We start from the raw sequence: 60,948 nt of genomic DNA on the forward strand, positions 1-60,948 counted from the left end.
GGGAATTAGTGTGTGTATGAATGAGACCGACAACAGCTCTCAGCTCACATTAACTCTTTAAGACTTGACAAAGTGTCATCTCTCTCTCTCCTATCAGGTGTCATAATGGTTTCTTTCCCAGGGTTGTGTGCTAACATGTGTGCGGGAGTGTGTGAGGGATGAGTGTTTTTCCAGGCCGTGACTCTAAACCGCATTTTAGTGACGTCACAGGCCCTTAAAAAAGAAGCCCTGCATTGTTAAAAGTCATTTCACACGAGGAGAGTGTATTGTGTTTAAGGGTGTGGTGAGAATCTGGTTTCTTTGTTTTTACTGTATGTGTGTGAATATATCAGTTCATACGGGCTATATTGCTCCCTGAGCCTGTGACTGAACACAGTAATAAGCATACATTACAGTGTGTCTGTGTGCACGCATGGAGGGTACCCTCTCTCTTTTTTTTGGTGCCAAAAGGCATTTCCTAATTTACTACCTGGCAATCCTCAGTATGGAAGAAGCGCGCCATCCAGGGATACATAAATCTTTGTCACATACAGGTTATTGCACTTTTTAATGCTGGAATTCTGCTTGCCTTTGAATGTTACAAACAATGTTTCCTTTAACAGCACAGTCTGTTCTACACAACTGCCATTTCTTTTATGGACTATATACATCGGAGAGTTACACTCGCAAGCAACAGACAGACACCAGGAGATATAGCTGAGCATAATGATCTGTCTTCCTCTACCAATAATCTATAAAGTGACATCAGCACCATATTTAAGAAGGAGGGAAAAGTGAATTATGTAAAATGTCTGAGGTTTCCCACCTCATATTGCTATGGTAAATCATTAGGGAGCATCATTGAGATTGCTGCTGAATCTTTCATAAATCTGTGTGTCTGTAATTGTGTGTACATGTGTGTGTGTGTGTGTGTCATTAGACTTAGTCTAAGAAAGATTCCTTAATGATGCTGATTCATCTCCCTTTTGGGCCTCTATCTTCCACCTTAGGGTGCATTGCACAATATTCTCCTAAATGAAATGTGTTTACCAAGTCATTAGCTGTTTCCCTGTGACCTTTTGTGTGTGACTCACAAAAGCCGCCATGAGTTTCTTTGATCGAAGCGTCTCATTGTTTGTTTTACTGCACCATATGAGTGCTGTCTAGAAATAACTGGAGACAAATAAACAAGGCAACAAGTACTTGACAGCATTTGAACTTTCCCTCACCCACGGTGTCTTTCATTAGTGCAGGCTACAATATCTGAAGGCCTTCCCGATGTGTGAGTGAAATGTCAGTGGCGTACAACTAGACATCATTCTAAGCTAGACAAATATGTTTGATCAGTACATGGGATGTCGGGCCAACCTCACAAAGAGAAAGCATAGGAAGAAGTTGATATTTCCAAAACTCTGAGACGAGCAGTGTGTGCATATTTGGTGCAGCCAGACTAAAATATTGACCTGCTGATCTTATTGGCCACTATCTTAGATACATCAATATATCATAGCACGTCTACAATACATGAAGCAGGTGTGTTGTTGCAGTACGTTGCTTGCTAGCTTGTGAACTACAGTGCTGGAAATAACAATAATCTCATCCCTGACAAGCCTTTTGTTTCTCATTAAAGAACAGCATCAGCACTAATATCCGGCGCCCACCTGTTGTTACATGGATATAGCGCCTGTCAAATCTTTTGTGCAGGGAATGAGACTGGGAACTATGTAAACTAAAAATGGACAGAAATATCAGTTTGTCACCACCCACCAGCCACTCCACTCTCTTGAGCACATTACGTCAGCCACGTAGTCAGATGTCACGTCATCATGGCCATCCAGCCAAGCCAGAATGACTGACGCATTTGATTTATGATCGGTTTAACTTTCAGTGGTAGCTAGGGGTAACAACTCATTGACTGATTAAGGTTAGGCATAAAAACAAATGATATGCCTAAAACATTCACTTTTAAAACATTAGTTTTTATAGACAGTTTATGAGGCAAAACTATTACCATGGTGACAAATCCCACCCCTAATATAAATTATTATTTGCATTATTTAGATACAACCACAACTGGGAGGCAGATTCGGACAGAAGCCTTTTCCGAGGTGTGAATTAAAAAAAAACTTCCTGGTGATGGCCATAGTTGTGAGGCCTCATGTTGGCTTGGGTTTGTAGCCATTACCAGCAGCAGAGACGCACCTCAGTTATCAAGTTAAATATGTGCTCTTCACCCCATCTGTTTGTGTGTGTGTGTGTGTGTGTGTGCGCGCGCCCTTGCGGGGTGAGGCAACTACTGTTAGGGCAGGGTTTGAATGTGTGTGTGGTTAGCACAGAAGAGAAAGGGGGTTGAAGAACAGAGGGGGATAAGGGGAGGTGAAGGGCAGTAATGGGGTCAACCTCAAAGGTGGAGGCTATAATCCATCAGTAACCTTTCCTCCCACATACACACCACAGCGGCCATGTATGCATCTGTACATGTAGGCACACATAAACACACTCACGCTGACATGTAACCTCTGCATCAGACTCTAACTCCAGTTGTTTGATGAAAACCAGAATGCCCCCTTTCAAATCCTCCTTTAACTTTCCAACAACTTTAGCATCACAGACCCAACTGTGTCTGTGTTGACAATATTTAAGGCCCTGGGGATTATCCTCAAGGTTCAACAAAGATTTCAGCCCGCTGGTGTCTCGCTGTGGGTTTACACAAGCTTTTGATGGATATCCCTGATTCTATTAAACAGCTGTGTACTGTAGGTGTAGTCGTACCCTCTGGAGTGCTGCATCACTTTTTAGTGCACTGCAGTTTCATGTTAATTGTTGCAGTCTTCATCTAGGTGCCAGCTGGAAAGGATGGAATATCCCAAGCTGTCATCAGCAGCTTGTTCTTAAGTCCCAAAACCCAGAGTGTTCATATTCACTCATCTGCCCTTTATTGCTAAGCTGAATGTTTGCATCTCTTTTCTTCACATAGGACAATTAAACAACAGCACCCTGATAATAATCAGTAAAACAGCAATAAGGAAAATCACATGCTTTAATTTGAATTTTTGAAACACAGAAGCTGAAGCAATCCTTTTCCCTTTTCAGAGTGCATGAGTATTAAGGAGAATAACCCATGATTGCATTGCTGTAATAATATTTTTCTTTTTTTTCTTTTTGGTTGCCACATTGCTTAGAGGGTGTACAGGCATTGAAACTTGGCTGGCCTTACAAGTGAGAGGAATGAGAGCTTTCAACCTCCGGCCAGGTTTTGCTTGGAACAAGGCAATCTCCTTCGCTCACAGAGCCTGCATTTTTAATGAGAACATCTGCTCCGGTGGCCCTCTGGTGGAACCGAGGCTTGCTTAATCACACAGTTGAGCCCCTCAAGTCCCTCGCAGTGGGATCCGCTCAGCCCAGTGATCAGACGGTGCTCGCCACTTTGCACTAGAGCAAGGCTGGTAGGAAATAAAGGAAAAAGGAGGGTGGATGGAGTAGGGGGTGGGGGGGTGGGGGGTGTAGTGTATTTGATGCAAACCTCATTCATATCTAGTGGAAGTTTAGATGAGATGGTGCAAAAGAGAGCCAGAGGTCTAAAAGTGCAGTGTGTGCAGTCTGCTTGGCTACAGGTGACTCAGAGGTCAGACTACTGCCAACAGGGAAGATGTTTGAATTTCTCTCATTTGTTACGTCCACACTGAGGTGGTCTGACCTTTTTAAAAGCATCACAGAGCAGACTTTGTCTACGTCTCATAAGAGGAGATCTGTACATAGTTATCCATCATGTCCTCACACAGGGTTTTGATTTTTATACTATATGTGTTTTTGTGGCCTCCTAGACCCCAACTTCACATTCTCATCATAATGTCTTATGGCCCCATTCCTTTTTGTTTTCAGTCACTGGTTGATTAAGTTTAGGAAATGATCACAATTTGGAAACTGAAGAGAGACTTCTGTAATTACATTTCAGTCCTTGAAAATGGAATATTTTACTGTGTTAATGAGGCTGTGACTTATCGCATGTATAGCCAAAATGCACCAGTACAAATGTGTTTACCTGCATTACCTAAAATAGCTAACCTTAACTAATAGTTTTCAAACAGCCTGTGGTGTCGGGGGCCTCCAACCCCGCGCTCCTACTGAAAGTCTGCTGCATTGCATGTAACCTCACCATCGCCAAACTGCCTCCTAACTTTTGTGGCTATACCAGTCCCTTGATCGGATGACATTAGACATAATTTTCCACATAATCATAACCATGTGGATGCTGGTGAACATATTACTGATCAAAAATGCTGTTATCATGACCTGAAATGCATAGAATTCCTTTAGTAATTGTAAATGACAATGAACTCGCTCTCCATTTTTGCTCCATGAGTCTTCATGTGGTGTGAAGGCAAGAAGAGCCATGCAGCATAAATAAATGACATGAAATATGTTCTAATGAATGCTTATAAAACTATTTCTCTCGACTGCATTATATAAAGCATACATAAATCCCAGTTTAACACTTTAACTGACTTTTTCAGTTGCTTTCTGTTGTTATAAATGGGCTTGCTGGGGAGCAAATATCATGAAATAACATTTTTTTACATTTGTATAATGGCACAGTTTGTAGTGTAGGTTCTGTTGTGATTTGCAGAGGGTAGGATTCTGATTACAGTCACAAAATTAAAAGGAAATGGAGTCACTCATCCACTCGATGAAGAAGTACTTTACCAGCATTAGATCACTGAAGTGCTTACAGTGGAAGGAATTTGGGAGTTTGAGTGTGCGTGTGTATCTTGGCACACACACAGTACATCTGTAGGAGTGCAAATTAGTTTGTAACCGTGGTGTCTGGTGTGCGCACATCCATGCATAACTACCACATGGCAAACTTTGCAAATCTGCTTGCACACAGGTATCCTCATTCACGCATGTTTGAGTGTGTGTGTGTGTGTGTGACCCTCTTAGCGCACTGAGTGCAGTGAAATATGAGCTGCTGAGATGCTATGAGACTGCTAGCCTCTGGTTGAACCTCCAATGAGGCCCACCTCTGCCTCCAACCACCACCAATTAGGATAGCGCCTATAATGCAACGTGAAAGATGCACTGAGCCTGGCAGCTTTATAAACATCCTCCCAGTCTACAACTACAGCTTTCGTCTTTTCAGCTCAACTTTGTGTGTGGGTGTGTGAGCGAGGCGTGACTACGGAGTGCTGAGAGTGACAGATCCTCCCTCCCAGGGATACGCTCCCATCCTGACAGTGAGCGTTATAGTTATTGCTCTCTCTCTTTCTCTCTCTCTCTCTCTCTCTCTCTCTCCCTCTCCCTCTCCTGACTACATTATCTTATCTGATTACTCTCTCAGTCGGGATGCGCAGACATACTGGAGACTTGCAGTGTAATATAACATGCCTCTATATGACTTGCGGTTGCTACATGAGATATGCCACCACACACATCATACCACCGGTAACATCAGACTTGTCTGCTTGCCTCTGAGACCTGACAGCTTCATTGTTATTAACCATACACGAGAGCCAAAGCACAGACAGCCCAGCATATCAATGCTGCAGCAAAACTCTGTAATTACGCCATAAATCAAAGCAATCTCCGGCCAAGCATCCAACCAATTTGTCTGTAAACCTAGATTTAATGTGTGCAGGGAGGTTGTGTTGCCCCTTGACTTGCGTGCACCTCAGAATGGAGAATGGAACTCTTCTCAATACATTGTCCATATTTTCAGCTGAAGGATAGCTTTCCCAGCTTTGGATCATAAAGTGGCAGTGAAACTGTAGCCTGCCATCAGTATACAGCACTATTAAATAATCCACAGTGTTTTCAATGGCCTGTGGGGACGGCGTGGAGGATGGTATAAACATTAGCAACAACCCTCCAGTAAGCCCCATTTTTTTTTTTGGCGAACAGGTGTGATCCCTGCCTCTCTGCTTTCAAACAATTGTTCCAAGTAATAAGAGACATCAGGCTTCTGCTACAGGCTGCAGCAACACATTCTCCTTGATGTATATCCAAATGATGTTCCTCTTAAAGCTGTAAAATAACAGCCTATGAATGCTGTCTGAATTTTAAATAAACTTGCTTTCTGTCTTGTTGCACATGTGACATACTTGCATACTGCAAGGCGCAGGTCTTCGTTGCGTCAGGCTTGCTGTAAAGTAGAGGAGTTAACTTTAAATGGGCCACTATGTTGCACCAATCCATCACTCTTAGACCGGTTCGAGGTCAGAGGAAGAGATCAGTCGTTTAAGAGGGCAGAAAATCGAGGTCAGAGGGAAAGAGGAAAGGGAGTGCGGGATGAGAGGAGTGAAAGTGATAGAAAGACATGCACACACATTCTGTATACACACACTGCTACACTTACTCGAGAGATTGTTTCCAGGTGAAAGCTTCTGCTGTAATCAGGTTTTGTTTAAATATGATCCTGCCTTCATTCCTTTAACAACTTAAACAAGTTGCTAGAAATCATTAATTCAACACAGTGCTTGATTGCCAGTGATGCCCAGAACTGTCAAAAAACAGTTGGCAGGTTTATTGGGTGAATCATCTATCAGGTGCTTTGCAGTAGATCCTCACAGGATGCTGATTGGTCTGAATAACTGTTGTTTGGCTACAGGCAACCAGCTTGAAATTTGGCAAGATACAAACCTGCAAATCTCATAAGAATCTAGGTACCTTGCAAGGTAATTAAAGGGAAACTTTGCCAATTTTAAACAAGCTTATTAGAATATAGCCAGTGTTACTAAATGAAGAGTGTTTACATTGCCTCCATGCAGCCTGCTACCAGACCTCCCCATCCAGCATGTCTGCTAATTAACAAAAAAAATACATAATCTGACTGTTGCTAAATCTACTACATGTACTTCCACATTCATTTCACACGCTCATTGTGTATTTCATAGTTTAATACAGGACTTCCAGGCCAAACTGTAGACAATGTAGAGTAACAAGAAGCTTATATTGGATGAAGTCTTCCATCCTCATTCAAGTGCCTCCAACCAAGCAATCATGGTGCATTCTGGGTGTTGAAGTCTTACTCCTTCTTTGGCATAAGGGAACCATACAGCTTATTCAACCATCACTTAGGAGACATCCTTTCACAACAAGCCTGGGAGATTAAACATGCATTTACACACGTGAGTCTTCAGATCTTGTACTACAACAAAAGAATTATAAAACAGATTTTTTTTAAAAAGACGGAGACAACTAGAGATTATTGAAAGACACATGAATATATTTTGGCCAAACAACGTGGTGTCAGATAACTCCGGAGACAGCATGGTGGGTGGCTGACACGGCTGTAACAGAAAAATGCAATGGTCCAGTGGATTTCTAAAATTAAAATGCTGCACTGTGCATGTTAATGCTGCCAAGACAGAGAAATATTACACCTTAAGGGTGTTTAAAGTTCCTTCCCCACTGGTGAATCCATCCATTAGTGTAGGAGTGTTGATCTAGATTTGGTTTTGCTTACATCTAGTAGATCAGCCCTCCTTTTATTTTATACTGTTTGCCATTCCCACTGCTCCGGAATGGATTGGTTGTCACAGAGATGTCCTCCCTCGTGTGTGCCTGTGGAGTTTAGTGCGTGCATCCGTAAGATAGACCTAACCTTGTAATAGTATCTCTGCCTTTTGTTGCTGCACTTCCTTCAGGGTAACCCAGAGGTCAGTCTTTGTCAGGTGGTTTTGAGATTTACCAGTTGCATTTGGCCTTAAGTCTTTTGTGAAGATGATTCAATTGCTTTTGATCTAATAGCACTCTCTTGGAACGTTGGGCCATTGTGATACTGTGAAAAAAACATTACACTACCACAGTATAGATACAAATACAATTCTAAACCAAACAGAAGTAACTTTCTTGCTAAACAGCAAAACCAAGAGTGCAGTAATTACAGTGCAAATGCCTCTGAGACACCAGAATTTGAAAAAAAAGAAGTCTCAGTTCCCCTGCCTAAATATTTCACTCCTGTAAGTGCTTCTATATGTGGAGAAAAAATGCACAGTACATGCAAATACATAAGATATTTGTCTTCAGGCGAGATCTACACTATTTTAAATTAGCTAACTCCTCCACAGATCCCCTGAAAACATTCCAGAAAATGATTTTTTAAAGACAACAACAAGTCATTAAAATATAGGATCTTTTTAAATTCACTGTTTATTCTTCTCCATAGTTGTACTGTGAGAACACTTTAAATTAGGTGGAGAAGTGAATACCTTCAGGGGTGCTGCTGTGTTCCTGAATGTGTGTGTGTCTGTCTGTCCCTTTCTCAGATTAATGTTAATGATGCATCAGTCAAAACTCCTACACAACTAAACAGCAGAGTGAAATTTGAATAAGCACTGACACTGTACATTGTACATTAATACTAATGGATTTATATACTATGAATGAAGGATACAGTTACAACAAAATGAAGTGCATGCAAAAATGGTGACTGCTGATGTAATGAAAGATAGAATGAGATCCATCAATGCTTCATAATAAAGAATGGGCTTAATTCTCCTCTGATGCTGGTACACTTGTAAATTTCAATTGTTGTTTTCTATTTATTTAAGTTTAAGAAACTGTATAAAAAGAAAAAGAATATCAATATTTGACACATAAAAATGGAAAAAAAGTAAAATGTATTTTTTGTATCATAGAAGCATAGAGGCCCCTTTGACTGGGTTTATAGGTCAAATTTACTTGGTTTGGTTTTAAAAAACATCATCGTTTGGGTGCTGGTTGCCATGGTTACTACTACAATATGATTTGCTGCAGAAAACTACTTCTGCTGCTCAAGCACTTGCATTAAGGTCTGTAGTTCTAACGTTCCAATTAAATACTAGCAAAATGCTGCCTTTGGGTTCTTATATATGTAACACTTTCACACCCTGACCCATGCATCCATATGTGATGTGAGACACGCTAGCATCTTCTTCTTCTTCTTCATTCTATGGCTGGTAGCAACTAGCAACAGATGAGGGAAATAAAAATGATATTAGATTATTTCTTCTAGGTATATATTTTGTTTTGCTACATTTTTACAGCATAATCACAAAATGATAGGAAATTATGGGTGAACATAAAGTGGGCCATAGTTGTCTTTACAAGCATGTAAGACTCTACAGGTAAGTCCATACAGTATCTTTAACAATGCAACTTCATGCTGGAGCACAATACACACCTCAGACCGATAAAAAAAACAAGCTGTTCTAACTCAAACATGATGCTGCATCCAATAGGCAGGATTAATCATCTCCCTGCAACAGCGCTATAGTGGGCTGCTCCATCTTGGCCCGGAGGAGACATCAAACGTACTCTCCCTGCCCGCCTGCCTACTGTTTCCCCTGGAGAGACAGAGATGGGTTAGAGAGTGGAGACTGGCCTCTGGTAGTGCAACTCTCTGTGGAGTCCATATTGATTACACCTGCCACCGGCGGCTAGCTGGAGCTGTGTACTCTGACAGCTGGCAGCACAGGGCGAGATGGATAACTGCTCCAGTCAGGCTTCAGCCAGCTACATCATCACTCGGCTGTGTTAGAGGAAGGTGTTAGAGGAAAGAGTTTTTCTTTTTATTTGTCACTGGTTTGGGTTTAGTTTACTTCTTCACAGTCAGTTTATCAGAAATATATTTTTATTTAAAAAAAAAAACACTTTTATATATATAATAATCTGCATATCCTCAATGTTTGACCATGGGCTTAAAGTTCCCTTATCAGAGATGGACAGCTTCAAAGTGAGCTATGATTTATGAAATCATTTCTACTCTTATACCGGCCCCTGAGGACTGCTCACTAAACTCTGTTTAGGAGGCAGGAGGAGTGACTTGTGGGAAGAGTTAGAAGGTGAAGCCAGTGTGATTCCTTTTCCCCTGTTAGCTCTCAGTCCCTCCTGTAGGCTGTTGGGTATATGGTGTTGATTATGGAGATGAGCTGCTATAAACTCAATATTTTTCATGGTGCAGTGAGAAGACTGTAAAGTAGGAAAATGCCATGGGTCTCAACCATAGAGTGAGCTAGCTAAATGGGTGTAGAGGGATTCAGATGGCTTAGTCAGGATAAGAAACTGGGATCTAGTGGTATGTTTTTTCCTTATTTGTGTGTGTCTCTCTCTCTGTGTCTCTGCTTCTATCGCTCTGCATTTTCACACCCCGAAGGCCTTATTTACAATCCTTTACTTCTCACACAGCAGTCTGTGACTACGGGAGTGGGTAACAGAAATTGAAACGTAAGCCTCACCAAATCCCCGGTCATCTGGTTTGAAAGAAATGCACTTGTGGATTCACAATACACTCTTGCACTTAAGCAGCGACTTTAAAACACATTAAAAATAATACACTGATGTATGACATGGTGTGGTGCACTTTTAACACTTCAGTTGTCCCGCTGAAGTTGAGCAAACATTTGCTCTGCTTAATGATTCATATTCGTTACTAGTCTATGCATTATAATCCACCCCCCCCCTTAACCAGCATGCATCTGTCTTTGCTAGTGTTCATCAAAGACCGCTGGCTCCCCTGACACTGTTACAAGAATCCAGGATCAAGTTGCTCTACTTTTATTTATGTGTTAGTGCGGAGTGTTTAAATATCTTTAGCTATGTGAGAGCTTAGTCTGTTTTTGACCCAGCCCATTATTTCATGTGGTAGGGACCAGGAAAAAAACAGACCTCTGTGTCTCATGAGAGGTGGAATCACACACACAAAAAAAGTAAGACCAGAGAGAAACAGGAAGAGAGACAGAGTCAGTCAGTCAGTTTGGGTATTTTGAGAGTCAGTCATCCACTTGCCTGTCAAGCAAGCAGCTTCTCAGCTGTCTGCTGATGCCTGATGAAGTGGAAGACATGCCTAAGCATTAATGGAACTGACACAAAAATAAACCATTTTCAAGTATAAAAAGAGATGCACATACAAAAGCTGCGTAGAACTTGGCAGTGTTGCCTTTGATTTATTCCTGTGGGGAAAGAAAGGACTATATGTGTGTGTGTGTGTGTGTTTGGAAGGGGGGGGGGGTGAAGAAGAAAAAAAAAACATGGCACATAAGGAGCGTTCCAAGTTTGCCACAGGAAATCAATTTATTTGAGAGGGTAGCCAGGCTAAAAATAGGGAAGCCCCAAACAATAGTGTCGGAATTAATTGCCCAGATTTTTTTTGAGAAAAGCAAGAAGACTCCAGAGAACCAAAGTTTGTTCTCAGTCTTGTTTTCATACGTGTGTTATGGAAATATTAGTCTGGTCTAGTTGTCATGTTTTTTTGTTTTTTGCCATATTTCTGCTTGTCTGCAGCTGTCAGACAGAACTGAATCTCAATCATTTTCTTCCCCAATATGCCGACTTACCTCTCGTCAACACAACTGCCAGCTGCCTTTTTTTTTTTTTTTTTTTGACAGGATATGATGATTTATCACAACTTCTCCACAGTAAATAGACAATAACTGTTTTGTCACACTCCACCGAGCTCTAACTGGGTTTTTTCGGGAGTGTGTGAGGGAGCGCTGTAGGGGCCTTATGGGGGCTGATGTGCCGTTTTTAATGAGATCTCACAGCAGTGTTTAAATATTTAACCGTTCCTGGTGAAGCCTCCCCAACAGCCGCCAGGCAAAACTGGTGAGGTTTCATGCAATCATCACAGACTATACAGAACCTACCCCCTGAAAAACATCAGAAAATAAGCACAACCTGAATATATAATGGCATTATGAATACACAGCCTGCTGCGCCTTATACCCCTGCACCTATCGACAGAGATTCTGTCTTTGCCCCTGCAAATAAGCATTCAGACACCATGACAAAGGGTGAGCATGATGATGAAAAGCTGCTGAATTATACATCATTTTTTTGATGGGATATTTTCAAAACTTTTTTCCTCAACCTCCCCCTTTTACCTCCCAACAAAGTCATTCCCTCGTCTCTGCCTTTGCGATTTCTGCCTCATTTTGAGTTTTACTGTTGAAAAAAAAAATCCCCAACTATCAGTTCAGCTCCTACACCCTTCGTGTTTTTACATCCCACCACCCGTCACTCAAGGATAGTGGAGCTGGGGTGTCTGCCACCACCTGCTGTGTTCAGAGAGGTAGCAGTTCTCTGAGTATGTGTGTGTATGTGTATTGTGTTTATGGCTGAATGGCTGAATGGGCAAAATTTAGTTGGAGAATAAAATTCAAAGACGCAAGAAGAAGATGGGAGTTGGTATTTCATGATGACTGATAGTGACATAATCTGCTTCCTATACTTGAGCTCTCTATATTAGTTTTATATTAGTTTTCCCCTGTAAACATACTTTTGCATTTTTTTGTAGCTGCTTTAATCATTTTTTAATCCAATTTGGTGTACAAACCTGGCAGGTGTTGAGGCTGAATATTTAGGGAAGACCTGGGATGGTATTTGTAGCTGCTCCTTGCTGTATTTGGGGTGGTGTGTGTGTATAGGAAACGCCGTACCTGCCAGCTGGAAGAATGCTGGAGGGACTCGAGCCCACAGATGACAGCACGCACAGCATCTCCCGTCACTCTCACCGCCCCCTATCCCCCCTTTTTTTTCTCCCCCTCCATCCTCTTCTTCTTCTTCTTCTTCTTCTTCTCCACTCTCCCACCCCCGGCTCTTCTTCCCTTCTCTTTTATCCCTCCCCCTTGCTGCAGATATCCCATCCCTACTTAGCTCTCCCAAAAAAATCATCCAACTATGAGGCCCCTGTGATTGAAAGGAGCATTATTAGCCTCTGCTAACCTGCCCATTCACTCTTTAAAATGTTGTTTATTTGACAAGAGATGTATATAGACATTGCTGTGGGGTCTTTAGAGTTTGGCAGACACTTGGTGCCAAATCATATGCATGACTCCTCTTGTCGTGCCGCTTCATGTGGCTGCCAAGTGAGGTTCACTGGGGTTTTTGCCAGGGGACTCAGACTACTATTCACACCCCCCACCCAACTCACACACACACACACACACACACACACACACTCACATAAAAACACCTTGTGCTTCCTCGATGCCCTCTCACCCTCCCCCAACCTGTACCAGCCCTATGCCCTCCAAGTCCCCTCCCACCCTTACCCCTTCAGTCTCCATACCGCACTCATTATTAATGATCTGAGGGACAGCTTTCATTTGATCTATTACTTAGGATGGGACGGCGGCTGCTGTGCTGCTGCATCCCTGCTGGATCTTTAATTATTTCATGGAGGGCTTTCCTCCTCTCCGCTGCTCCTTCTCTGTTGTGCAGATGAAATATTGAAGTTGTGGAGTGTAGTGCAAAGTGGCCCCATACAGCGTTAGGTGTGTATGTATGTGTGTGTGTGTGTGTGTACGTGTCTCCTCCTTTGCTTCCCTTTTTCTTTTGTGCACTGTGTTTGGACACTGTAAATAAAGCTGAGCTCCTCCTGCAACTCAACTTTAGTAATAAAGCCACAGATTGGAAGCAGAAATTTATTTCCACAAACCGCAGTTCAAACCTTTGAAACATTCAGCGTGAAAAAGTGTGAGTTGTTGTTATCGTTAAAACCTCTGAGTATATCCTGGCTGGCTGACAAAAACAACTGAAATAAAAAAATCCCTAATCTTTCCAAAAAGGAGGGAAAAAAAACACACTATGACAAATGTTAGGAGAATTATTTCACTGCATGTGTAATGCACTGTGATTATGGGCCATTAATGTCAGATTACAGTCGTGTCAAGGGGCAGTAATGGCATGATATCACCACTTTTTTTTTTTAATTTGACTGCTTAACAACATCTGACAGGGAAATGTGGCTATCAACACACAACTTCCCATTCAGGTACGTCTGGTAAACAAAGTTCCACACGCTACATCCTCCCTTTGTGTCACGTAGGTAACACATACTGGCAGCTTATGAATTCAGTGTTTGAATCCATTCTCTATAAACATAATGACACCTTATTTTAGATTATGTGACTACATGTGATGGTAAAATTTGCATCCGCAGCATCTCTCCGCTCAGTAAAACATTGAATCGCTGTAATTGGTAGTAGGAGTAATCCATGCGCTTATGTGGGGGAGTATTGGAATGACATTGATATACAGCGCTCCATTAATTGCCATATGAATAGGGTCTGCATTGGTTGGCGCTCTGCTGATGCATCACAGTAAAAGAGATGGGTCACTCTGTCTTCTCCAGCCCGCAGCTTTGCCAAGCTCATAATTACTAAAACCCCCAATTAATCTTCCCATCACATAAGCCAAATATACACTTCCTCCCTATATAAATGACTTACAGTACTGGTATATGTTCTTAGTAAATGTGCCTGTGCTCATGGGAACATCAGGAACCAGATTGTGATCTCAAGTGCGCTCAGGTTATTAAAACAAGTGGCATCACAGCCAAATTAAAGCCCACTTACATAAAGATCTTAGAAGTTGGCATACGAGTTGTTTTGGAAGAAAACACTTTTACACCAAAACAGATGTGTAGTGTGGTTTTATTTAACTGAAACTTTTTTTTTCAAATTAAAAGCACAGAATAGAATCTTTTGACACTTTTGTGCACTTAAATGAAGTTTAACTCACTGTTTCCATCCACTTTCTCAGTCTGAATAAGAGTGCAGTTACATTGTGTCTGAAGGCTGATTTCTGAGAGGTCACAACAGCATGCGCACTTATTCTTGACAATACTTTTAGTGTGTGTGTGTGCATGTCTACATGAATATGTATTTTTGATTGTAGCATGCAGTTTTGGCCCCTAGCCATTCAACCTTTTACTCATTGTGAATAGAATCTCTTCTCCACAGTCCAATCTGGCTGCCGTCTGTCCCACTATCGCATTCACAACACCTTACTGGCACCCAGTGGTGAAAGGAGATACTGCGACCCCCTTTTTTTTTGCTGCCAGCAGGGGAGATGGAGAACTGTTTACAAGTGGCATTTGCCCCTAATTAAAAGCAGCACTTGTTGGAGCACTTGGTCTGCAGAAGGACTAGCATCCACAGTGATGCGTACTGGGCCACTGATCCTCCGATAAGCCTCCTCCACTCTGCACAAAAACACCCACACACATATACACATTTACACAAACAATGGTCAACAAGTGAGAAAAATAGGTGTAAAAACAGAGGACGACTTTAAGTATGATAATGCTCACACCTTTACAGCACAGGAAGGTGTTAAGACACTACATGTGTGAGAAAGATAGCGTGCTGTACTGCTAAGTACACAGTTTCCATCCATAATAATATCATTTTTTTTAATTACGTAACATAAATCTAAAGTTTAAGCACTTTTTAAAACTGACAGTTTTGACACCATGTGCAATTTAAGCATATGGCTGGTTTGGTTTTAGTTCTGAAAGTGTGAAATTTTAAAGCTGCAGTCTGTCATTTATATCATATGTGACACATCAGTGACTGATAAGACCCAATCAGAAAGAGGCTTATTGTTTCCAAACTTAAACTGGGTCAGCAGCATTTCCAAAAATGTTTTATGTGCCCTGAAACACCAGAGTAGTGAGAACATTGTGAGTGTAACTCTTGTGACAGTGATTGACCCAGTCCGCAGAGTCTCTCAGTCTTTCAGGGGCGCACCGTTACCTCCCTCCATTTTCTAATTCTGCTAGCCCAACATCTGGCTGTCCCATGTGGAAAGACCATTATGTCAGGACACAGGATGAATGAAAGCAGCCATCGACCTGTCTGAGTAGCGCCTAACTGGGCCCGGTTTTGACCAGCTTAATGGAGCACAGCAGCTCAGCCACTAATCACCTGCTCTTTCTCATCAGCTCACATCTCCTATGGGACAATAATTGATTGTTAAGTGTTTGATAGATCAGAGTAAGGCTGAGATGGCCTGACTGTGGATGTGCAGTGCAGTGTGTAGCCTCCTTTCTGTGGTTTCACACTCAGTGGGAACTTTTTACCTTAGAGAGAGGACAAGCAGACAAATGTGACTGAGGTTTTCTTTCCTGCCCTTTTGTCTATAGACTGTATATGAAGATGAATGACATGACAGCTCCCAAAACCATCTCAACAAGCCCCCTAGTGGCTGACAGTTGTGGTCATAAACCCAGTCTCTTCAATTATAGTGGGTGGGACACGGACCCAACTAAAAACTAAAACTACTCCTCAAGTAAATTTTTCCGAGACATAGCTTATGTCTCGTTAGCTAGCTGATCTGTGTTTATTAGGGTTATAGATATATATAGATGGCATCTTTTTTTCAACACAGCAGCTCCCAGGAAGCTAGATGATTTGGCCTCACTGAGCTGTGTCAGCCATCTTTATGTACAGTCTATGCTTTTATGTGTAATTACCTGCTCTGGCCACAATTTTGAGGAGGAAGTGAAACACTGACTTTAGCATAATAAAATATTATTAAATTATTGAATTAAATTAAAATAATCACCATTTTATTTACACGCTTCTCATGTATAGCACCATCTTGTCCTACTGGAGATGTCACATGGTTGGCTGGTGTGCAAGTCCAACAGTAGCTAGCATTAGCTTACCAGCAGTGACCAAGCTCAAAGCGATTCAAAGGAGGTCATCAATAAAGCACTCGCTATGTAAGAGACGGAGCATGAAAGTGGACAGTCTTTGTCTGGTTATTGACTCCAAAGACGTCCTCACTACATGCAGTGGATCCACTTGCCAGTGTTAAACCTGTCAGGTTTTAGGGTGATAATCATCTTTTAAATGATGTTAACTACAGCCAGTGTTTAATTTACTCTTTAACACCCTCATCTGTACCTTTAACTATATTAATAAATCATCATTTTCATTAGTAATATAATTAAAATAAACTTAACCACTGCTAGATTTTTACTCATGGAAGGAAAAAAGTAAACCCTAATATGAGTGCTGTAAAGGTTATTGGATTAGTCAATATTCAGAAAATGAGTTTAATTAATAATTCATGTTTTTAATCATTTTTATTTATATTTCAAATTCTAAACCCACTTTTTTGTATATGTGTGTGCTCTCACCTGAGTCTGAAGAGCTGGTTGTGATCCAGCTCTTGCTCCTCGTCTGTCTTTCCAAGCCCTCTGTCCCTCAGCCTCCTCTTCCTCTCCTCAGGGTCCAGGGTGAGTACGACCACCAGGCTGGGCTGGAGCAGGTCACTGGGCCAGCGGTACACCTCCGATCCCTCTGCCGGGAGGTTGCCCACTGGACCACTTACTGCTGTGGCGATGGCGTAAGCTGCTGTGCTGTGCCAGAATCTGAAAGTGGATTGAAAGGTGAGAGAGACGTGTTAGAGGTAGATGTTAAATATTGAGCTGTAGATCTTAAGCCCTGTGGGATCCACAACTTTGTAGAAGAGAAAAAAAGGATCAGACTTTAGTCCAACTGTAACATCTCTGCTGACTTCACCTGTCAACAATGACAGGCGCCTTCATGCCCTCTTGGCTTATTTGTTCTGCCGTGATGTAGTTCCCCACAGCATAGAAAGCTCTGCGGATGAGGGGTGGCTCCCGATCAAAGCAGGATCTCCAGGGGGACAGGCACTGGGGAGGGGACCGCAGAAGGGTGGCCCCTAGAGTATCTCGCAGAGACTCTGTCAGAGTGGTCTTACCTGGGAAAGAGAAAGGAAGAGGAAGAGGAGGAGGGACAAAGAGACACAAAGAGGAAGAATTCATCCTTTTATATTAAATGTAATAAGGAAGTGAAGTGAAAAGTTGAGCTAAAACTCCCATTCGTACTACAGGGTTGAGGTTTCATGAGGTTTGCAAAGACTATTAGATGAGCAAGCTATTCAATAAACCATTTTCATAGTGATGTAACTTTTCTGAGGTCATGATACATGATATTCCATTAGGCCAAGCACACTGGCAGATAATGGTTTTAGCAGAGAACAACCGGCCATCACTTTAGCAAGACATCTATACATCAAACAGATCACATATTTATTTAAGAGGTAATAACATTAACCTGTGGCATCCAGGCCTTCTATGACAATAACAGGGAAGTCTGCTTTATTTCTGGCCTCCGCTTGGCTGGGCAGCAGCTCCAGAACAGACTCGGCCTCTGGGATGATGTCACCACACTGCAGAACAGACAGGGTCTGAGTGAGAGGAGGCTGGAGGGACACACACACACACACACACACACACTGCTGTGGGGCACCTGGCCCTAATAGATAACTAAGAGAAAGAGGCCACTTGGCATTCATTGCAGTACCTTTCTTCTCCACATGAGTGTGTCAGTTTACCATCTGCAGAATGAGTGCATACACACCTTTTTTAAGACATCACGTGCTTCTTCAAGGCTGTAGAAAACATCAGAGTTGATGATATTTAGTGTGGCCGGGTGGTATCCTGGCGCTTCTGACGTCACCACATAGTATTTGTCTTCTATTTCCATCATCTGGCTTCCCGTATGTGACCACAGGTGCTGAGTCCACTGTTGACCATCTTCACTTTGAAAGTATGAACACACCAACACTGGGTCACGCTGTGTTAAATCACTCAAAAGTCGCTCTATCGGAGGGGAACTGTCAGAATTGCTTTTTAAAAAATAGCCCTTGACGAGAGAATTTCTGACGTTTGGCAGAAAGGAGGACATGGGAGACAAATGGCACTCTGGAGGCAAGTCTCTCAACAATTTGTCTTTCAGCTCACAGTAGAACTTGGCACTCTTGATTCTGTCGCTGCTGCAGACAAGGAGAGAGTAACATCTGTCGTGGTTTTGCACCGCAGAGAAGACGCGCGGCGGCGCTTCATGACTCCGGTGCTGCTGCTGCTGCTGCTGCTGTTTTTGAATTGCAAAATAAAGAGACGCTCCATCCAGGTCCACTGAAAACACACGGGAGGACCAACGCGGAAGGAGAGACATTATGTGTCTTGCCATCCTTTGCACACAGGTCGCATTAATAAGTTTACAATCTGCGAGGCGTTACTTACACTGCAGGAAAAACGAAAGTATGTCTCACAGAGGGAAAACGAAACTTAAACTAGCTCCAACTGACGCCCCCTGCTGATGCAAAGGAATGCTTTCCTTAAGTTATGTTTCTGCAAAAAGGAAACAAGGCATCAGCAGCCTGGTGATGTGGAGGACCATTAATGCCATATCACATTTTTAAATATTGTTATTTTTTTAATGATAAATTAAATAAAAGTTAGAGTTAGAACCTCATAATTAAGCCTGATTTCCTTTTATATGGAAAACCATTGCTGCCAATGTCATTTTAATGAGAAATAATGACTTATTATCTCTCAGTAATGCATCTAATGTGCAGTAGAAGGACACATGTCAGCATTCGAATAACAGGAATAATACCATCCATCATCCGAATCACTTAAATAAAAAAAATGAAAAAAAAATAAATAAAATGCAATGAAACAAAGGAAAAAGAGTAGAATAGAATTCAATATTTTAACATACTAAGACACTTTCTCATAATAAGTTTGCATTTTTCCCCCAATAACAATACCATATATCAAAATAGCAACTAATTGTTTCAAAATAAGAGGGCACATTATTATAATATTGAGTTAGAATTACAAAATAATCACTTTTTTGTGTCCCAAAAATAATATAAAACAGCTTTAAAGCTGGCAGTAGATGCATGGATGCCATGATCGAAGACCATTTACTGTATGTAGGCCTACATGAGACCATATGCCAGGAGTTCTGCATCAACTGATGCACAATTTCTGAACTGCAACTTCAGTCATCCTTCGTGGTTCTGCAAAGAATTGTCTAACCCACTTTTTGTGTTACTTTTGTGTATTTGAGGAAATATATTTTGCACAATTGGAAAGAGATTCTCATTATTTTACATAGTAGCATAATTCCTTATTTCCTATTATTACTTTAGCAGCAATGGGCTTCCATACAAAATCTCATGCGCACAGAAGAGAAATGAAACCAAATGCAACTTTGTAATCCAACTATGATGTCACCACGGTGTCAGCTTCTTTTACTGCTACTATAAACTACATTATTTGTGTAAGTTCATTACAGTTTGACTTTGAGCCAGCATTTTTATCACGCCTAGTCATCTGTCAGCACTGCACCCGGTTTCGTTTTCGAAGTTTGTAAACAGAAACTCAACCAGCTGACGGACGCGCCTTCTCTATATAAAAGCTGCAGATGCGCGCGGACACACACACACACACGGTGTAGATACCACAACAAAACGTCTGAAGATGCGTGTTTCTGCGGTGATCGCGTCCCTGCAGCGCTGCATCAGCAGCATTCTTTGCGTTTTTGCAAGGGTTTTTTCAAAGTATAATTACTGGACAACGGGAGCGTGCACGGGGACGAGCACAGCAGTTTTAGCTGCTGGAAGTAAAGTGGACCAAAACACAGAGCAAAACAGAACCACTCCAACAAGTGTCAACTACCATTTTACGCGCAAGTGTAACTACAAATGTGGTTTTTGTTTTCATACTGCAAAAACCTCCTTCGTTCTGCCTCTGGAGGAGGCAAAGAGGGGCCTCAGACTCCTGAAGGACTCAGGTAAACTTATCTATTTTATATTAGTAAGTGTTTTCTTCTTTGTTTTGCATGTGGATCATTTTCAATGTCTGTTTATTAGGGATGGAAAAGATCAACTTCTCAGGTGGAGAGCCCTTCCTGCATGACAGGGGGGAGTTTCTAGGGCAGATGGTTCAGTACTGTAAGCTGGACCTGCAGCTTCCAAGTGTCAGCATCGTCAGCAATGGAAGCATGATCAGAGAACAGTGGTTCCAGAAATATGGTGAGACCCCAAATCAGTATTTACTGATAAGGAAACATTCAGTATGCATATGCAGTATGGATTCTGATTCATGCTTTTTTCTCTTCTAGGTGACTGTTTGGACATCCTGGCCATCTCTTGTGACAGCTTTAATGAAGAAACCAACCAGCTGATTGGCCGAACTCAAGGCAGGAAGAGCCACCTCGACAGCCTCTACAAGATCCGCAACTGGTGCCAGCAGTACAAAGTGGCATTCAAGATCAACTCTGTCATCAACACCTTCAACATTGATGAGGACATGACGGAGAACATCATCCAGCTTAACCCCGTCCGCTGGAAGGTAGAGACAGAAGCAGAAACTGTGTATCTGTGTGTGTGTGTGTGTGTGTGTGTGTTTGCATGGTGTAATCCTATCACATCATTGTTGTGTTCAGGTATTCCAGTGTCTGTTGATTGACGGGGAGAATGCAGGGGAGGCAGCCCTGAGAGAGGCAGAGAGGTTCGTCATCAGTGACCAGCAGTTTCAGGAGTTTCTGGATAGACACAGCAGCGTCTCCTGCCTCGTTCCTGAGTCTAACGAGAAGGTAGTGAAAAGCGTGTGACTGCAGATATGATTACATGCTTCCTCATGACATATTAACAAGTTATCATGTGACCAGGATGTTTCCATAAACAAACAAAAGCTCATTATATAACACAGCGATGGTCAACCTTAGTCATGTTATGTCACCATGGCAACAACAGGTGTGTCCCAGCCATAGTCATCCTCTTTAGTTGTCACGGGACATATTTATTGACTTACTTATTGAATTGTAGTGCAGGTCAGTATAAAACATAATTGTTTGCCTAGTTAATAACATCTTTGATGTTCATGTTTATGCATTGCTGTTAAAATACCATGTGATAGAATAATGATGATTTTAAAGCCAATGTCAATGTGTGACGTTCTTCACAGATGAGAAACTCCTACCTGATCCTGGATGAATATGTGAGTATTGATTATTAAAAAGACAAACTTGCTATATTATTTTTTTTTGTCTAGTACTTAACTGTTCTTTTAATTTTCTTTATTTCACAGATGCGTTTCCTGGACTGTCGAGAGGGAAGGAAGGACCCGTCCAAATCCATCCTGGATGTCGGTGTGAAGGAAGCCATTTGTTTTAGTGGCTTTGATGAAAAAATGTTTCTGAAGAGAGGAGGGAAATATGTTTGGAGCAAAGGTGACATGAAGCTGGAATGGTGAAATTCTGTTTCGCCTGTTTTTGCACAAAAACCTTGCACTGTATGAATGTTTTATGTTTATTTATGCGCTTTTATGGCTTAAGGACTGCTTTTTAAGAGTTACAAGTTACGTCGAAGTCAACACACAGGCAGCATATATAGAAACAAGCTAACAGAGGAAGAACGGTCAAAGAAGCAATGGGAGTCCAAGAGAGGAAATGAGTCATTTTACTTTATACAGAACACACCCTCTCTAGAAATGTGCTGTAGGAGTGTTTGAATTCACATAGCAAGCTACAAATTACATAAAGAAACATAAGTACGACAAAGGAAGCCACAATTAAATCCAGGATGATCATCCAAACCCCTGTATAAACACCTGGCGAGAGATATTTAGGAACTACTGTGTTGATAAGAAAGAAATCAAACTTTTAAGAAGGAACACACTTAGAATAAAGCAGAAAATAAACTTTTAGGACATTTGGCCTGGTTTGGTTTAATTACCTCCAAATAGAGATCATGTTTGTTTGAAGAATATAGGAAAAAAGTTGTTACTTCTTGTGTTGCTGGACAATTAACCTCTTTATTTTATGCACCTTTAAAACAGATCAAGTATTAAATGTTTGTTATATAGATTTTGTATAATGTGTGTGAGAATAACTGTAATTTAATAAATCTGTTTTGGATCGAAAGAAAATCATCATTGATTTTTTTTTTACTTTGTCACTTAAGAGTTAATTTTGTTCATTACAGTTTGGCATCAGTGTCCTTTCTATGACATCATAGTTCTGCAGAACTACAATATGTGTTGTTACATTTTCCTATTTTAGGATAGGCCTGAAATCAGTCTGTGTGGAACTGGTCACACTAGATCTGGTAACAACATATTTCCATGTGAAGTAACACTAGCAACTGTATGTGAACGACAACTGAAAGGAATGTGATCCTTAATGTAGATTCACTGACTCTGGCGGTCAGTGACTGACAGGTCATGTGGACGATGTTGGGAGACATGGCTGCACTGAAGTCACACAGAGTCCTCACAGTGATGTATGTGTTGGTCTCCTCTCAGGGTTGATGTGGGACTGACTCTGTCTGTGTGATCTGCAGGGGCCTGATCAGTGTGCTGTCTTCCTTTTGGTCTTCTGTCCTCACATACTTCACTCATGGACTCCAGACACCACTGCTCTAACCTTCGTTCTCACCTTCTCTCTCTGCACCTGCTGTCTCTTCTCTGCAGGGACCTGTGCTGGATGAAGGTCATCCCTGGCTGTCAGTCACAGTGGAGGAGTGCTGATGATCCGGACAGCTTGCAGTCTGAAACTGGGTTATGCAGGACAATGATCCCAAACACAGCAGCACGTCTCCATCAGAGTGTCTGAGAAGAAAATGGTCCAGTTAAAGTCTAGACCTTAACCGGACTGAAGTGCTGTGGTGGGACCTTTAGAGGGCGCTGCATGATCCAAACTCAGAACAGCAGCTTTGTTAAAGCGTTGAATCGAGTTTACAACTGTCTGTGCTTTGAAGCAAACTGACTTTTGTCTTTATTTTGAACAGGTTGTGGTCAACAAAACAAAATTTACTGCACAAAACCATACTGTGGAAGTTTCAGTATTTTATTCTCACAATCAGAAAGTGTAACTGATGTATGATCATTTCATATTTTAGAATGCAGTGTGTGTCTTCTAGGAAATAATGGAAGTGGTTCCAGGTGCTTTCATTCAGATCCACAGTCACTTCTGATGTCAGACTCAGAGGAAGTCTGCCGCAGGTCACAGAGCAAAGAAGCTGGAGGATCAGTGTGTGACCTCAGTGTGTTCAGTGTTTGTGGTTAATGTAGTTTCAATAACAAATGTCATATGAAGTAAAATGTTTGTTTTTCAGGTATCCTTGCTGTTGCACAGAGCCTGCACTGCCACCTACTGGTTGTGTAGCACCCAGCAATCAATACAACAAGAAACATATTTGTATAATTACATTGGATACATATTTCAATGTTACTGAATGAATACTGTGTCAAAATGTGATAATTTCCTTCATCATAAAAATGACAAATTTGTCACATTTTATTAACTAGTGTCCAGGACTCACAACTACAACCAGTTATGAATACAACAATAAACCTATATAAAACTTGTAAGCACTAAATAATGACATGTAATATATGCATTTTTCTGGCATTTTTTAAACTACTGTCATGACGACAGAACGCGAGCATTCTATGTTGCTGTGGTTCCCTATAAATACCGCCAGGTGGCATCACATGTCGCCATTTCACACGTGACCCCTGAGAGATTAGCAGCACTTTGCAGCACTCTGACAACGAGAACTTGGACAACCTTTTACAGTGACAAACACTTCAAACTTGGATTTTCAACTCCCCATTAACATGGGCAAGGTGAGCTTATTATTAATTTATAGTTTTTATCACTAATTTGGGGCTAACTTGACTGCAACATGCTAGGTGGTTAGCTTAACTAGTGCTTTGCTCTTTAGCTAGGTTATTAGCTGACCAAAGAACTTTTAAACTAAAAAACATGTACTGTCACAAACAGTTTGGCTAATTAGTGAGCGTGATAACTGAGGAATGTGATTTTGTTTTCATTTTTATGTGAAACTTGAATTTAAACACAAAAATAGTGATTTTGTCAAAGTGTTTCTTCAACATCCCCTTTGGTTTTTCTGTCTTCTGTTTTCATGTCAAAAAAAATGTTGTACTAGTTGAAATAAATACATTTATTGAATTATTTTTAGTTTGGTGGGGTTACAAAACATTTGTACTGTCCGCTATGCCGCCATGTTTTAGGATTTATAAGAGCATTTTTCAAATCACGCATGCGCGTTGCTGGGCTCTCATGGTCATGTCCGATCTCTGTGCAGACTGAAATAAGAAGATAACATCTATTTATCTATTTGTCAAATAAATAACACACAATATCTATTTATTAAAAGGGATTTTAGGCGTCATTAATTTTCAACATTTCATAGTATTATTTTATTCATGTTCATGCTATTATTTTATTCATGTTCATGCTGTCATGTGTAATGCATTGCTTATACATGTTCAATAATGACTGTTGATCAGATACAAAGAAACTAGTTTAGTGCAGAAGTGAAAGCAGCTGTTGAGCTGTGACTTAAAGGATCATCTTAATGGGACTGAAGCTTGTTGGCTTTATAATGTGTCTAAGATTTCTCTCTACTGTCAGTGTATGCACGGTATGATGTGCTAATTGTTGCAGATGTGTGATCCATGTAAGAAGTTATCATATGTGACATGTTGAATGAAATGCATTTTGTGTGTGTTTGTAACAGCGTAACAGGAAGCAGAAGAGCAGCCCTGCTGTCCCTGTGGAGCCCCCAGCCAAACGGCCCTGCAGTGAGGTGAGTCCACCACAGCAGACTGAAATGTACACTCAGACAAACTGTCACTAGGTACAGAGAAACGTGTACTAATGAATATTTAGAGAGCTAAGTGTTTAACAATAGTAATGACCTACAGGTATATCCTGCCCCTTCCCGGCCAGAGGGGAGCTCCACAGCCCAACCATCCACCTCCACCCAGCAGGAGGTGAGTAGTCCACACACCAGAGAAATGTATCCTCACAGACAGCTGACTTCTGCAGACATTATCTGTAGCCATTCATAAAAACAGGAAGTACCTGTGGAAGAGTTCTATTAGCTGGTCAGACTTTATGTTATGAATGTTATGACTGAATGTTTACCATCCTGGTATTACAAATAGGTGTATCCTCAGCCCTCCAGCCCTCAGCCGTCCACCTCTGCCCAGCAGGAGGTGAGCGATGCACATGACTACTTTGGTGAAATGCGGCTGACCTTTAGTGCAGTTGTTTTTAACAGTTCACAAAAATACAAGAAAATTGACAAGAATAGAATAGAATAGAGACAAGAATACAATTAATCATTTGAGAGCTCAGTGTTCAACAATATATTGTTGATTACAGGGGTTTCCTGGCACTGCCCAGCCAGAGAGGAGCTCCAGCCCTCAGCCGTCCACCTCTGCCCAGCGGGAGGTGAGTAGAGCACACCAGAGAAATGTATCCTCACAGACAGCTGACTTCTGCAGACATTATCTGTAGCCATTCATAAAAACAGGAAATACCTGTGGAAGAGTTCTATTAACTGATCAGACTTTATGTTATTTGAATGTTTACCATCCTGTTCTTGCAATCAGGTGTACCCTTTCCCTGACCGGACAGAGAGATGCTTCAGCCCCCAGCCGTCCACCTCTGCACAGCAGGAGGTGAGTAGTGCACACTCTGGAGACATGTTTACTGACAGAAAACTACTAGGAGTTATCTGTAGGAACTGATAAACACAGGAACAGCCTGTTGAAGAAGAGCAGGTGTAGGTGAGTCCTCAGTGTCTTAACAATGTGTTTCTCACAGGTTAGCCCCTCCTGGCCAGAGAGGAGCTCCAGCCCCCAGCCATCCACCTCTGCCCAGCAGGAGGTGAGTAATCCACTGCAGAGCTTATGGGTAATCATTTACAAAGAGAGAAGCAAACTGAAGAGTACTAGTAAGTGTTTTGAGAGCTCAGTGTCTAATTATTGCACACAGGGAAGTCCTGCGTTGCCAGTTAGGAGTCCTGAGCCGTCCTTCTCAGAATTGCTGCGTCAAAGACTGCAGGCCGAGCACGGGGTGAGTTTAGATGAAACATTGCTGACAGCGAGTGAAAACCTCCTTCCATCTAAGTGATTTGTCTCATTGTTGGTACTGAAGTGTTTGAGCATCATTTCATTTCTCTCCTCTCTTCATCTCTTGCAGGCTGTTGAACAGAATCTCCTTTACCTCTTGGCACCCCGGCAGTTACTGCTGTCCTTTGATGGGGACCAGCCTACAGTCATCCCACCTGACTGGGTGTCACCGTCAGAGATTGTAGAGGTAACACGGCTGGTGCATATTGCGTGGAATGTTTCCCCATTCAGTGTAGAAATGTAAGTTTCTACACATGAAAGTGCACGAAGGGCAATTTTGGAGGTATGCACACATTCCTGATTCGTTGTATATAGTTCTCTCTTTTCCTTCGCTAAAATCTTTAGGATAAGTGTAGGATGAGAAGTTTAGGATGAGTTCAGTATGATACGTTTAAGATAAATGTAGGATGATAAGTTTAGGATAAGTGTAGGATGTTAGGTTTACTATAAGTTTAGGATGATAAGTTTAGGATAAGTGTAGGATGTTAGGTTTACTATAAGTTTAGAATGATAAGTTTAGGATAAGTGTAGGATATAGTTAAGTATAGATAAGTGACTAAGTTTATTTTATGCACTGATCAGCCAACATTAAAAGCAGCTGTTTGATGCCATGGAAATGTGGACATGGTCTGCAGCAGTGTTTAGGATGGAGCTCTGTGTCAAAGTAACATCCACATGATCCAAACCACTGCACAGCACAAGAGCTGCTGTTTGATGCTCTGACTCAGTCATCCAGCCGTCACTAGTTGGCCCTTGTTAAACTAATTCATATTTGTGCACACATGCACATTAAATGTTCTACTTCACACATCAGATTCAAGAAGTGATTGCTCACTTGCTGCCTCATATCACCCATTGTGACAATAATCAGTGCTGTTTTTAATGTTGTGTCTGATGACTGCAGATATACGATAATTAATACCTTAAAATACCTTCATGTTTTTCCCCTGCAGGTCTTAAAAAGTCTTTACTGTGCAGAGAACCATATTATAGTAAAGTGAAAAAAATACAGTAAAAAAATTAGTAAAATAAAATACAGTAAAGAAAACTAAATTGTAGTAAAATAAAATATTAAAATAAAATCAAGTAAAGACAACTAAATTATAGTAAAATAACATAAAATACAGTAAAGAAAACTAAATTGTAGTAAAATAACCTAATAAAATACAGTAATAAAAACTAGACTATAGTAAAATAACATAAATTAAATTAAAATAAAATACAGTAAAGAAAACTAAATTATAGCAAAATACAGTAAAATAAAATAGAGTAGAGAAAACTAAATTATAGTAAATTAACATAAAGTAAAATAAAATACAGGAAATAAAACTAAATTATATTAAAATAACATATTAAAATAAAATACAGTAAATAAAAACTAGATTATAGTACAATAACATAAATTAAATTAAAATAAAATACAGTAAAGAAAACTAAATTGTAGCAAAATAAAATACAGTAAAATAAAATAGAGTAGAGAAAACTGAATTATAGTAAAATAACATAAAGTAAACTAAAATTAAATACAGGAAATAAAAACTAAATTATAGTAAAATAACATAAAGTAAACTAAAATTAAATACAGGAAATAAAAACTAAATTTTAGTAAAATAACATAAATTAAAATAAAACACAGTAAAGAAAACTAAATTATAGTAAAATAACATAAGCAGCTAGCCATGAGCCTGGAACACGCTTAGGGAGCAAAGTAGTTTCTCACGTAAAAGATAGCGAGAATGAGTAGAAGGGGTTGGTCGGCCGTTTTTATAGAGGGGGTGGGCCCCTCTGTGAATCGCCACCTTATCGTGGTGGAGGGGTTTGCATGCCCGAAGGATCCTAGGAGCTATGTTGTCGGGGGCAACAGCCCCTGCTAGGGTTTCCCATGGCAAATTGGTCCTAGGTGACGGGCTAGACTAAGAGCGATTCACTTGGTTTGTAACTGTTAGATTTATTTTATTTATTCTAATATTGTATCTTTTCATGATTGTTTTTTTGTTACTTTGTAATTTTTTTTCTGGTGTGTTTTTTATGGGGTTTTTTGTAGTTTTTAACAGCTTCACTAGTCTTTCTTCTTTTGCTGCCTGCATAAAATACAGTAAAGAAAATTAAATTATAGTAAAATATAAAATAAAATACAATAAAGAAAACTAAATTATAGTAAAATATAAAATACAGTAAAGCCTTTCCAGGTTTGTGTGGAGCACAAGAGCTGCTGTTTGATGCTCTGACTCAGTCATCCAGCCGTCACTAGTTGGCCCTTGTTAAACTAATTCATATTTGTGCACACATGCACATTAAATGTTCTACTTCACACATCAGATTCAAGAAGTGATTGCTCACTTGCTGCCTCATATCACCCATTGTGACAATAATCAGTGCTGTTTTTAATGTTGTGTCTGATGACTGCAGATAAACGATAATTAATACCTTATAATACCTTCATGTTTTTCCCCTGCAGCTCTTAAAAAGTCTTTACTGTGCAGAGAACCATATTATAGTAAAGTGAAAAAAATACAGTAAAAAAATTAGTAAAATAAAATACAGTAAAGAAAACTAAATTGTAGTAAAATAAAATATTAAAATAAAATCAAGTAAAGACAACTAAATTATAGTAAAATAACATAAAATACAGTAAAGAAAACTAAATTATAGCAAAATACAGTAAAATAAAATAGAGTAGAGAAAACTAAATTATAGTAAATTAACATAAAGTAAAATAAAATACAGGAAATAAAACTAAATTATATTAAAATAACATATTAAAATAAAATACAGTAAATAAAAACTAGATTATAGTACAATAACATAAATTAAATTAAAATAAAATACAGTAAAGAAAACTAAATTGTAGCAAAATAAAATACAGTTAAATAAAATAGAGTAGAGAAAACTGAATTATAGTAAAATAACATAAAGTAAACTAAAATTAAATACAGGAAATAAAAACTAAATTATAGTAAAATAACATAAAGTAAACTAAAATTAAATACAGGAAATAAAAACTAAATTATAGTAAAATAACATAAATTAAAATAAAACATAGTAAAGAAAACTAAATTATAGTAAAATAACATAAGCAGCTAGCCATGAGCCTGGAACACGCTTAGGGAGCAAAGTAGTTTCTCACGTAAAAGATAGCGAGAATGAGTAGAAGGGGTTGGTCGGCCGTTTTTATAGAGGGGGTGGGCCCCTCTGTGAATCGCCACCTTATCGTGGTGGAGGGGTTTGCATGCCCGAAGGATCCTAGGAGCTATGTTGTCGGGGGCAACAGCCCCTGCTAGGGTTTCCCATGGCAAATTGGTCCTAGGTGACGGGCTAGACTAAGAGCGATTCACTTGGTTTGTAACTGTTAGATTTATTTTATTTATTCTAATATTGTATCTTTTCATGATTGTTTTTTTGTTACTTTGTAATTTTTTTTCTGGTGTGTTTTTTATGGGGTTTTTTGTAGTTTTTAACAGCTTCACTAGTCTTTCTTCTTTTGCTGCCTGCATAAAATACAGTAAAGAAAATTAAATTATAGTAAAATATAAAATAAAATACAATAAAGAAAACTAAATTATAGTAAAATATAAAATACAGTAAAGCCTTTCCAGGTTTGTGTGGAGCACCCAGATTTTCCGTTTTAAAAGTCTATTATAGACTATTTATATGGAACTGAATATATTTGATATATATTTGATAGATTTTACAGTCATTCCAACCTATGCAGTCAGAGGGAGTCAGAAGAAGAAAGTAACAATAAAACTGCTGCATTTGTCATCTAAACAAACACAAGACTCTTGTGGTGTAATAGTAACACATCCATCCATTGGCTGGAAGATTCCAGGTGTAACTCCTGGCAGGAGTGTGTTGGCTGTTTGTCAGATGACAGATGTAGTTTGTAACATGATGTTTGATTTATCTTTATGTGCTAACACAGTGTAGAACAATAATCATATTTAGAATAGAATCCTTGAAGACTCTGTGACCACCAGATGGCAGTGTTGTTCAGGTTTACTCTGCTACAGAACTGTTAGTGCTTCATGTTCACACTGGGAACCATTTGTTTCTTACACTGTGACTGTCACACACTGTACGGCAGACACTAAAGTACACACTTTGATGGAATACCGTTCAAACCAGAAGTAACCATTTTTCTAAGAATTCTGAGTGAGTCACATTTTTATAATCCTGTTAGTGTTCCTCATTCTTTCATGCTGTTTCTCCTCTGTGTGTGTGTGTGTTAGCTCCTCCTCCTGTTTCCTCCTCACCTGGCTGATTGGACACACCGGCTCCTCATCAGTTCATCAGCAGCATTAAAATAAGGCTACGTTTACACATAGCAGGGTGTTTTGAAAAACGAATATTTCCTTCCCTCCATTTTCCAAAATAACATCATGCAAACATCATAGTTTTCAAAAAAGTTTCAGTTTACATTAAATCGCATAAATACGCTCCCAAGAGCCATCATGACTACTCCAAGCCTGTGGGTGGCAGTGTAGGAAGAAGGAGAAAGCTGTGCAAGCCAATCAGAAGCCTCATCGATGCAGTCTGGCTCTTTGTGTCAGAAGTTGTTCCAAAATTGCTGAACCTGGAGACCTCTGCACCTCTGCATAGTAAGAGGAGCTGTATTTGCAAATGCAAACACATTAAAAGTGCTTACACCAACAGAAATGCAAACACTACCCGGAATGCTTCCGTTTTTAAGATTAAGATTAAGAAACCTTTATTGTCCGTTCACATTCAAACGCAATTGCAGGGTTTATCAAAATCTCCACTTTTGCAGGTGTTATTAGAAATAATCCGTTTATGTGTAAATGAAAGGCACAAACGAAGGGAAAAGTCTTTGTTTTTATAGATACCGTGTATGTGTGTGTAAGTGTTTTCTTCAATGCAGCTTTTCTGCTTCAGGCTCTCTGCATGTTCACATTAAAGTGGCCGTTTGATTTAGAATACAATCTGATGCTCTATGGGATATTTCAATATTTCATATTGTCTGTCTGACCCTTATATGAAATCAGTGTCACACTGATGGCTGGTTGCTGTAGATTAAACAAATATAAGTCTGTCTTTCTGTCCTTCAGTGAAAGCAATTTCTGTCACATTTAAGGTAAAGGTATGAAATAATAGCTCTATTTTAGAAGTAGTTGGGGCTGCTGTAAAATTCTGACTTATTATTACTTTCAGAATTATTTAGAAAAAAACTTTTGGTATGGTTTTATAGAGGCATTATTTATTTATTTATTTATTTATTGCAACGAAACACTCAAACGCAAACTGAGTATTTAGTTAATAATAGGCAGAGTTTGCATTGGAGCATTATTTCACCCTAAAAAAACCTGCAGTTGCAGTATCCTGACAGCAGGGGGCGCCCTGGTTTGTGCAGAGCCGGTAGGTGCGGAGCTCTCCTCTGAGGGGCAGCGTAGGACAGCAGACTGGAAGCCTTTCGCAGACAAATGGCGTCCCTCCAGTGCGAAGCAGCTGATTTCCTGCCGAGCACGGCAGCAGGAACGACAGAGAGGTAAACACACCACCCCCGGATTTCTTTGCAACAAGATAGTCTGTCGCTTCTCGCGGGAATCGTGTAGCAAACTGACGTCTGGACGTGGCGCACTCTTCAGTAATCGAGAATAGACCGCTGTTCCGGTGTACAAACAATCCCCACTGTCAAACAAAACAGCTCGGGAGAGAGTCAGCTGCAGCTTATGCTTCCCACTGCTTCGGTTATTTTTTTTTCTACGGTGTGTTTTTGTTTTTACGTCGATGGTTGTTGTCAGTGCTTCACCAGGGCCCGGACTCAGGCGCTGCAGGCGACAGTAGCAGGTCAAATGTTTCCGCCCCGACGTTTCAGGGATACATAATGAACATGGGCATCACCCCTTCAGAGATATCCTACTCTTCCTCCTCCTCCTCCTCTTCCTCCACCTCCACCTCCTCCTCAGTCTGACCGGTTGGCCGCCTCTTCGTTAATCCAATTCAGGAGATCATCTTTCTAGCCCTTCCTGAGGTTACACCACCAAGAAATCCCAGAAAGCCAGGTAAGGTTTTTGTGTTTTGATTGGATGTAACACACTGTTAGGCAATGATTTCCTGTCAATCACTGTCGCATACTGTATTTTTCTCTTCTTCTTTTTTTTTTTTACTGCAACACATGATGTAGCTGCCTGGATCACAGCCAGCAGAGACTTCTTCACTGTAGTCTGCTTCTCTCTTTGTTAACCTATTTAAGTTAACAGCTGTAGTGAGCAGCTTATAGGCTCTAGCTGCAGCTGCTGCCTACAAAAGGACACCAGCCAGTTTTTTTTATTATTTTTTTCCAGTCTGAACTCACTTTATTGATCAGACATATTGTGATCATTGTTTCCCAGATCATATTTGTCTCTAACACAACAGCTGCAGATGGCTTCATCTGAACTCCAAGCATAACATGCTTAGAGTGGATGGCTTCACTGAGCTCTGAAAGGTCACTCAGTGCCCTGCTATTTCCATTTTAAGCAGCAGGTCCCCCTCAGGGGGACAGTCAGATTATAGACATAGAAACCAGGCTAATAGACAAACTGAGCATTTCTGCAGTCTGCGTTGGCTACAGCTGTTAGAGGTGTGTGTATGTGTGTGTGTGTTACAAGAATCCATTTGTAATGTCTGTGCTACACGAACACCATACTCTCCTCACACAACCTTATACCGCTTCCAGCAATATAAGATCATCAATACTTTCCTATAAGGGGCCAAAAATGAACATACATGTACACATTTTTTCATTTTTTAAACATAAGTCGTGGCTTTTCATATGCTGCAGCAGTCCAAAACAATGGCCTGTGGGCCTAGTATGGGCTGCCCTGTAGTACACAAATTATGTGTAAATAATCCAGTGATGTAATGCTGGTTAAATGGAGGCAGTGGAGGACACGTTAACTCGTCACCTCACCACCAGCGCAGTGTGTGTGTGTGGATGCAACAACTGACAGATGACACCAGAGCGAAAGGGAGAAATATTACATTGAGGTCTTAATTGTGATGTTAAAGCAAAGTTATCCTGGTGTTAGACTTGTTATCATAAATTCGCCTGACGTCGCTACAACCCCTCTGACATGTTTGTAGAGCCTCACATCTGAGGCACATTGCCAACATCCTGTAAAGACGTTAGGTCCATTAAATGTCAGTCTGTGGGGAGAAATGGTTGCATTGTGGTGTCTTGGTGCTATTCAGTGAATACATATGGGAAGCATATCCTGCCATAAACAGGCTTTTAAGATCCTTCTTATCCTGTGCTATTGATTCTCACTCCTGTTTCATGCCTTCAGCCATATTCCACAGGAGTTACATTCTGCTCTTTCCTTTACACACCCTATGAACACACTGGATTTTTTTGTTTTTTTTTCACTTTCACAAACAGGCAGGCGATGTTATGATGTACATTTTCCATTCTTCAGCTTTCTAGAAAGAGCCTTTTCCCGTTAGGGAATAAACACATCAAACGCCCTCCCTTCTGCTGCGCATTTGTACAGCAAAAGATAGATAGTCTAGTAACATACTGCTCAGAGTGACCAGCAGCTATAGGCAGCTCATTCCCAGAGGAAGCAGGGATGACTTAAGAGTGAGGAGGAATGAGGTTATGATGCCCACAACTCAGCGTGCGTGGTTTAAAAAAAAACAAAAAACAACACTCCTACATGGATATGTACACAGGCAGGCACATAAGAAGGGCACTCAGGTTCTTTATATAGACAGGAAGGATTGTTTTGGTGTGTTACGCTTGCTTCGCTGTCTCCATGTTTTTCAGGGTTCACTCTGACCTTGGCATTGCTGTGTGGTGAAAAATGTTGCTGCTGTATTTTTTTTTTCCTCGTCTGTGCTGAGTGTGTTATTGTGGTGTTGATCATAAGGCACCTCTGTTAGAGGAAAGCCTGCCGCAGGATTTGTTTTACTTTGACTCAGCTGTGGGTTGAGCCTCGATGCAATATTTAAGCACCTGGAGGACTTTAGTTTTGGATTCACGGTAGGGCTTGGCAATAATGCGCCTAGCGACTGCTATGTCTGTCTGGCCCGTTGTGCTTGTATTGTAAATACCTCCAGGTCTCCGTCATCTTGCCTTATGATGCAATCCCAACGGTGTGTGTGTGTTTGGAATAAACAAGGCCCACAGTTTAGGCCTGAGCATCAGTGTTGCCTCTTTGCCCTTCGATGCTTGCAAGCAAGAGAGTGATTCTCACGTTGCTTTTTTTATGCACACACACTTTTCTTGAATGCTGTCTGGTCTGAAAGGCAGCCAAGGCCTTCTTTTTAGATACACTGCATAAGCAGTCTGCAAGTACTGTTGCCTGGAAACATGGTGAATATCTTCCTTTATGTGCTTTTTGATGATGCATACTTGCACTGCATGTTGCCAAATGTCTCTACCATATAATGTGTGTGATTATGGGCCGTTTGTGATGTCACCCTGATGTCTGAAGAGCCACTTTGAGTGAACTAAAGGCAAAGAAGTGGTGAATCAGTGGAGCTGAGGCAGGTGGGCAGTCACATAAGCAGGAAGCTTACGTCTTGAGTGACCACATATTTATTATTAAAACAAATGAGGCTGTAAATATGTTTATTTCTGCTGTAAAGTTGGACATTTTTCAACACGTAACAAAAAACAATGGGGTGTATCATCTGCCACATTTGACATGCAAAACATATGGACAAATTGGCCAACGTACAACATCATGTTGCATTGTTTACCAATGTTAGCGGAACTTCTGATCATATTGCAAGACGTCATCTGTCATTGCAGTGAGTCACCCCCACCCGATCATTAACACATAGAGAGATACACCCAGAGAAACATGTTCATGTTCCATTTTTAGGGGCTGAAATATCCACCACGTTATGCAACTTTTATGCAGACGGGCTGACATTTGTATATGGGAGTCTATGTGGATTGATACGTTCAGGCCCTGCCCCCAGAGGCCGCGGTTATAACTGCAATTTGTGGTATATCCACATTGTCTTCATTTCTGATAATTTTATTGCCATCTGAGAGCAGCCTGGGTTAAATATCCATTTCAGGACAGCAGGCTTGGCTGTTATCTATCCTGACAGTTCACCAGAAATTAAATAAGCTGAGGTCTTGGTGAAAAAGGTAATTTAGTGCAATGGTTAGTGCCAAGATAGTCAGGCTAAGCTATGACTTGTGTACTAGTCCTGTGACAGGGTCACCAGCACTTGTAAATGCCATCTTTCAGTCAGCTGACTGTTCCACCAGTAGGATTTCTCAATACCTTGGAATGGCATAATAACTTGATACATCCAAGCCTACTCGAGAGGCTGTTTGTCTGTGCTGGAGTTATATCTCTGGGCCATAAAGAAATAATGTTAAGGAGATTAGTCTGCCTGAAATGAACAGGTTATGTGACATTAGGTTTAAATACACCTAAGCAGTAATTAAAACCTAATCACTGTCTCTTCTCTAAAGTCTTAGAGTTTTATCTCTAAACTGAACAGGGTCTGCCAGTCGTGAATGTAAAACTGGACTTTCTAAAAGACGCTTAGCTGTTCAGATACACAGAACATTACTGTAAAATCGCTCCTTTCTTCTCGTAACATTTACACTCCCAGAGAAGAAGTCATTTTGCTGTAATCTGATTTCAGGGGTTGCCTTTGTGCTGTCAGGTCGCCAAGGATTATGCAACAGCTTAAATGCCATTTCAGTGGGGTGTTGTGTGAGTGAGTGTTGAGGGTGGGTGCTGGTTTTCCAGGTGTACAGTTTGCAGTGTGCATGATAAACAGCCAGCAGTGGAGTCTAAAAATGCTTCTGGAAAATGATGTTGATTGCTCAGAGTGCGCTTCATTTCTGCGTGTTATGGCCAGTATCCAGCAGGTTAGGGCGAGACGAGGATCGGTGTGAGAGCGCCATGTGATGCTTGTGCTTCTTCCAGGTGGCTGCTTGGCATTTTGAATTGTTCCCGCAGGCTCCATTCTCTCAGACAGGTAGGGCTCGTAAAGTGAGACAGCGTTATATAATGCACTGCAGAATCTGCTGACCGTCTGACACCTTCCAAGATTTAGTATTTCAGAAATGTGGACAGCGCAGCAGGCCCTTTGGGGTTGAGTGAGTCTCACACAAACAAGCAGCAAGCATAAGGCAGTTTATATTCTGTTAGAACATTTATTTGTTGACACAGCAGGGTTCTACAAATGAGCTCGTAATCACGCATCCATCTCCTTCGAGCTCTGACTGAAATATTTCGGAGGATTTCCAGCAGTGATAGTACTGTATCATGATGACTCCCTAATGAGAGAGAGCCACAAAATATTTTTAAAATGGCTGTCACTGCAATAGTGGGCCCATTTTTGTGTTTAGTTGCAAAATCTACTGATAAAAAAATGGCCTGAATGCTGACGATCATTATGTTAAAAAAAAACACTTTTCTAAAGTTTTTTTTTGTGTGTGTATCCCATTCACATGACACACACATATTTCTTTGTAAAGTTACTAATTTGGAAAAGAGTCAGGGAGAAACATTCTGTAGGAGGAGACACCCACAGTAGTCTCAATAGATTATAGTTCTACAACAAATCGTGTTTCATGTTCATTAAAGGGGTACAACTCGCACACTTCAGCTTGGTTGGGAATCAGCCAACCCTTTGCTCTTACTATGTCTGTCTCTATCGCAGAGGCTCTCCACCTACACATGAAAACAACACGTTCAGACTCCTCTTAGAGTCATTCTCAGAGATGCTGGAACATCACTAGCTGAAGCAGATGACTCAGGATGTAGGCTGAGATCTCAGTAGTTAGCAAAAGTATAAACTATTAAGAAAGAAAACTAATTGCACACTGACTGCAAGCACTTATTTTGTCTCCCTTTTCGTGGAGCTGTGTAAGGCTGCGAAATAAAAATGTAAAGGTTACCATGGCAACGGTTAATGTGGTATAAAGGCTTTCTCCATCAGTGTTTCAACTGGCTCTGTGTGACACGTCAATGTTACCAAAACCTGAGCTTTGGGGATCGGCCTTGTCTGTGTCTTTGGCTTGTTTTCATGTTGCTGCTGTATGTGTAATAGATTGACCAGACGGATCAGCACAGTTTGACAGCCCAGGTTGGGCGATATTGGCAAAAAAATTAATCAGGATAAATTTTGGCATTTAGATGATAACGATTCATTTGATGATTATTGGATGACAATTGCACTTACATGTCGTTGACTCTAAATCACCACATTGTTCAAAAATGATACCGATAAATCATCAGTCAAGTTAACTGCTTCATTCTAACAGGTTAAGCTGGTAAGTAGTTATTAGGCACCAACCAGCCATGTTTGAAAGATGTATTGATAACAGATGCACAAACTGCTTCAAAATGATGCAAACATTTAAAGTAGCTTTGTCCTTCAAATGTTCTTATCTTAAGGTCACAGAGCAGTGCATATCAACATTAAAATTAAACAGGACAAATAAGTTCAGAAAAGTCACATCAGTGATTATTTCAAGTTAAAAAATGTGTCTTTGCAAATTAACCTGACTGGATTACTACACACTAGTGCATGTTTTCACTCATACTGTAGTTAGCAGCAGAAAAAACATTACAAACAAACCGGACAATTCCACATTTAAATGTATGTCTGTGCAAATCAACCTGCATTACTTCCTTCCATCACTTAGTTTGGTCGTAAGGAGCACAATCACTTAACGTATGGTGGAATTCTTTCCAATATCCGCTAGAGGAGACTTCGCTGTTGTAATGTTTTCCTATCTTGCTGTGGAGTCCGTAAATAAAGATCGAGAGACAACCAACGCTCCACGCTTCACACCTAATGCATGTCGCGTATGCATGCGCGGCACTATATACTACAGCTGTAGCCAGCGTTGTGGCCTTGTTGCGCTTTCTTCGTACTCCGGCTTATGGTGACAGACATTGAATCTCTGTTAGGAACGTGCTGCTTCGCATCATTTAACTGAACACCACTGCCTTCCGCCATTATTGTTATTATGGGCTCACAAGTGCGCGCTTGCGGGTGATGGTACGTCGCACACAAAAATGCATCATCATGACGAGGCACTAATCGCCGTAATCGATAAGTGGCAAATATTAATCGGTGACAGTTTTTCTGACGATTAATTGCACACAATACGATTTTGCACAAGCCTACCACTGGGTTATTGCCATCCATTGTGTTTCCTGTGACTGCTTCACAATAAAAAGGCTCTATATATGGTCAACTGCGTATTTTCAACATGATGCATATCGGATTGATGCAAGACTGAATCAATCCGATAAAATTGTGCGGATTACATACAGCATTATTTTTCATATACTGATCAGGTGGGCACTGTAAATCAAGTGGATGGATGATGATCTCAGTCAGTATAGAGTGATCATTTTATGTGTAAATAAATTGAAAAGCTATTACATAAAAAATGTAAACCATAAATAATCACAAAAGGATTTGATTCCATGACACCCTATAAGATTAAAAATTGTGATTGAACTTGACCTTCTGTGATGTAACATGTTTATTACTAAGCCCTAATACATGCATGTGTTTTCCTGTAAAAACATGTCCTATGTGCCACTAGCTCTTTAAATCAATGCTGCGAAGCAGATAATGAAATGCTTTTTTTCAGGTTATCTGGTAATTCTGATAACAAACACTTGTTCATTACTGTCTGATATCCCTGTATTATAATTTATCCATATGTAATTGGGGGTTTAAAGATGTTAAAGCCCTTGACACTGTTCACTGGATTTTCTCTTACATGTATCACTATGTTTTTATTGTTTCACCTCAGTCCTTTGATAAGTCACATGGCAGTCTCTGCCTTTGATGGGTGTTGTGTTTCCTCACTTTTAGTGGGTTCACATCCTTTGTGCGTCTGCAGAAAACCCAACAACAGGATGTCAGAGCATTTCCTAGGGTAGTTTTTGGGCTTCCGCCTTTCTGCTGCAGAGGGACTTTAGACACAGAGTTTTACTTTATAAGACAGAAGTTCATCAAAAAGTAAGAGCTGGAGTGCAGATGAGCACTGTGTCGCCATGTAGAGGATGCAGGGAGTAGGGGATGGTCAAGTGGGCACATGATGTAGTGGAATCTATACGCCTTTGTTTTAGTCTGTATTGCCAGTGATTACTGAAATTGCTTGTGAATTGTTTTAGACCACTGCTGGTGTGAGTGCTGCTGTGCCCCACAGATTAGAGTGCCTCTCTGTTGGAGTGCTTCCCTCTCCTCCTGTGACCATGAGAACTCTATTGTCCAGTGCTGTGATTGCAGTCCTCACAGTGCAGCAGTCACACTTGTTATTTTAGCACAAACTGAAGTAGTAGATTTGGATGATATACTTTATTTGGAATGAATTATTTGGAATGGAGTTTAAAGATGGTCAAATCTAACCGCACATAAAATCAAACAATGGGAACGGGAGGGGATTGGAGTCATTATTCCTGGACTTGGACTGGAATGAATCTGTCAGATTCATTGTGAGTGTTTCAAATAACAGCAAATCATTTGAACTGTAGTGTTGCTAAACAGCAGCAGGATGGGTGGTGGTGAGAGTTCAAATCACATTCAGCTGTTCAACAAGAGACTCCATTTTATTTTCTCTGCGTTTCCATGAAGTCATTGTCCAGCAAGCATCCGTAAGACGTGATTTCAGAGAGCGTGCTAGAGTGTGCAGCTAAGTCACTTTTAGTGAATGCAGTCTTTATTTGCTGGATCTCAGCTGCTGCTGTCAGTGGCTGACATGTCCCCGTGTTTGTTGGCAGATTTTTGTCCATTTAGTGAGTTGATTCAGCCATCGCTAATATACTGCAGCATTTTTTCGCACATTTGATTTGGATTGGAATTCAGAAGGAATTCTAATGAGTCTCAAATGAGCTGTAAAAAAATATCATTCACTGGTGTACGCCAACAGACTTTCAAAGCTGTGATTTTTGCCAGCTGATATTTTGTTGGATTCTGTTTTGGATGGAAACACAAAGAGAATTTTGGAATGTCTTTTAACAATAATTGGAGAGTAACTTTCCCTGACAATACAAATTAGATAGATGTTTTTTTTCCCCAGCATGCTTTTCTATAAATAAGTAAGTAATAATCAGGAATGTCAGACTGTCATTGCGTGCATGTAAACATAATAACTGGAGCCGTATAGCAGCAAGTGACAACAGATTTCCAGCAAAGTCGACCCTTTGCCCAGGCGTTGTGCCTCTGTCAATAGAAATAGGCTCAGTGTGGCCCTGCCTGTCATCTTCACTTAGCTTCTGTGGCAATAATGTGAGCCAAGATGGCTTTTTTTGGGGGGGGGGGTAGAGCGAGCTTATCGTTACCACTTAGATCCTTGTTTTCAGCACTCGTGGAATTGGCAAGATTTCAGAACATACTTTAAGCTGATTTGATGTGTTATTGGTTATTCTGTGTATTGGAGAGATTGTCATTTGTTCAGTACAGCCTTTTCTTGTTCTTGCCTTGGACAATAAGACTCTGTTGGCAAGAATTGCCCTTTGCTTTAGCCTCTGTCCGAATGTCTTGCTCCGTGCTAGTTGCTCACAAGTGTGTCATTGAATCTCGTGTCTCTTTCTGTCTTGTGTGATCAGAACAGCAGGGTGTACGTTCATTCCTGCGTCCTGTCTTCCAGGTACTAAAACATCACCTGGGTTAGAGATATTGGTTCGTTTTCAAACAGCACAAATGAGAGTAGAGCTTCCCAACATGGTACTGAGAGAGGCAGTAGGTCTTCATTGTAGATACTGAACAATTAAAATGCAACAGGATCCCATGAATATTTACACTCAGTCATTAAGTACTGCTAAATCTCATTTGCCTAATGGTCCACTTAGAGAGCGTAGAGTTATGGAAAACCTTTTTTTTTATTACATTTACACTTGATTTCCTCCAGTCTAGGCCATTTCACTGAGATTTCACTCCGTTTCATGATTGGCAATGTTTTTGTCACAATCTTCCTTCCTTCTGTTTTTCTTTTTTTTTTTGTTCTGTCTCACTTGTCTGTTCTCTTCTGCTTCTCTGTTTGGGAAACATTATGGTTTCTTGGATTAGACTGTCAGATCCTGATTTACAGTGGGCACAGAGTTACTGCTATGGTGGCACTTGTCCTTGTGTTTAACCCTTTTCACACCAAAATTTGAAAGAAAACGGAAGGAGGGAGGAATGGATGGATAGTGTCTCATGTTTGAACTTTTTCTTGCATTTTAAACCCAATGTCTACTGAAAGACATATGAGAGTCACAGTTTTTGGCAGAGGCTCAAAGTGCATCATTCTGTAGCATTGTGCCAGAAAGGAAGTGAAAACTGGCATGAGTGTTTCAGCTGATCGCAGTTGGTTTGCAGAGTCATTTGAACTAAAATGACTTCCAGTTTTTCCCCACAGTGAGCAAAAGACAGTAAATCTTAGTGTAGGTTATATGTCCAGACTGAAAGGTACATCACTTTTGCTACTTATGCTAGGGTTATTTAAAAAAGAAAATGTTTTGATAATACTAGAAGTTTCTTCAAAAATCACCCAGCTCTTCTGCTTGGTTATAGACACAACTAAGCTGGTACATAAATCAGGTATTTAGCTTGCATTGCAGCAGAAAAATGGCAAGTGTCCAGGCAGACATGAGACCACAGCTTTTTTTTTTTGCCCTACATACCCAGGCATGACCGCTGTCGGAGTCTGTCTGCCCCAAAATGCCAAACGGACTTTGACTTGCTAGGCACCACAACACACACACACACATACAGCTTCTCTACACCACTCACACTGCCAAAATGCATCTGGGTGATTGTGTAACTCCTTAGGGCATGGAACAAAAACTAGGCCTATCACAACTCTTAGCTACCCTCTTAGCGTCCCCCCCTCCATGTCAAGGACAGACGGTGACTGTCCCCAACCGCTGTCTGTCAACGAAAGCATGTCACCTTTCACTTTCAGCGAGCTGTCCAAAAATAAAGTGACAGTGTGTGTGTGTGTGCACGAGCTTTGGCTCACTAATCTAGGTTAGTTTATTGAATTTAAACCGTGGTCATCCTGCAGGTTATGGCTTTACACACTGGATGATGTTGCAGGTCAACCTATGGCTCATAAACCCATGACCTAGTTAATGCTTCCAAACAGTGTGCTGGAAATAGAGCATGGCATGATTAATCAATGTTAAAGTTCTAACAGGAAATGTGAGCAGCCATATGTTCCTACTGTGTGTAGATTATATTTTACTACTGCGCATGTGTCTGATGGAGATGTACTAGAGTGATAGTTGTACATTTATTGATTCATTTGTTGCCTTCATTGTGCTTCTTAGAGAGGAATCTCCTGCCAATTTCTAAGATACTGTATGTATGTACAAGTATTGAAATGTGGATTATTTTCCTTCATAAATTACCATCAACTGGAAAATATCTGCACTTTGGCAAGCCTAATATTCTGCCCACTACACTCCCACAATTCATCAGTAGTGTTCAATGCAAAAGTCTTATGACAGGGCTCTAGACTAACTTTTTGCACTGGTTGCACTGGTGCGCCTAACTTTTTTTCTTAGGTGCACCGGCACAAAATTTAGGTGCACCGCATCACACGTCCATATATTTTTGTACGCATCAGTACATTATGTACATACATATCATCTTAAAATGAATTTGGACCTTGCATAATGAACACAGTTAAATAAAAAGTATTTTAATTACTGATAAAGTACTGATAGTACTCATTCAAATTATGGACAAACTAGCCAACAAGTCTGCCTGTCAGTAATCCATAATTCTCTTCATTTTCCTGTTTGCTTTTTCTGGCTGTCACTCCTCACTTATCTATCTGCCAATGTGAATTAAAAAATTATTAAAATTACATACACCATTATTTATTTAATAGTTGTGATTGATATATATATTTTGTTTTCTTCAACATTTCTAATGTAGCTACAGCATCTCTTCTCTCATCTTCCTCACATCTCTTCCTCTGTTTCTCCTGTGTCTCCTCTCTTTCTAAAGCTGAGCTCCAGCTGACAGACTTTTGATTCTGTCTGTCACAGTTTCAGCTGTATGCAGACATCACACTGCAGACAATGGTCCACTGTAGCAGGATAATAACTGTTTAAATGGGCGTTCGTCATGTCACCATGTTCTATAACTCCTTAAAACCAGCTGAGTGACTCAGCCTTCATGGATGAACCACACAGGTCAGATAACACTGTCCGTCAGACCTGTTGTTCAGTCTGTTATAAAGCTACGAGCACGTCACGCCCCCTTCCCGAACAGGACCGGCTCGTTATCATCACTCATTCAACAGCAAATTAGCAAAACCTGCATAGTAGCAACAAATCCTGCTCTGCTGCATGTTCACCTGAACTGCGGATTCTGCTGTTCTGCAGCGAAACGTCTTTAATACCCGTCTGTCTGTCTGTCTGTGTGCGCGCAATGCGCGCTGCAGTGAGAGGGCCGTATGAGTTTTGCACACACGTTTCAAAAAGTCCGGGCCGAAACTAACTTTGTTCTTGTTCCCGATACCTCGGGTAACAGATCTCTCTGTTCTCGTGGAGTATGGAACAAGCTTTACCGCACAGGATCAGCTCTAATATGTCCGCGTTCTTCTTCTGGATTTCCTGCGGTCTCGGCTGACCGCAGCAGACACGTTTTCAAAGATACACACACACACAAACACACAGGGGGTCCTGCCCTTCACGGTCTCTGATTGGTTCAGACCACGATATGAGCCTGATGTGTGTCTGTTGTTGGACCACAGGGAGACTTTTAACAGTCACGGAGAATATATCTCCCTCTAACAGCTGGTCGTACCAGTGCGACCTCTGATATTTTTTGGTTGCACCATTGAGAAATTAGGTCGCATGTGCGCCCAAAATGGTCGCACTCTAGAGCCCTGTTATGAATATTGATGATCCAGATATTAAAGTGGAAAATGTATTCAGTGTTACAAACAATTCAGATTTAACAAATTAAGGAAGGTTTGCTTAGAGCTTCACATTAGTATTGTCCTTTTCCCCAGTCTCCAAGACACATGATGAGTTTCTGGAATGGTATTGACTCAGTCTCTCGTGAACATTTGGCTACTTTCCAGCTCAGTTTTATGCAAAATTGACACCCCTAGTTATTCCTGTTTGTTTAGGTGCCTAAGTGAGGCGATGAGCTTCCGCAGTGAGGTGATAAGAAGAGCAGTAAAGAGATTTCGGGGAAAAGGACAAAACTGGCTCATTGCCATTCTTTTGTGTCTTTTCTCTGCAGTGGTGGACACAGGGAGAGGATATGACATAAATGAAACGTAAAGGCTGCACTAATTGGCTACAAAGGGCAGCTTTTTGAGGGAGGAAAAGCAGGAAGGAACCAGGGAAGGGAGTAGCAGACAGCAGGAACTCTGAGTGCTTATTACAGACCCATGATCACTGTGCAGACAGGCCAGTCTGGACCACAAACATCGCACCATGATTCCAGGCGATTCACTTCATGTAGATGTGCAAGAAATCAAATGTTTCAGTGAGTCAAAATCCAGACGACAGGGACATTTTTGTAGCCAATATGCAAGACAAAATGTTGACAAGAACAACATCTAGACAAGATCAGGTTTTGCTGATGAGGCTGGTCAGAAAAAAAGTCTGTTCACATCAGCTAGTATCATATCACGCCACTCGCCAAAGTCATTTTGCTGCAGCAAATAATGGCACAAGTGAGCATCACTGTCTTGGCTTTTCCCCAGACTTCAGGTAGAATATTGTCAGCATTGTTCCAGCATTCCCTCCTTCTCTTGCTGAGCACAAAGCAGCCTTCACTCTTTGTCCTTCATCACACTCCCTCTACAGCTTGTCTAATTACGTGACAGCAGATTCTTGTAAATCAGCTGAAGGACATATTTGTGCATATGTTATACTGTAAGTATGAGTGTGAGGAAAATAAGTGAGCTGCCCGCCTTAGTTAACAGTTGTTAGCTTTCCTTCATGTTAACTCTAGATGATCCAGGGTATATAAATAGAGCCTTATGCAATATTTTAATGTGATGTTATATAATTACACAGAAACTGTCCACACAGGTGAAAACATGGGGACAAGAGATGATTTTTCTATTCGTTCCTTCACCCTCCTTCTAATTATAGTGTATAAGCTGTTGCTGACTTGCACACACATTTCCAAGAAAAAAAAAATGAGAGTGCAATAAAACTGTTCCCAACACCACTCCTAGAAAACTAATACATGGAAGCCATGTTGAGGTTTTTCTGTGTAAAGAGGCAAGGCAATCTTATGCTTCTCTGAAACTATTAACAATACATTAGGACAGTTTGTAAGTTAAAGTTTAACTCATCTGCTTTTAAAGCTACTGTGCTGCACTTTGTCTCCCCCTACTGGCAGTCAGTGTGAATGCACAAACAGCGTCGGCATGCGTATGAATTGACTTTGATCATCTGTGGAATATGAGATAAGCTAAGCTACTTTGGACTGGAGAGAGGAAGTCATCAATTTAAGTATACACAAACCCACATCCCGGTGATTTGAGAGATATTTTCTCAAAAAGGATAAAGGACACTTGCTAGCTTGCTAACATAAGACTGTCACTTCCATCTCATTGGAGGAAGTCTTGTCAGTCATGCCATTTTCACCCTGTTATGCAACAGATTGTTTGTGCGTGTGTGTGTCTTGGATATGGAGGCATTGTGGCATGAATGCTGCTGCAGCCAGTTAGGCTATGACTGAATTACTCACAAACTGATGACTGGCACATGGTGACCACCATTCAGGATGGATGTTTGACTTCTGACTCACACTTTATTGATTTAACTCTGTGACTTGACCTTTTTAGGCATATAGTACTCTGGAAGGCTATATTTGAAAATCAGCGCTCAGAGAGCGCACGTGGTCTGCCTGCAAAGTGGCATTGCTTGAAATGTACTGTATATGTGTGTGTTTTTCTCAGTGATAATGGACCATCTAGTTAATAATGCATCGGAATGATCACACTGCACCACGTTAACTCATGAACACTCAGTTTTCTTGTATCTCTCTCTCTCTCGCTCCCTCTCGCTCCTCGGGCCATTTTTGCAGAACTTATTTCATTTGTCCACATCGACCCAGTCTGTCAGCATTTGCACAGCCGCTATAAAGCCTGAGAGGAGAGAAACAGATTCAAGTGTACAATTCTGTGCAATGTGAGTTGACATCAGTTTTAATAGTTTAAAAAACAGACTAATTTCAGCCTTCCTGGAATTGTTATCATTGAAGTCATCAGCTGTACAGGTTTAACACCCCACATGTGTTGTGATTGGGCTTCCCAGGCTTCAGCTTTCAATGTTTAACACCTATCTTATCAGCCTAATCCTGTGGATGAACCTCAGCTCAGAAAGTCTATCCCTGCAGATGTGTTTATTTTAATAACTGTACAACTACTTGCCCAATTGGAACTTTATTCCCTAATGTGGGTGTGGGACATTTAAGGTACTGTGTTATGTGTTTGTTAATCCCTAATGGGAAATTCAGGATTCATATTATTCTATTGTTGTCATACTTCATATGTTACCCTTTTTTGTGACTGTATGTTCAAATAATGATGAAGCCTAACAAATATGTAATAGAATACTTATCTCCTACGTCTTCCAGATCACTTCAGTTAATCATTTTGTTGGTGAAAACGTCATCAAGCCAATCTGGCAACCAATCTGCTATCATCTGACAACTAAGCCCATTTTTAGGGAGTCTGGGTAGAACAAATAATAAATAGCCAGAAAGCTAACACATCACAAGCTTCAAGCTTTCGAATAATATCCAAGTCATTTAGTACATTGGTCGATGTCTACAGTGAGCAGACTGTCAGTGTAGTATTACATTATCACCTACCAGTACATGTGTCAACCTTGCATCCATATACAATTGCAATTTTAAAGGACTTTTAATGCCAATGCTCATTAGGAATGCAGAACCTACTGCGCTTCCTCACAGCTTAGCATGATGGATGAATGAATGCCAGGTAATTTGAATCACTCAGACGTGGCGTTTTTCTCATTTGTCCTCCTTATTTGTCAGTTTTTTTCACTTTCCAGGAAGACATAATGAAGAGATGCAGTGGTTTATTAATTAGACATCAGTCAAGCATCGGATGAATTAACATTGTTTATTGGTAACAGGTGACAGCTGGAGACTTTCAATTGTTTTATTTATACAAGTAAGATAATGAAATGAATCTACCTATTTTGGAGGTACTAGCTTTCATTTTTCCTCCTCCTTACAAAGAAGCGATACCTTATCTCTGCTAGAACAGGACACACTGTCTCTCTGCACTCCCTTCTCTGTGTAACACATGCTGACAGCACACGAGTCCATGGAGCGATCATGCGAACTCGTGTGAACCGTCCTCTCTTCACACTGAGGCAGACTGTGACCAGTGAAAGCAAACTGTCTCTTCCCCTGTGCCGTGCTCCTCTCAGTCCCTCCCATCCGTGCACCCTCCACCTCATAATATAGTCCTTCAGCCGGTTGCCAAGCAACATGGGAAGAGCTTCACAGTGTTTATGTTGTGTGCGAGGGACCACTTCCTGTAAACAGCCGAGTGGGAGCTCTTTGCCCTCTGCTACAGAAAGAAGAGGAAAGTGAGATGAGATGGCCTAAAATAACCCTTTCTGACTCACAGAAAAGAGACAGAATGATTGCTAGTGAAGGGAAAAAAGTGTTACTTCACAAGTGAAAATTTCACAGGGAGCTCAGCTGAGAGAGCGGATGCAGATAACTGCAGGAGATTCAGGAGCTTTTGAACAGTGTTTTCTTTAATGCCAGGAAGCATGAGGCCTGAAATAAAAATGAACACAGCTGACAGCAGCCATTTAGGCAGGGAGCTAGTGTCACTGTGCATACAGAAGGCCGGTTTGTATGGGTGTGTGCAGCCTCACTGGACACAACTCACAATGCATTTTCAGTCTGTGCTTATACCACCATAACAACTGTGTCAAAGCACATCTTTGCCTCTTTTGTTTTTGTGCAAAAGGACACAAGCAGGACTCTCCATTCTTAATGTCTGTCTTCTCTGTGTCGTTTCAGCTCAGTGGCGGTGAAGATGACCACGGCACGGTACCGTCCCACATGGGAGCTGGCCGTGGACCCCCTGGTCTCATGTAAGCTGTGCCTTGGAGAGTTCCCCCTGGAGCAGATGACCACCATAACACAGTGCCAATGTGTCTTCTGCACGCTGGTGAGTATTACATGTCATGTCACCATAGGGCCGGTTAGCTCAGTTGGTTAGAGCGTGGTGCTAATAACGCCAAGGTCGCGGGTTCGATCCCCGTACGGGCCACTGTGTTTTTGTGAATTTCTCCTGTGGGGGTTTTTCTTAACAGAAAAAGGGAATTAAATCTTTCTTTAAAAAGAGAATATATACTGATGTAGATAGATTTTATTTTGTTTTACTGTCCTGAAATCATGGCTTCTGGATCTGTTATGCTAGAGGAGTAGTAACACCCTCTGTCCATTTAAACCAATACAATCTAGAGATGAGGAAATAATGTCCAAGAATGACCCAAAAATAGCTTTCACTTCTGGGTGTCTGGGTGGAGGCAGTAATTACCAAAGTTCACTTAGTTTAGTTTATTCCAGAGGGTGAATTAGGTCTTTTTTATATGAACTATACTTAATACTGTCTATTTTTCATGCTTTTGCAAGCATTCAACAAAGAAAACTACTACTAAATACGTTTTTTTTTCAAAAAAATAGCTGCAAAATAGAAACGATGTATTTCACAAAAGTGTAAATTATGCTTCGGTGTCTGTCTAGTGACTGATTTCACATCATAACAGCAAATGTGCTTATTCAACCAGCACACATGAAACACTCAGTGATGAGCAAATCACTGCACAATGATGACTATCTGCACTGTTCACTTCCATCTTGCACTACTTTGCACACTAGTACCACCTCACCGATCCATGTGGTACACTGTTACACTCTTTCTTATCAGGGTTTGTGTTTGCCACCACTCATATTTCAACAAGATTCATTTGGTCATCACCTTTTATAATCTACAAGTATTGAAATGTTTCAACTGCTTCCTGCAGTCACGTGATGTTACCAGTGACATCACGTGACTTGTGAAGAAGACTGCAGGAAGCAGTCGAAACATATCAAGGTAAAAACACACAAAACTGGTCTGATAAAAAATAAATACTTGTAACCACCACTCATGTTCTGTTCTGTTCATTGTATGTCTGTAATGTCAATGTCAATTTATAGCGTTACTTTTAGATTACGTTATTTACCTTGTTTTACTTAACCTTATTTTATCTTATTTACCTTATTTTTATCTTATTTTTATCTTATGTCATGTTAATTATTATACGTTTTATGTATGCACCAATCACTAAGGCAAATTCCTAGTAATGTGATTCCTCTTGACTTACAAGACAATGGCAATAAACATGATTCTGATTCTGATAAACACATCAACATCAGTGTTTATTTGGTCATCAATATCTATTATATATCATAACATGACAATATCATATTTTTCTTACCATAAGAGTTCATTACAATATTAAATATTTTCAGTCATCTTCAAATGTGTTTATTGTGTTTGATTCAATGTGTGCATCAATTCAACAAAACAGAAGAGAGTAAATGCTAACTAGCTATATTAAAATTTTCATTATTAGTGAGCTGTTGGGCATTTAAATTGAAATCATATCAAAACAAAGAGTACAGAGCTGAGAGAAGCTGTTTGTCACTGTCAGCAATGATTAGTGAAGCTCGAAGTTTTGGTCTTTTCAACACTGCATCCATTTGTGAGACCACAGACTGTGATCAACAGACTGGTCAGTGTTTGTTTGCCAACTTCTCTGTTGCATGGTCAGTTTTGTTGTTTGATCTAGCTGACTGCCTGGATGCTGTAATGGCTCAGTGTTATTTGTGTGTCTCCTCAGTGCCTGAAGCAGTACGTGGAGCTCCTGATTAAAGAAGGCCTTGAAACTGCAATTAGCTGTCCAGACTCTGCCTGTCCCAAAAGAGGGCACTTGCAGGAAAATGAGGTAATGATTAAAGCACTGGCAAATCCTGCACATGCAGATTCCATATCATGCCCCTCCTCCTACAGAATCTGCTGTTTCAGTGTATTTATTCCATTATAATGAGCGCTCCTGCTTCATTGCAGATGTCAGTCTGAGGGCAGAGCGATCCTCTTCGCTCAAATGGTTTTAGTTGATAGACTTACCTCGTCTTTCACTCACTCTCAGAGGCCCATAGGCACAGCATGGTCCAGCACACAACATCCTTATGTTTCTAATCAATAGCATCACTGGCCCTTAATGGAACCCTGCCTACTCCTGCCAGTCAAGTAAAGAATACCTCATTGCTTTCTATTGTGTCAGCAATGCCGTCATCTTGTAATTGACTGTTCTTCTACAAAGCCCAAATGTCCATTTCATTACCCATTAAATGAGAACCTTATACTGTATATGCACTTTTACTACACTCTGGCAATGACTGTATGAGAAAGGAACTTTTACAAAGCATGTGGCTAATTTGATTTTGTTCCTAAAATGTGTAATGGCATTTTGTAGCTTCTGTCTATGAATACGCGGTCTGACCTGCTTCATTCCCTCCCACTTCTCTTTTCCCAGATCGAGTGCATGGTGGCCACAGAGATGATGCAGAGATACAAGAAGCTCCAATTTGAAAGAGGTGAGTCAACACGAGGCAGCCATAGTACGTCAGCAATGGCTCTGGAGCTCTTAAGTGGGTGTGTTGTGGGCAAATGACTTGTCAATTGCAGACACACGTGGACTTATGTGTCCTGAGACATCTTATTTTACCGTTGCACACAAAAGGATGATGACAATCGCAGCTTGCACGTGTAGCTCCACTGCTGCACATTTATGCCATTGAATTACTCCATGGGGTGTCAGTGGAGAAGTAATACAAAAGATTTGAGCAATCCAGAGAATTATCTGGAAGAGTAACACCAGCTCCAATCAAATACACATGAACAGGAAAGCTTCCTTTGATGGTGCGATCTATGTTGCTTTGTTCTATGCTGTCAATGCAGACTTGCGTATCAGTAACGTTAAGAGCCCTATGGTACCAGCGGCAGTGCTGTCAACTGTGGTCAGTCTCTCCTCACCTTACAGCTTCTCCACCTATAACCGGTGCACAGAAAATAAAGGCAACACATATTTTTTATGAATAAAAAATGAATAGGAAAAGCTGTTGATTCTGCCGGGATGAGGGCAGTGAGCCGTCTCATCTATGTCCCAGTCCAGTCAGGCAGAACAGTTGCTGTAACCATTCCATATTTCTCAGGCTGAGCCAAGAAGTGCATGTGGGATGTGTGCTCATTGTTCTTGGCAGAGAGGCAGGGGGAAGGAAGGACAGGATAGAAGGGCAAGTGCATCATCTAATGTATATAACTGGTCTCTTAACCACCTCCAGCAGTAATAAAAGAATATTTACAAGGGTTTGGAGAAGATGTATGAGCCCTTATGGGTGTGCAGAGACCTACTGTTCTAACATATTTAAATTTCTACCTCTAAAATTCCACTTGACCACTACCTGTAACCGCTAACTTGTGAACCTTTAAGTGGTCAGCAGTCCATCACCTGACCCTTCTTTCTTTGCCATTAGAGGTGCTTCTGGACCCATGCCGAACGTGGTGCCCTTCTTCCACCTGCCAGGCCGTGTGCCAACTAAAGGAATCAGACTCTCCAGCTCTGCCCCAGCTGGTCCAGTGTGCTGTCTGTGCCCTTGAGTTCTGCTCGGCCTGCAAGGCCAACTGGCACCCCGGGCAGGCCTGCCAGGAGAACAACTTGCCCATTACCTCCTTCCTACCAGGAGAAAACAGGTACTACACATCCTTGTTTATCTTTGAAGTTTTATTTTCACAAATGAACCACAGCAGACTCAAAATGATCTCTTGAAAAAAATCTACAGCTAATCAAGCTGAGGTGGTTTATTATTTATTTGAATGACACAGCATTATTCTGTGAGGGGAATAAGAGGGTTGTCCTGAGACACATGGAGCTGACCCATTTCTTTATGATATCCTCTTACTCAGGAAATGTCATTAGCTCTGTAGAGCTTTCCTCTATCTGCACAGGTTCAGGACCCAGCTCAGAGGCCAAACCGGAGGCAGGGTTTTCAGAGGATTAAAAAGCCTTAGTGTTTAAACTACACTTGTAAAGATTATTCTTTGTGCCCATGATATCTCACTTTGAACACCTACTTCCATTATCAATAAAAACAAAACTTTGTTATATAATTAATATCCTCAAAGATTATAAGGACCTAAATGCCATTCATTCATTCGTTCAATGTATTTATTGTTTTCATTTACTATGGCCCTGGAATGCCTCACTAGTTTTCCTCTCAGATACGTATATCAAGCTGTAGATTTTGCAGTAGCTGCTGCAGATTTTAATAAGTAATAGTCTAACTGCAGCACAGGAAAGGTCATACGTACTTTAATGCCCTTTCCAGCAAATTCCGAGCTGTCTTGTTTTCCAGTTTTACGCTGACTGCCAGGTGTCAGATAAATGAGGTGGTGGAGGTGTTTTTTAAATGGGCTGTAATTCACTCAGAGTTCATGGAGAACTGGAAATCAATAGACTTGTTTGCTGTCTAAGGGTGAATGACAGCTACCTGCTCACCTCCCGAGGTTAGGAGTCAGCACATTAGAAGGAAAAAAAAAAGATAAATAGATACAGACAAACCTGACACCAACCGAGAGGAAGAATAAGATTGTTGGATAGTTTTCACGGCCATTTAGTGATGGCTGTTTTTAGATGTATAGGCTCCTGATTTAAACCTACAAACGATGCCAGAAAAGTCCATTTTTAATCATGTATTAAAACATACTGTCTGCATCTCTTCTCTTCAGCTCTTTCTACAAGAACGAAGAGGACGACGCACCAATCAAGCGCTGTCCTAAGTGTAAAGTTTACATCGAGAGGGATGAGGGCTGTGCACAGATGATGTGCAAGAACTGCAAACATGCCTTCTGCTGGTACTGTCTGGAGTCCTTGGATGTGAGTCACATTGTTTTTTTCACTGCAGGGGGAAAAAGGAAGATTATGCATTTATTCTAACTGTGGAAATCTCTGCAGTTTAATATTGCAGTAATGTTTTTGCATGTGTGATAATCTCCTGCGAGCGCATCGTTTGTCTCCCTGTGACAGAAATATCTGTCATTATCAGGGAATTGTAGCTTAACCTTGGTGCCTGATAAGAAACGAATAAGATGTTTTTCTGAAAATTCATCACAAGACAGATGAAAATGGCAGCCTGAGCCGGACCGGGATAAGGCTGACTTTTGAGCAGCGGTTCCTTATATAATCTTAATTGTATAATCGCAAGACCACGCAGGTCGCTTAAAAAGCAATTTTCTCCAAACAGCCACCCGTGTCTGTCAGGCTGCTAATGGTTAGTCTTTGTGTGTGTGTGTGTGTGTGTTTATGTTCCAGGATGACTTTCTCCTGATCCACTATGACAAAGGGCCGTGCCGAAACAAACTGGGCCACTCCAGGGCGTCTGTTATCTGGCACAGAACACAGGTGAGAACACCCACTGTCTCCACCGCGTGTCACATTCAGCAGCCCCCACCCCACCCCACCCTTTTCTCAGCCACACTGCAGCATGTGGAAAGACACGTGCCCTCTGGTTCCTACCTTTTTTCTCCTTGTGATTTCAATGATGGGCTACTATTATCTTGACAATAGGAAAAGGACAGCTTGATCCACATGTAGAAGCAAGTGTCTGATGGTCAGCGCCCTACTCTTCCACCTATTATGTGCACTTTTTACATAATCAAGGTCCTTTTTTTACCCTTACTGAAGAAAATGACTGATGAGGAAAGGTTAGGTACAACATGTAATTTTCATCACCTTCACCAAATAATCTATTCTCATGGTGGCACCTCTCTTTGTCCAACATACTTGTTATTTTGTCAGCATTAGCATACACACATTGGCATCTGTTGCCTAGTGGGGCAGGCTGAGTCATATGATTACAGTTCAGCTGGTAGAAGGCAGCTTCAATGCGCTGTGTGTCTCTCTCTCTGTCTCCTCATTTCACCCCTCCTCTGCTCTTTCACATCTATAAAGCCTCCATCATAAATACAGGATGTACCAGCGCAAACCTGCCTCACAAAAATACATATACATTTCACGTCTATATCGGGCAATGGGGGTAGATGCCTTACCTAGAAGGAGGGTCATATCTTAAACATGAAAGGTGCGTCAAGATCTATTAATAAGAGCTCCACATACTGTGCTTCCCTCTATAGCTCGGCCTGTTTACCAGATTCAAATAGACGTTTGTGATGTAGCAATGCGATTTTTAATAACAAGCAGAAAACCGCCTGCAAGTGATACCGAAAAATGTGTCTTTTCCCCCTCAAAACGAGAGGACAAGCATTGTGCTATTATAAGTCACTCTCGCATGTGACTGCTAGTTATGTATTCAGCTCTGCTGGCTGTGAATTTGCAGGCGTCTAGCTCCCCCATGTGGTGAATCAAGGGTCTTGCCTAATAAGTTTTTTTTTTATACTTTTAAATTTCTAACCATCCTATAATTAGAACACAAGCCCACGCTTACTGCACAAACCACAAATGTGTTTGCTATCAGTTATGTAACTTTCCCACAGGCGACGTGGTCCCGCTGGAACATAACCATCCTCTGTGCTACTTGATTTCTGTGTGTGTTGTGTGATTATGTAAGCAGATGTGGGACTTTGTTTGGAGCACTATTACAATGCGACAGTAATCATGTGAGTAGTGAGTAAGCAAAATATTACATAGTTTATATCCCAGTAACCAGGTAACAAGTCTATATATGGTGTGTGGTTTTATTTGGATCCTCAGTTGTTATTGTGCAACTTTATGCTGTCTGGAGAGGAGTCAAAAGGAGAAAATGTAATTTATACATGATGGAGAAATGAAGGTTTCATTAAGCATTTGTAAACCAGTGTGCTCAGAGAGGTTTGGTTTGAGTTGGGTGACATCTGCTGGCCAACATGTGTCATTACAATGCTTTGATTGAATTCAAGCCTGGGCTTCAATTAATGTTTGCTTTCCCATTATCATTATAAAAGAGATAAAAAATCACTTTGGTAACTTTCCATACATGATCCACAGCCAACAGGTTTGCATTTAAATGAATGTATGTCGTGTTTTGTCTCCCTGCAGGTTGTGGGCATCTTCGCTGGCTTTGGTCTGCTCCTCCTGGTCGCCTCCCCTTTCCTTCTACTCGCCACTCCCATTGTCCTTTGCTGCAAGTGCAAGTGCAGCAAAGGCGATGACGACCCATTGCCAACCTAAGCTTACCGTCGGTAGTTGGAGCGGAGACCTGCTTCAAGGATGGGCCATCTTTTTTTGTCCTTTTCACCCCTTTCATTCTTTTTCTCCCACCAGCTTTGAGAGCTTCATTTTTTCGGGCTGAGCGCACGCCAGCCCCCAGGCCGCTTTGGGGATCCATTGCTCTGCATGAGGGAGGCATGGCGGGAGAAAAAAAAAAAAAACAAACAAAAAAACGACCCTGCACGTTGGGGTCTGAAGAAATGTGCAGGGTCAAAGGTCAGAGGATGTCAGACTTGTCAGGGGGACCACGGGGTCCATATGTGCGTGGAGACGTTGGTGGTTTGGGGACTTGGAGGGATGTCGGCGCCACTTGGATTGGCCCCTTAGTTGTGGGTTACTGTGGCAGGTAATCTTGTGTGGACACTGTCATGCAGGAGGCATCTTTAAACAAACTTTTACTTTATCGCTGCGTTTTGTCGGTTTGTCATACACTACAAAAGCTTTCCCTCCTCCACCAACACCACACTCGATGTAGCTCTACAGATTCAGTCAGTAGCATAATAGAGTCACACCAGGCATGTTTGGTGTCCACTCAATTTGCACACAGAACATGATTTCTCTGTCATGCCTGCGACTGAGGTAGAGATGGGAGGCTGTTGTTAACACGGCTCGATGTACAGCACGTCCTCTTGATGATGTCAATGTTTTATAATCTTGCGCTTTTAATAGAACTGTGCTCAGAGTAATGTCTATGTGTTGTACTTAAAGAGTATTTTCCAGCTGTTAGGCAGACACATTAAAGGGGACTGCCACTCAAATCTTTAATCGACTTACATTTTATATTCTTCGAAACAACTCCAAATATTCTACACTGACTTATAAGCATACATACGATTCCCCCAATAGAGTGGCATTCCCCTTTAAGTTTCACACCAATTTAAAGTTCATTAAAAGGACCTTGTATCCACATGTCGTGGAGATATTTTAATACTTCACTAAAAGAGATGTCACTCCCATAATTCTCAGTTTCCAAATTAATAGCCTTAAATTGAGAACAGCCAAAATCAGGCACCCCCACCACCCCCGCCACCACCACCACTACCCCTGTGTGCATTAAAACAAGTAAAAAGTCAAATCCAAATAATCCCAGGGAAAGCGTGTTTAAAGTATTACAGTCAGTGAAGCCCTTTATATTCAGATGATTCTATGATGTCATCCATATGCCACTTTGTTAATAGCCATACTGTAAAAACAAAAACAAAAAATGATGAAAAACTATCCTACAAGTGATGTTCTTTGTGACATAGGGCCTGTATTTTCTGAGCCTCTTTAAGTAGGAGAGCTGAACAGGAACTGAATGTTAAGGCTGGACATATATTTGTTGTTTTTTTTTGCCTGCATTTTCCTCCAGTAGAGGGCACATTAACAGATCATTTTAAGGGGCTTGTAAATAACTCAACTCCATATTGACACTGGCACACAGTACACAAAGTTATGGATGTGGATTCATTGTCTTCATCTCCCAAATGGACGCAGGATACCACAGACACACATAATGTATCTCTGACCTTACTAAGATCAGATCTCTCACTTTTTGAGACTCAACAAATACCTGCCGGAATTTGCAAACTTGCATATGTTAGTGTGTTGATGTTTTAGTTTCGTTGGTAAGTTAGACCTCCAACAACAACAAGCAGCTGTTCTTTGCAGGGAACGTCAGAAAAAGCCTACAGAGAAAAAAAAAATTACAAAAGAATGTTTCAGGCACATACAGTAAATGCTGAGCTGCTCTGTACTATATCACTTTATCTATGCAAGTTTGTACATTATCAAAGTTATGGATTGGTCATAAGTAACTCATGATGGGTTATGTAGTGAATGTCACAATACATGTGCATATCATGGCTTTCATTTAGTCAGGGATTTATTAAGGAAATATCCATTTTACTCTCAGCATATATGTTGCTTTTTTTAAGATTTGAAAGACAGAATTTGGCCATTTTTTTATTTGTCTTTTACTGTTGAGAAAAATCAGTAAAGAAAAGAAAAAAAAGAGATTCAACAGTGTTTCTTTGCTGTCATTATTCTGATGAAGTTTCACCACCATCCACAGTCATTCCAATCGTTTTTAAAAAGGCATTTATCCCAATCCTTTTTCTGGTGTATATCACCAATCTTCATGTAGCATTTCATAAGAAGTGTTGCTATAGTAACCAAAAAAAAAAGAAAGGTGGTTAAAAAGAGTAGCTTACTTCTTCAACTTCCACCTGTCTTTAGCTCTGCTTTTCCTAACATTTTTAGTAGCCTTAAATTTTTTGCATACCTGTAGCTTGTGTTGCTTTCACTGACCTCACCTACTGTACGAGCATGATTATTTGATATCATTTTTTCTTTTTAACCTTAAAAAGTGAGTCCCAACTCCTAAAGCTTTTGTTGTTTTTGCGACAATCGTGCCAAGCAGATTTCCTGGAAGGGATGAGGAAACTGAGCTGTCTAATTTCCGTGCATTTTGACCATGTGTTTGTAATGTAGTAACAGTTTTTACACTGTGGGGGAAAATATATATATATATATTTTAATGCTTCTTTATGTAAGCTGCTGCACAGTATATCATTGTTTTCCTTCTTGGTATGATCTGTGATGTTTGTGGTATGGTGCCTGCTGTGTTTAAAACAGAGGGATTTAGCAGCTAAAATTAGGTTTTTTCTTTCAGAATTGAATGCATCAGGGGTCTGATATGATATTTCCAGGATAAAAAGAAACAATAGGCACAAACTTACAAAGGTTTTTTTGTTGTTGTTTTTTTAATATAAACAATGCTCTTGGTTGCTTATGTTAGCTGGCACTGCTGAACAGGTAGATACTATATTATGCAACAAACATAAGGGCCAAACTTTACAATCACTGCAGTGTCACAGTGCATAATGACTTTGTTCAGGGCTTTGGCATTCACACTTCACACTGATGAGTTATCAGCACAGCTGTGGGAGAAATCGAATTATATTTTGCCCCCTTTTTTTAATTTTTATTTGATTTTACAAACTATCCTGAGATCGAATTAGGTTACGAGCAGCAATTTTTTTTGCGTCAAGAGATGAAGCTGCATGATTTTTCTCTGACTTCTACATGTTAAATATTGTAGCCTCTACAGATCTTTGGACTGGTAGCACATCCAGCTGTCTAATTTTTTTTTCATTTCCTTTTGTTAAGAAAATGCATTTTGATGTTCAGCCACACGATATACAATGTTTGGTCAGCCTGCCTTCAGTGGGTAGGATTCATATACATTTTTATTCATTTAAAAATATTTTTTACTGTTTACTCTGTTACGTCCTCATTTGTGTAGTATCTGTTTAAAAGAGCAGAATTCTCTGGACCTGATTGATCAGTTATTTACAATTATAGATTAAAAAAATAAAACATCAGAGACAGCAGCGATGTAAAATGGCATATTTAAATCAGTCTGTACAACTTTAGACTCAGCATCAGTATATCTGCAGTTCCACTAACACTGTGACACCAGGTATTAAAGGTTGTTGTTTTTTTGTGATTCTGATCCTCTTTCTTCTTGTCTTGATTCTCTTTGGTTCATCAGTATGTGAAATGGCTCCCTCTGGTGTTAAAAGTGTATAATGCGCATCAACAGGAAGTACAAGATGACAAATCATTATCACAGAACCTTTTTAATTACAATAATAAATGATTTTCCAGCCTTTAGAATAAAGCAAATTTCTTTGTAAATTTAATCAGCAACAAATGTAAACTGATCTTAGTCGCCTATCATCTTTTAATTGCCTTCTATATGGCCTTAGAGTGTGTTTTTTTGGGAACATTTTACTGAAAACATTCACACCCTGTCTTCTAGCCTTTGTGTAACTTGCATCCTTGATCCTTCATATTCACATCAGCTCTGTCTGTTCCGATGTAGCTCTTTGTGTTCATCAGACATGTGTCAGCCTTTTGTTAAGGTCTGCCAAAGAACAGGTTGTTCTCTCCCCCTCTCTCTCTGCCTTTGTGTCTATTTCCTGCCAGATGCTGGATTGGGAGCATTAACAAGACAACCCAGAAAATGAAAGTGCAAACGCTCGGTGATATATCATCCCTCACCAGCTGTTCTCTGTTTGGAAGTCTCTCCACCAATCACTGGGCAGGACCACAGGAAGTTGCCATCTGTGGGCGCCATGGTGACAGGGTTTGTGGATGGGCGCTGAAGCTGATGTGTTATCTGGAGCAAATGAAGTATGATACAGAGAGAGAGAGAGAGTGCCAGGAGGTGAGGGGATGGAAATGGAAAAAGGTGGACAAGAAGAAGAGAGGATCACCTGGAAGACAAAAGGATGAACCTCAGACAGACTGGAGACAGAAAGCCAAGCTGCAGCATTGAGAGAGAGAGAAAAGGATGAGGAGGGGGGGGAGACAAGGCCTTTGCACCTGCTCTGTATAGAAGACAAGATTCTGCGATCACACGTGTGCTGGCTGCAGGCCCATCAGGCTGGTCTGCTCTGGCTGTACCTTCTGCCAACACTTCCTCCTGCTTCCCATCAGCGTCCTCTCCTCTGCTGCTCTGTACTTACAAACAACAAACTCTTATGCTGTAACATCACTGCAGAAGAAAGACTGCGATTTCAGATGTGAGACACAGATGGAACTGTACTGATGCTGCTGAATGGAATGTCAGCTCGACAGTATAAAATATCTGGAATCAGTTAAAAAGTGTTCACAATTTCCCAAAAAAAGTGATTGAGTCCTAAAAATTGCCAAAACTTTGTGTAGAAATGTAGATTTTCTACCCTTAATTATCACGTGGATCCTTGTGATTTGTCTCCTGACCTTATTTGGAGTTCTCAGCAGAACTGGAGGCATTGATCTAGTTCATAAATACTAGTTCAAGGTTCAAGGTTTTACATTTTGGAAATCAGCATCATAAGTATTACAATTACCTGTAAAAAAAAAAACAAACAATTGTGTTACATACAGTAATGCCATCTTGGGTTTGTTATAATTGGAATATAATCGGAAACTAATGCAAAAGGCAGTTCATGTAGATGCAGATGTCTTTAGGGCTAATGAAATGTCAGATAATAGTTAAAGAAATAATCTTTGTCTTGTTCTGTTTACAAGGAAAAATCAAAATCCTGATAGCAATGTTTTTTTGCTTGATTAAATATTTGTTTAATAATGCACTTGCATGTATTGATTGATCAATCAGCTAATTGA

At 40.7% G+C, this 60,948-nt stretch overlaps 3 protein-coding genes and 1 non-coding gene across 5 annotated transcripts; 3 read left to right on the top strand and 1 right to left on the bottom strand.

Moving 5' to 3' along the window:
• Positions 1–14,372: 14,372 nt before the first annotated feature.
• On the bottom strand, positions 14,373–18,838 carry cmpk2 (cytidine monophosphate (UMP-CMP) kinase 2, mitochondrial). The gene is made up of 5 exons (XM_028395339.1): positions 18,135–18,838; positions 17,829–17,943; positions 17,271–17,472; positions 16,886–17,119; positions 14,373–14,941 (listed from the first exon to the last, which is right to left on the bottom strand). Exons 1-5 carry the CDS (start codon positions 18,744–18,746, stop codon positions 14,821–14,823), a joined length of 1,284 nt encoding a protein of 427 aa, XP_028251140.1. The 5' UTR covers positions 18,747–18,838; the 3' UTR covers positions 14,373–14,820.
• A 1,112-nt stretch (positions 18,839–19,950) lies between these two features.
• Positions 19,951–22,504, top strand: rsad2 (radical S-adenosyl methionine domain containing 2). The gene is made up of 6 exons (XM_028395340.1): positions 19,951–20,360; positions 20,440–20,601; positions 20,691–20,920; positions 21,015–21,164; positions 21,536–21,568; positions 21,659–22,504. Exons 1-6 carry the CDS (start codon positions 20,048–20,050, stop codon positions 21,821–21,823), a joined length of 1,053 nt encoding a protein of 350 aa, XP_028251141.1. The 5' UTR covers positions 19,951–20,047; the 3' UTR covers positions 21,824–22,504.
• A 9,440-nt stretch (positions 22,505–31,944) lies between these two features.
• Positions 31,945–59,287, top strand: rnf144aa (ring finger protein 144aa). 2 transcript variants are annotated; one of them, XM_028395392.1, is made up of 8 exons: positions 31,945–32,538; positions 48,497–48,647; positions 50,368–50,472; positions 51,064–51,124; positions 52,064–52,280; positions 53,316–53,463; positions 53,899–53,988; positions 55,621–59,287. In XM_028395392.1, the coding sequence occupies exons 2-8, from the start codon at positions 48,513–48,515 to the stop codon at positions 55,750–55,752; spliced, it is 888 nt and encodes a 295-aa protein (XP_028251193.1). In that variant the 5' UTR covers positions 31,945–32,538; positions 48,497–48,512; the 3' UTR covers positions 55,753–59,287. The 2 variants fall into 2 exon arrangements, with proteins under 2 accessions (XP_028251193.1, XP_028251194.1); XM_028395393.1 differs by lacking the exon at positions 31,945–32,538 and adding an exon at positions 36,325–36,469.
• Positions 48,676–48,749, top strand: trnai-aau (transfer RNA isoleucine (anticodon AAU)). Its single transcript has one exon. It is a non-coding gene; the product is annotated as a tRNA-Ile (tRNA).
• Positions 59,288–60,948: the final 1,661 nt, after the last annotated feature.

The sequence above is a fragment of the Parambassis ranga genome, chromosome 22 (assembly GCF_900634625.1).
Source record: "Parambassis ranga chromosome 22, fParRan2.1, whole genome shotgun sequence".
In the NCBI taxonomy this organism is placed as follows: domain Eukaryota; kingdom Metazoa; phylum Chordata; class Actinopteri; family Ambassidae; genus Parambassis; species Parambassis ranga.

What these genes read in the sequence shown, in the direction of transcription:
- rnf144aa (XM_028395392.1), top strand. Translation starts at nt 48,513, where the DNA reads ATGACCACGGCACGGTACCGTCCCACATGGGAGCTGGCCGTGGACCCC. An exon ending in GGCACTTGCAGGAAAATGAG is followed by an intron (nt 50,473 to 51,063) that starts GTAATGATTAAA and finishes CTCTTTTCCCAG; the next exon opens with ATCGAGTGCATGGTGGCCAC. An exon ending in TTATCTGGCACAGAACACAG is followed by an intron (nt 53,989 to 55,620) that starts GTGAGAACACCC and finishes GTCTCCCTGCAG; the next exon opens with GTTGTGGGCATCTTCGCTGG.
- cmpk2 (XM_028395339.1), bottom strand. Translation starts at nt 18,746, where the DNA reads ATGGCAAGACACATAATGTCTCTCCTTCCGCGTTGGTCCTCCCGTGTG. An exon ending in GCGCCTGTCATTGTTGACAG is followed by an intron (nt 17,120 to 17,270) that starts GTGAAGTCAGCA and finishes ATCCACTTTCAG; the next exon opens with ATTCTGGCACAGCACAGCAG. An exon ending in AACCAGCTCTTCAGACTCAG is followed by an intron (nt 14,942 to 16,885) that starts GTGAGAGCACAC and finishes GTTTTTGTGCAG; the next exon opens with AGTGGAGGAGGCTTATCGGA.
- rsad2 (XM_028395340.1), top strand. Translation starts at nt 20,048, where the DNA reads ATGCGTGTTTCTGCGGTGATCGCGTCCCTGCAGCGCTGCATCAGCAGC. An exon ending in CAGACTCCTGAAGGACTCAG is followed by an intron (nt 20,361 to 20,439) that starts GTAAACTTATCT and finishes TCTGTTTATTAG; the next exon opens with GGATGGAAAAGATCAACTTC. An exon ending in ACCTGATCCTGGATGAATAT is followed by an intron (nt 21,569 to 21,658) that starts GTGAGTATTGAT and finishes TTTATTTCACAG; the next exon opens with ATGCGTTTCCTGGACTGTCG.